General features: G+C 47.6%; 3 protein-coding genes across 5 annotated transcripts in view; 2 read left to right on the forward strand and 1 right to left on the reverse strand.

The window, feature by feature from the left end:
- Window positions 1-4,910, reverse strand: part of TXNL4A (thioredoxin like 4A) — a 12,515-nt gene extending 7,605 nt beyond the window's left edge. For 2 of the 3 annotated variants that reach the window (XM_079717499.1, XM_079717498.1), the window contains exons 1-2: window positions 4,886-4,910; window positions 4,425-4,593 (exon numbers count right to left, since the gene is read on the reverse strand). In XM_079717499.1, coding sequence (XP_079573625.1) covers window positions 4,425-4,577 — 153 coding nt within the window. In that variant the 5' untranslated portion in view covers window positions 4,578-4,593; window positions 4,886-4,910. Of the gene's footprint in view, window positions 1-2,250; window positions 2,323-4,424; window positions 4,594-4,885 lie in introns of those variants that run through there. The other variant, XM_079717500.1, reaches the window with a different exon arrangement.
- Window positions 4,911-14,734: 9,824 nt separating this feature from the next.
- LOC307062495 (glyoxylate/hydroxypyruvate reductase B-like) lies at window positions 14,735-27,122 on the forward strand (the record flags this gene model as incomplete). Its single annotated transcript, XM_079718198.1, is given in 10 exon segments — window positions 14,735-14,743; window positions 17,064-17,130; window positions 17,316-17,428; window positions 17,637-18,052; window positions 19,323-19,330; window positions 19,399-19,570; window positions 21,033-21,193; window positions 21,196-21,210; window positions 22,675-22,771; window positions 26,966-27,122. Coding segments are annotated over 10 exon segments (1,215 nt in total).
- A 1,483-nt stretch (window positions 27,123-28,605) lies between these two features.
- RBFA (ribosome binding factor A) lies at window positions 28,606-42,511 on the forward strand. Its single transcript, XM_079717646.1, has 7 exons — window positions 28,606-28,738; window positions 31,374-31,416; window positions 32,450-32,626; window positions 33,189-33,301; window positions 35,907-35,991; window positions 40,447-40,517; window positions 41,608-42,511. The coding sequence occupies exons 1-7, from the start codon at window positions 28,611-28,613 to the stop codon at window positions 41,984-41,986; spliced, it is 996 nt and encodes a 331-aa protein (XP_079573772.1). The 5' UTR covers window positions 28,606-28,610; the 3' UTR covers window positions 41,987-42,511.
- The last annotated feature ends 18,437 nt before the right edge of the window (window positions 42,512-60,948 follow it).

Below are 60,948 nucleotides of genomic sequence, written 5' to 3' on the forward strand. Positions count from 1 at the left end.
CACAGCACCAGCTGGCCTTTCTCTAATTCTGTGACCCTCCCAGCTTCTCTCCTCTGGAAGAGCTTCTCCTAAAGGGGGTTGCACGGATTCTATCATGATGCTTTCTACATGGGCTGAACTATTTCTCCTGAATGTTTCACATCCACTAATGAATCTGCAATTAACACTTGTGTATTTTTTATATAAAACTGAAATAAGCAACGTGTCTATGATCTTTTCTCCATTTAAAAAATGTCCATTTTGAAAACATAGAAATGGAATGGAAACATCACTGCTTTGTTTCCAGCCCAGTATTTTTAAAACAAGTTATATAATTTAAAAGTACATGACAATCAGGAAATTCCCTGGCGGTCCAGTGGTTAGGACTTGGCGCTTTCACTGCCAGGGCCCGAGTTCAATCCCTGGTTGGGGAACTAACATCACACAGCCACGCAGCCCGGCCAAAAAAAAAAGTATATGACAGTCAAATAAAATCAATAGTATATAAGTGCTTTAAAATGAAAAGTAAATGTTTCCCTTTCCCCAGACCCACATGTTCTCTTGTGAGAAAACTGCATACATTCTGCTTTTCTCCAGCTAATGTCATTAACCAATGTTTCCCCACGGTACTAAATAAAGCTCTTAGGAAATCATTTTTAATGGTCAAATAATATCCCATCCAGGGGAGAAGATGCTCCACTTTAAATCCTAACGCCCCATTTCTGAGCCCGGACAAACTACTTCGTGGCACCTGCCTCGGGGACCTGCCGTGAGGACCACGCCGGGAGTCCATTTCCCACCTATCACCATGACTGGCCTACGTGCCACACACTGGAGATTACGGTCATAAGCATGCTCCCCCTTCACTGGGCATCACGGTTCTTTCCAGTTTTGCTATCAATCACAGCACCAGTCTCAGGGAGCCTAAGGCATGGCTGTCCTTAGGGCTCTTCACCCAATGCCGAGCTGCTTCCCAGGGGCTGTACCAGCTCCACTTCTGCCTGAGCGTTAGATTGGCTTTCAACATACGCCCTAAGAGTTAGACCTTTGATACACCTGAAAAATGACAGTACACTATTTTAACGTGTGCTTCTTTGAAGTTTATTTAACTATTGGAATTTCCTCTTTTTTTCCAGTTCTGTGCCCATATATCCACAGGTCTTACCTTTTTAAATGGTACTTTAAACTGACCTGCAGGAGTCTACGGTATCTACAATAATATTTTGCCCACTATATTTGCAGTAATGTTAAGCAGCTGTTGAATAGTATTTTTTTTTAAATCAAGAACCAGATGTACAAACTTCCCTTCTATTATCAGGTTGTTTTCTAGTGTATGTTCTTTTGATTGTCTAAACTAGTAACTGTCCTTTCCAACCCTGCTGCCACACACTTTACACGCAGGCTGCTTCTTCAGCAAGTCAGTGATTATGCAGTTCGTGGTCCTGCATGCTGCCAGGTGCCTCCAGGTTAATGTAACTCGTGCAAATCACCAAGGCTGAAGGCCGTCGGTGCTGCCAGCCACCCCTCCACCCTCCTCCACTAGCTAAGAACCCACCTAAAATTCTGGAAAAAATGTTCTTGACTGTCAATTGGCACTATGTATTTCTGAAGTGTCAATTTTTACATTTTTAGATAGTTCACTTCAAAGCCGTCAAAAAACTTCATGATAACTTTATTTTCTCAAATTACTGTTTGCCCTGATTGGCTGTTGGTTCCTATGAGATTCCTCATTTGAGCATAAATTTCTGCTGATTCAGCCTACTTTATCTCATGCTTAAGAATGACCCCCTGAAGTCATTCCTAAGAAGTTCCATGAATACATTTACGTTATGTACAATCTAATTAGCACGTATGGCTATGAGATAGTATCACTGAGGTTTTGCATATTTTAAACTCTATCTGTATGAGCTTTTTAAACAGACCAAAATTAAACAGCCCGCTTATTCTTACATATAATGGGATTTAGAAACAGTGAGCTGTGGCAAAGTGCGTTCCTACAAAACGGCAAGACAGCTCAGAAGTACACAAAATAGTCTCACTTCGAAGCTGTGCGTAAAATCACCCACTAAACAGGAACCTTTATTTTGGTTATCACTCTACCAAACTCCAGGCAACTGTCAAATTTTTAAACATATCTCTGTGTTTTCCGTACGGCTCAAAACGAGCGCAGCATGCGGCGGGGCTGGAGCTACCAAGCAGCGAGTCGGTGAGTCCCGTTCCAGGAGGGACACAGCAGTCAAGTCCAGCCTCAGCACTGGGACTCTTACTCACTTTAACACAGCTGGGGTATCCAAACAGGGCTCGCAACAAGACGAGGAAGATCCCCCATTATCTGCCGTTTCTGCAGAGGGAGATAGACAGTTAAATTGTTCTTTATACTAAAACCTTAAATTTCAAAAATTCCTATCGTGCTTCCCCAAAAAAGGGCTTCCAGAATTATAAACTCATATTCTGCCCTTATACTAAGTAGAAAATAAAACATTAATAGTCTTGTAATGCATTTCAAGCTTGCATTCTGAATAACTATACTATAATATAGTATTGAAAGTTTATTAAAATAGAAATCCAAGTTTTGGACAAAAGACATGGAGGAACTTAAAAGACCAAAGAAAAGCACTCAAAGTGAGCCCAGTTAAACTGTACCAAGAGAGCACGTCTGCTAGTACTACAGCGATTTGGTCTCTGACTGATATATAGGAATTGGAAAAGAACAATTCCGGTAAAAGTCCCTAAAAACTACACTGACACAAAATCTGCCTCCTAGCTAAGAGTATCTTGCTGAGTTTTGCTCAGATACGAAGAGCAAACAACCCTCACGCCTCTGCCATCCTGGCCTCGTGCTGGGGGCAACCGGGTCTGGACATCCCCTGGTGCTTATGCGCCACCTGCAAGGCAGCATCCAGAACACACACCTAAGTGACTTCAGAGTCAACACAGCAGTGATTCGCTTATTGAAGTGTCTCTGTCCATCTTCACTGAAGTCTGCAGTCTCTGCCCTTGACTACTGTAGCTTAAGCCATGTAGACACGACTCCCTGACACCACCTCACTCTTGACCTCTGACGGGACTGGGAGGACCCCTGGGGGAGAATCCCGCTCTCCTGAGTTCCCCAGGCACCTCCTCAAGTTCCTTCAATGTCTTGGCGCCCAAGAGAAAGAAGAGGGGAATGGTTATAATCACAGCACTCCTACTCTGACCCTGACCTCGTGGAGGGGATTCTGAAAGTCATGTCAGAATTCCCTGGGGGAGCTCCTTTAAAAAGCCGTTTCCGGATCTCGCCCCAGACCTGGAGAATCAGGATCTCTGAGATGCACTTTGGTATTCCAAGCGATACTTACGCTGACAGACACAGAAGGACGGTTCCTGATGTTCACAAGGCCACCTCCCCCAACTCTGCCTGTCTCACCAAATAGGAGATAGTGAAAATTACCGATGGCAGGTCAGATAATTTTTCCTTTCCTAAATACAAAATATATCCTTACACCTGTTACTCTTTACTCAAAGGCATTATTTTAACCCAGCCCATATTAGCATATCCTACTCCTGTGAAAGAAAAGATGGCTTCAATGTTTCTTACTTTTACTCTTCATTAAAATGAATAACCTCTCAAATTATTATGCAATATTAATAAGTTAAATATTTTATTAGCATCCTTTTGCCTTTTGCCCTATTGCTACACCTGCAAAAATCTAAATCAAAGTTATCTTAGAATCCCTATGAGACAATTATAGAAAAAGAATTAAGCCCTGGTTATTCAACAGTGCCCTACAATTGCACTTTATTGTCAGCAAACAAAGGCCACAGACAATCCAGTGTACTAAATTTAAGAATTAAGAAAATTAGCTCTAACAAGTATAGTTCTACTTTCTCCCAATGTTTCCTGCATTTGAGTCACTCTAAGCTATAAATCGAGTCACTTAAAAAAGCACCGGTGGGGTAAAGAACCGACCCAAAGCAAAAGAACGGGATTTACTATGCTATCAGCATAAATGTTCTGCTTTATAAACGCAACAAATAAACATGATACAAAAAAAGGACAATTCTTTTAAACTAAGCTATTCAAAGTAAGCTCCTACGCTCCTGCCAAAGGCTGCAAATGTGTTTTGCTCTGGGCACTACAGATGTAAATTTTTGAAAACACCCTCTCAGTTAAAACCCCTGTACGTTAATAGGAATTATGAACTTCTTTAGGGGGGAGAGATCATGAACTTCTTAAAAATTTGAAAATCTATGGAAAATTCTCCCAGAAAAGAACATAAGCTATTCTGACCAATTTCAGGGAGGCCATCCTCACATCCCAAGGGAAGACTGTCCGTTTGTGAATCTTACTGTTTCTCTTTCACCGGTGAACGTGCCGCACTTTTAAATCTTACCGGCAAAGCAATCCAACACGATGAAATGACCAAACGGAAGGCGGGGCGCGTTGTGAGGCGGGGCTGCGTTACCTTTTCAGCTATGCTGTACAGAACCTCGTCCATCTTCATACAAGTAGGGTCCCAGTCGTGTCCAAACCGAATGACGACCACGCGGTCTTCTTCCGAGAGGATGGCCTGATCCACTTGCCAGCCATTGTGTAGGTGCGGGAGCATGTACGACATCTTGGGGCCGACGGGTCTGCGGGAGGGAACCACCGGCCAGCTCCTCCCAGCTCCAGCGCGGCGCACCCACGGGGCCCCCACCCCACGGAGCCTCATCCCGCGGGGACCCCACCCCACGTGGCCTCACCCCGCGGGGCAGTCGGTGCGCTGCCGGGAAGGCCAGGCCCGCGTCCACCTCGTCCCCAGACCCCGACCCCACCAACGGATCGCCGCCGCCCCGCGGCCCAGAACCCAGGGCGAAGGGAACCTTGGGGTCGTACACCCACGCCTCCCTCCCCACCCACTCCGGCCCCCGGCCCGGCACGCACACTGGGCCCTGCGGCTCAGCGTTCCTTCCGGGCGTGAACGCGCGCCCGCAGTGCGTGCGCGCCGGCGAGTGCGTGCGCGCGCCCCCGGGCCGGGGCCTGGGGGCCGACTGGGCGCCGCAGTGATGGGCGTGGCTGGGAGGTCCTTATAGTGAGCGGCTCGGAGGCGGTTCGGCTGGGTAGGGCTGGTCCAGACCTGCTGTCTCTCCGGTCAGTCCATCGGAGTCTGAGCTCCTACGGTGCCACCGGGGCCCGGGGTGGACGGACCGGCCCGCCGGGACCCCGGGCTGGACGGAGAGGATGGCATCGCTGAGGAAGGGTTCGTCCCCGTTTACTCCCAGACGAAGTCCCCCAAATTAATCATTTTGGCGGTCACGCTTTCCAGACGTAAACACAGTTGCTTTACTTGTCAAAGCACGTAATTAACAGAAGAGTCCTGGTAAGACTCACACGCGCCCAAATAATTTATTTAAATTAGTATTTCTAAACATTTTTATTGTGGTAAAATATATATAATATAAAATTTACCATTTTAGCCATATAGTTCAGTGGCATCGTTGACATCCTTGTACAGCCATCACCACTCCATATACTTCTTTTGTTAAAAAGCTTTGTTGAGGTATTATTCACATACCATAAAGTGATTCCCCCATTTCAAATAAGATGGTTTTTCCCAGAGTTGTGGAACACTACAGTCTGATTATGGAAAATTTTCATCACCCCAAATCCTGTACTCATTAGCAGTCAGTACCATACTCCTCCCATCCCTTTGGCTTTTGTCAACTACTAATCTATCCTAGACATTTCACGTAAATGGAAGCATAAGTGTGTAGTCTTTTGTGACTGACTTCGTTCACTTAGCCTAATACTCTCAAGGTTCACCCACACTGTAGCAGGCATCAGCACACTTGACGCTTGAGCAACAGGGGTTTGAACTTACACATGTACTATGTGTACTACATGATCTGCAATTGGTTAAATCTGCAGATGGGGAACCGCGGATATGAAGGGCCAACTGGAAAATTAGGCGTGGATTTCTGACTTCACAGAGGGTCATGGTTGAAGGGTCAACTGTACTTGGTTCCTTTTTGTTGCTGATTAATCTATTGTTTGGATATATTGCATTTTATCTCTCCATCAGTTAATTGACATCAGGGTTGTTTCCACTCTTTGGCCGTTATGAAAAATGATGCTATGAACATTTGTGTACAAGTTTTTGTATGGATTTTAAGTCTTCATTTCTCTTGGGTATGCAGGTGGCGTGGTTGAATCATGTGATAATTATGTTTACTGTTTTGAGAAATTGCCAAACTGTATTTAAAAGCGGCTATACCATTTTACATTTCCAACAGCAATGTGGTGGGGTTGGATTTCTCCACATCTGTGTCTACTCTTATTTGTGTGTTTTTGTTTTTGTTTTTTTTACAATGATATCCTGGTAGTTGTGAAGTGATGTCTTATTATGGTTTTGACTTGCATTTCCCTAATGGCTAGAGATATAGAGCATCTTTTAATGTACTTATTGGCAATTTGGAGAAATGTCTATTCATCTCCTTTGGCCACTTAAAAATGGATTAGTTGTCTTTTTATTATTGAGTTGGAAGAGTTCTTTATATATTCTGGATAGAAATTCCTCATCAAATATATGATAAGAAAGCATTTCCTCCCTTTTTATGAATTGACTTTTCACTTTTTATTGGTATCATTTGCAGCATAAAACTTTTAAATTTTGATCAAGTCCAAGGTACCTGTTTTTCCCTTTGTTGCTTGTGCTTTTAGTATCGTGTCTGAGAAACCATTGCCTAACTCAAGATCATGAATATTTATTCCTCTTTTCTTCTTAGACTTTTAAAGTTTTAACTCTTACTTTTAGGTCTATGACCATTGTGAATAAATTTTTATGTATGGTGTTAGGTAGGTGTCCAACTCTATTCTTTTGGTTTTTTGTTTTGTTTTGTTTTGGTGGTGCCACGCGGCTTGTGGGATCTTAGTTCCCCCACCAGGGATTGACAGCTCTATTCTTTTGTATGTGGATATCCAAGTGTCCCAGCACCATTTATTGGAAAGAGTTTTCTTTCCCCATCAAATTGCCTTGGCTCCCTTGTTGAAAATCAATTGACTTTAAATATAAGGATTTATTTCTGTAGTCTCAATTCAATTCCATTGATCTGTATGTCTAGCCTTATGTCAGTACCACACTGGCTTGATTAGTGTATCTTCGTGATAAGTTTTGAAATCAGGAAGTGTAAGTCCTCCGACTTTGTTCCTTGTCAAGATTGATTTGGCCATTCTGGGTCCCTTGCATTTCCATATGATCTTTAGGATTTGTTTGTCAATTTCTGCCCCCCAAAAAAAGCATCTGGGATTTTGATAGGAATTGTGTTGAATCTGTACACCAGTTTAGGGAGTATTGCCATCTTAACACTATTAAGTCATCCAATCCATGGATATGGGATGTCTTTCCATTTATTTAGGACTTCTTTAATTTTTATGACTTTTATAGTTTCCAGTATTCATGTCTTGCCCTTTTTATTAATTTTATTCCTAAATATTTTATTCCATTTGATGCTATTTAAATGGAATTGTTATTTTAAATATTTTCAGATTATTCATAATCAGTGTATAGAAATAGAATAGATTTTTTTTGGGGGGAGGGAAGAATCATTTTTTTATTTTTATTTTATTTTTTGAATCTTTTACAGTTGTATCAACCACACATAATTCAATGGAAATCTTTAGTGACACATCTTTATTGCCTTTCTAAAGCAAATAACTTAGTCGTCATAGATATAAGCATTCTATGCCTTTTGCACTCATACTTCATAGTTTTATGGGACATTTAAATTATGTAACTTCAATAATCCACAAAATTTGCATAAACCGGTTTGGGATTAAATTCGATCACATATAATTCAACTGGTGACAGCAAAAATGCACAGATGTATAGGGAGCCGCTTGAGCATTCAGCTTGGTTTGTGAAGAGAATGAAGAAATGCAGTTACTCCTAAGAATCTATTAGGTAGAGGTCAATTTGAAGATCTTTGAATGTATATGGAAAGTGATGTTTGCATGCTTGTAGATTTTACAAATCTATGTTATCAAACTGAATAAACATAGTAATACGGAGACTGCAAAATAGAATCGATTTTTTTCATTTGTTTTTATTTATTTTGTTTTTTCTCCCAGTTTTATTGAGATGTAATTGACACATAGCACTGTATAAGTTTAAGGTGTACAGCATAATGCTTTGACTTATGTACATCATGAAATGATTATCACAAGAAGTTTAGTGAGCATCCAGTATCTCATATAGCTGCAAAAGAAAAGAAGAAGAAGAAATACTTTTTCCTTGTGATGAGAACTCAGGATTTATACTCTTAACAACTTTCATACATAATATACAGCAGTATTAATTATATGAATCATGTTGTACATTACATCTCCAGTACTTATAACTGGAAGTTTGTACCTTCCGACCACCTTCTTACAATTCCCCCTCCCCCAGCCCCCCACCACTGGTAACCACAAATCTTATCTGTTTTTCCATGCATTTTTTGTTTGTTTTTTGAAGTATAATTGACCTACAACACTATGTTAATTCCTGGTGCACAACATAGTGATTTGATATTTCTGTATATCACAAAATACAATTGAGTTTTGTATAGTGATCTTGTAGTCTGCAACCTTGCTGAATCATTTATTATTTTGAATAGTTTTTAGTGGATTCCTTGGGATTTTCTATATATAAGATCATATCATCTGCAAATAGGGACAGTTTACTTCTTCCCTTCCAATCTGGATGCTTTTTATTTTTTCCTTGTCTAACTGCCCTAAAACATCCAGTACAATGTTGAATAGAAGTGGCAAGAGTAGACATTTTGTCTTGTTCCTGATCCTAGGGGGGAAGCATTCAGACTTTCACTATTAAGTATGATATTTACTGTGGGCTTTTCACAAATGCCCTTTATGAGGTTAAGGAAATTCTCTTCTATTCCTACTTTGTTGAGTGTTTTTGTTTGTTTTTTTTTAAATCATGAAAGGTTGTTAGGTTTTGTCAGATGCTTTTTCTAATGCATCTATTGAGATGATCATGTGAGTTTTGTCCTTTATTCTCTTAATATGGTGTACCTCATTGATTTTTGTATGTTAAACCAATCTTGCATTCCTAGGATAAATCCTATTTGGTCACAGTAACTTTTCAAAATATGTCGCTGGATTTGGTTTGCTAGTATTTTATTGAAGATTTTGTGTCTGTATCTCACAAGGGATATTGGTCTGTGGTTTTCTTGTGGTATCTTTGTCTGATTTTGATAATAGTGGCCTCAAAGAATGAGCTGAAAAGTCACCAGCCCAGACAAGAAAAATCGATTATTTGACCAAGACTCCGCATTTCTACTTCCATTTCCTCCAAAAGTATCTGATCATTTAGAAAATGGGAATAAATAGGCTAAATCATCTGAGTTAATCAAACTTCTTGAATTACATTTTTTAAAAAGATTATTTATTTATTTATTTATTTATTTATTTTTGGCTGCGTCGGGTCTTCGTCGCGGCACTCAGGATCTTCCTTGCGGCATGCGGAATCTTTCACTGAGGTGTGCGGGCTCTTGGTTGTGGTGCACGGGTTTTCTCTTCTCTACTTGTGGCACGCAGGCTCCAGGGTGCATGAGCTCTGTAGTTGTGGCGCGCGGGTTCCAGAGTGTGGGCTCTGTAGTTTGCGGTAGGCGGGCTCTAGTTGAGGCATGCGCGAGCTCAGTAGTTGTGGGACACGGGCTTAGTTGCCCCTGGGCATGTGGGATCTTAGTTCCCTGACAAGGGATTGAACCCATGTTCCCTGCATTGTAAGGCGGATTCTTTACCGCTGGACCACCAGGGAAGTTCCTTGAATTACATTTTGTCTTTAGAAATTGAATTCTTCATTTAAAAAAATGACTAAACATAAGCATTAAATAATGCAGTCTCATATTCTCAAGTAAGAGCAAGACAGATGTTTGGTGGAAGATGTCCCTGTGTCTCCTAACTGGGAAAGGATACACATGTCCAAACAGAGTGCCCATTCCTGCAGAGCAACTGGCTTGAGTTAAGTTGAGAAGGAGGCAATTTGACTGAACTAATTGTTACTAATAAAAAAAATCACTGGAGAGGCTTATAACTTTTCTAGAGGGATTTGCATTTTTAAAAGAAGAAATGTTTTAAGTCATATGTAAGACAATGTTACAGTGAGACTTTCCTCTCAAATTTCAGCAGAGGCCCCAAATTGAAGATTAAATGATTTAAAATGCCATATTCCAAATAAAGAAGGCAGACCAGCTTTTTCCAGATTTTGCAGAGGAGAGAATAGTTTACACACTCTTTGTCCATCACTCTTGAGGATATGGAAGAGGAGGTAAGAAAATGTGTTAGGGAAAAATTGTGACATCGTTTCTTTGGAGGAAGTTGTGGAGTGATGTACAGTCCCATTCTTGTTCTCTTCTCTTTGGGAAAGAGAGGGATGCTTCCATCCTGCCTCAAGCCAAGCAAAGGAGTTCTAAAAGATCCCCTCACTTTGGGTGGGAAATGGTCAGGAGGCAAAAGACCCTGTCACCCAGGACTGTATGCTTAGCTGAAGAAATTTCTACATCCAGGCCTGCTAAAGGGACCAGAGTTGAACTCTTGGGAGAAACCCTCAAATTTATGCAGTGTGCTCTCTTTGAAAGTGGCCAGTGCTCAACCTTACTTACCCTAAGAGCAATGCAAATATCCGACTGCAGAAAAATAGATAAACTGAGGTGTACTTATTGATATTATATAGCTGTAAAGATGAATGACTACACCTCCATGTATAAACGGGGATGAATCTCACATACTGACAAACTTAGAAAAAAAGGTTACCAAAGACTACATAAGGTATAATTCCATTAACATAAAATGCAAAAATATGCCAAACCAGACAATATATTATTTAGGCAAATTTTCTATCTATCTATCTATCTATCTATATCATAAAATTCAAGATAGGAGTTATATCTGGAGCAGCAGGGAGTGGCACAGGGAAATTCAAAAGTAGCGGTAATGGTATATTTCTTAAGTTTGGTGGTATATAACCAGGGGCTCATTTTATTGCTGTTTTCATAACATGCATATTTTATAACATTGTGTATTTATAACGTGTATTTACTTTAAAAGTTAAGGCCAGTTTTATCAAATTCTAATTTTTTTCATTATATTTACTTCCAACTGAACACAGCAGGGGTTCTGGCAATTTGTGAATTCTTCTTGCTGGACCAAATTCAATAGAGGCCCTCAGTCTAGGTAGCTGGTTGGTAATAAAACTCCAAATAATCTTTTGTGACAGGTGGTATTCACTTTTGCAAGGCGATGCATTCTCAAGAGATTTTTAAGATCTTGAGATAGAATAGTACAACTCTATGTCCTCCTTCAGTCTAGATTTTCCAAACAGTTCTAAGACGCTTTCCTCCCTTATTTGTATTTTATTGATTCTTTAGTTTTTGAACAAATATTTATTGAGCATGTACATGTGCCAGACAGGATATCAGGTGCTGTTATCAAGAAATAGAACAATAACAAGACTGAGTCCCTGCCCTCATGGAGTGTAGTCTAGCAGAAGGCCTGACATTACACAGAAGATCGTACACTGAATTTGGATTCACAACAAAGTCCTACAGGTAAAGAGTTTAGGGTATTAAGAGAACATTTAGCAGGAACACACTTAGTTTAAGGAGTTCAGCAAAGGCTCCCTTAAGGATATTACGCTTAAATGGGGACCTGCAAGATGAGTGAGAACTAGGGGAAGAGCTGGGGTCCAGTCCAGGCAGCCAGGGAACAAGTCCAGTGCCAGGAGCATGGCAGTTTGGGTAAATGTGCAGCTGAAATGACCAGCGCACACTAGTGGTTTGCTGGGTGGACAGGCCAGATAATGGGACCTCTGTGCTTAGGATTTTGTACTTTACCATATGAACAAGGCGACCTGTCAAGGGGCTTTAAGCTGGGGATTAACATGTCAGATTTATATGTCCTTCAGGCATCTAGGTTGCCATGTACAGGAGAAAGGATTGCAAAGGGAGTACTTGAAGAGAGGGAAGTAGGGAGACTAGCTTCAGGGTAATGAAAGCTGCCAGAGAGGAGTTCTGGGCTGGAGATAAAAATTTGAGAGCCATCAGAGTAGAAGGCAGCAAGTGAAGCCAGGACACTGGATGAAACACTCATCAGTGTTTCCTAAAGAGGACTGACTGTAAGTGTTCCATTACCTGTTCTCAGTAGTCCCATCTAGTCTAATTTTAAAAATACCAGAGATATCCCCAGTTAGTATTATTTTTGACTAGTTAAGTAAACACTTGAGTTGATTTTTAATTTACTTAGGGGGGAAAACGAGTAAATAGCAACACAGATGGTGTGTGACTATGAAAAATGACTGAATTTGTGACACACTGACCCAGAACCGTGGAGACACAGGAGTAAACCCTCGCGGGTGACTTAGAGCAGGGCCTAGGCAGTGCCAAAAAGGGGAAGGTCTCCTGCCGCAGGGAGGGCCTGCGTCATCCACTGCCCACTTTCCCGGGAAGAAGGCAGTCCTGATCTCAGGGTGAGATTGCTCTTCACAGAAGCCAGCCAGGCGCCAGCGTGCAGACCCTGCCCAACAATGCGCCCCCGCAAGGTCCCCCCACCCGACCACCTAAAACAATAAATAGCTGATTACTTTACTAGCAGAATGGGTTTATTCAGGAACAGCAAAAAACTGCAATTTAAAACACTCAATCTTTGGCAAACCACAGGCAAGTCCAGAGAACAAAGCAGGGGGAACTTTTATAGAGGAGAGGGGAAGTTGGGCGTGGCTGCTTGTTAAAAACAAAGAGGCCATTGGAGGGAACCCCGAGTTGGAAGTGTAGTAGCTTCCCATTGGCTGGGCTGTTTCCAGACTCGGAGAAAGGCTTCCTTCCCCGCCTGTAGCGAGGTTGTGCCCTTTTTCCTGCTGTATCTCCAATCGAGGGGGAGTGGTGCCAGAGCTATCCGTTCTGGACTCCCGGCTCCATCTTAAATGAGGTTCCTGTGTATTAATTTTCACACTCCCCACGCTGAAGCAGGCCAGCAACCTTCCTCGCCACACAGGCCCCACACTCGACCACCCAGACTCCGCTCCTGAAGGAGGCCCATCCCAAGCCCGCCCGCCGGGCACGGGGCCTCGTCAACCTGCCCTCCAGGTGGCTTCTCGCATGCGCACTCCTGACGCCCAGAGTTCTCGGCCGCGAACCGAACGCCGGAGATGTGGGCGCGGCCTACTTGATTGGGCGGGGCTAGCAGAGGAGGACCAAGCTGTGGGGCTTGGGGCGTGGCCTTGGGCACGGCAGGCGGGCTTAGGGCGTGGCTGGAAGGTGTGGTCGGCGGTTTGGGGGCGTGGCTGGGAGGTGCGGTGACGGGCTTTGGGGCCTGGCTCCCGCGTGGCTGGCCGTAGGGCTGGGGCGGGGGCAGTACGCTCTTTGACCTCGCGCCTTCGCTGTCCGGGTCTTGCCTGGGAGACTGGGCCTGCTGGAGCGTCCCTTAAATCTGGGGTCTTTTTAAAAGACCCGGATGTCGCGGTGTGGGCGGGAGACTGGACTGAGCTCTGCTGCGTGGTGTGACTGACCTCGAACTTTACTTGGGGCAGCATTAGAATCCTAAGACCCTTCTGGGCTCGCAGGGCACGATCCTGAAGAATTTAATAAGGCAAATACATTGTTGTTATTTATACCTGCCTTGTTCGAGAGAAGACTTAAGGCGGCTTCAGACATAGCCAGAATCTAAAGGTCATTTTGGACAGGTACTTACTTTTTTCTAAGCTCCAGGTAGTGTCAGATTAAGCTTTAAATCTATAGATTCAGGTATCCCCATCAGATTTTATAGTTTATTCCCCTGCATGAATCCAGGTTTGTTTGTTTTTTTTAATATATTTATTTTTGGCTGTTTTGGATCTTCATTGCTGCCTGGGCTTTCTCTAGTTGTGGCGAGCGGGGGCCACTCTTCACTGCGGTGCGCGGGCTTCTCACTGCGGTGGTTTCTCTTGTGGAGCACGGGCTCTAGGCGCGCGGGCTTCAGTTGTGGCTCACAGGCTCTAGAGCGCAGGCTCAGTAGTTGTGGTACATGGGCTTAGTTGCTCCGTGGCACGTGGGATCTTCCCGGACCTGGGCTTGAACCCCTGTCCCCTGCATTGGCAGGCGGATTCTTAACCACTGCACCACCAGGCAAGTCCCTAAGTTTTTTTATTTTGTCTTTCTTTTCCTTAATGTTTAGCAGGCCGTGACAAACCATTTCTTAGGAGGGAAGCAACTCTTTTTGCTGAGACACATTGTGACAGTATTGGTTTTAAATTACATTGGATTTGTTGATACCTGGTGACTGGAGAAACCTCACATAAAGGGTGTAAAACAGTGCAGTTCTCATTAAGCTAGAACTAGCAAACACACCCTCAAGGATATGCCCTTTGGTATATCTTAAATTTTTAGGTACTCTTATCTAGTCATGAGTGACCAGATTTTTCTCCAGCAAATCCAGAATATCAAGCTAAGGATGATTATAAAAGCAGAGGGGCTAACCATGGCGTCACCTACCCCTCATTACGGAGAATTCTTTTTTTTTTTCCAGGCTGTTTTCTGAGCCTCTTTGGAGCAGAATCTGGGCCGGGGATCTGTAGAGGACAAAAACCAAACAACTTTAATTTTATCCCATAGGCAGGGCTGGGAACTGCCTGGTGGGTGAGATCACGATAGACTTTGAAAGGGATTGGAGGGAGGGTAAGAGGACGGAGTGGCAGGGAGAGAAGATGAAAGTCAGTTGGCGCCAGTTTGAAGCAAGTCTTGGCACGTTGGGTATGTGAGGATGATGGCCGTGGTATTGGACTCACCTCTCAAATATTAAGAGAGGAAGCTTCATGAGGAAATAGGATTTTTTTTTTTTTTTTTTTTTTTTTTTGCGGTACGCGGGCCTCTCACTGTTGTGGCCTCTCCTGTTGCGGAGCACAGGCTCCGGACGCGCAGGCTCAGCGGCCATGGCTCACGGGCCTAGCCGCTCCGCGGCATGTGGGATCCTCCCGGACCGGGGCACGAACCCGTGTCCCCTGCATCGGCAGGCGGACTCTCAACCACTGCGCCACCAGGGAAGCCCGAGGAAATAGGATTTTAAGAAATGTTACTGTGTTGTACGAATTCAGTCTCCCTCTTTGGTGTAAGTTTGTTTCTAGACACTTGGGTAAATATCTAACTTCTTGTTCAGATTTAAACATTAGTAACTCCCATTCATTGAAGGCTTGCAGTAGGTTCTCCAGGCTCTGAATGTTCTCTTTCACTGTCAGGGCCACCATGCCAGGCTGTCTGTTCCCCTCACTTTACGTTGGAGGATAGCGAGTTTCAGAGGGAAGCACAGCCAGGCAGAGCAGCCTGAACCCAACGCCCAGCTCCTCCTTTGCACTTGGTCCTGCTTTGTCCTCTTTCTGCCCTCACCCCATCTTTGTTTCTTTCTCTCTGCAGTTGGTTTTTATGTTCATTTTTGCTTTTTAAGTTAAAAATACCTTCCTTACTCCCCTGCCCCTTGCCTGCCCCCGTCCTTGCCCCTTCTGTGATTTGAATTTGTTCTCTCTGTACTTGTGTTACCCCAGAGCTCCTCCTGCCCTGTCCTCCTCTGGGCCCAGAGTCCAGCTGGGCAGTCACAGTCACTGGTCACGGGTCTGCATGCCTCCCTCCACACTTCCCTCTCGTGAGTGCTATACAAACGTCGGTCTTACTTTCCTTTGAAAGAAGAGGTTGGAAGTTCATTCTACTTTATTTTTCTTTCTGGGTCTCAATTTTACAGGGACTTTAAAAGAAGAAAATGCTGAATTTAGAGCCTTGGGTCTGTTGAAGGCAATTTCAACAAAGTTAATACATATTCTTTTATTTTTTAATTAAGCAATCATTTCGCAAGGAGAAAACTAATTTTTAATCTGTGCTAGCAGTTCAAATTAAACAGTGTAAGGAGAATACACATAGCAGTTAGAAAACGGAGTCTAACTACATTTTCATGTCTGAACTATCACTCAGTTAACCAGAAACAAAGCTGTAAAATTTTTGACTTTTCCAAATGTCACACATGGGTTTATCTTTTGACTTAGACAAAATGCAGTTGTGTAAAAATACACCTACTTTGTGGTGAGTTCCTCTGTTGTCAGTATGCTCCCAACCTAACCATCATGTCAGTACTGTGCATCCAAGGACACCTGCCAGAGGCGTGTCCACTTAGCTCTCTTTATGCAGAAATTAGGAGAGGAGAATGAAATGTGATCTTACGGTGCAACTAGAAAACACTACCTGTTGATATCACTCCGGTTTCACCAAGAACGCAGGAAGCCTGGGAGACATTTGATCAGCCGCAGAGCTGTGCCAGAGCCAAAGTTCTCGTCTTTCGGCCCTGCCCGCTCCTCTGAGCACAGGTCCCTTCTCAGGAGGTTGTGGATGGCAGGTCCCACTTCCTATCTCATGCTCCTTCGCTGGACTCCTGGCTGTGAGTGGAGATGGTCAGAGGCTGGTGCTTGTGAAAGGAACTATAGAGCAAGAGACAGACCCCAAGGATGGAGCGAGCCCTTGAATCTGCCCGGTGCTCCCATCCCTGCTGCGTCTATCTGTCCCAACTGGGACTCTCTCCCTCTTCACATTTGGAGCAGCCACGAGTCATCTGGAGGATCTTGGATCTTTTCCATGTACGACCACTGACAATAATGGTGTGATGGATGTGTATCATTGCTCCACAACTAACGTTAAGGCAGTCAGGAATTGAGACTCCTTTCTATAAAAATAACTAAAATCTTATCTTGAATGAAACTCTTTTAATCTTTTACTGAAAGTCCAAAAAGTAAACACAAGTTTTTTAGCCCATTATGCTCTGAGCTTTGAACACATCGTAAACATTTTTAGCTAAGTTTGTGACCCAAAGATAAAATGCATTCACTAGCCTCAACTCTTGAAAGCAACTGCTTTTCTTTCTGGAAGAAAGCTATAAAATGTTAAAAAAAAATCTTCTGTTTAATTAGGAACAAAGAACTTAAACATTATTTAATTTAATTTAATTTACTTTCACAGTGAAAGATGGTCAGTTTTATTTGTTAGTTATTGTTGCATAAAATTACCCTAAATTTTAGTGGCTGAAGACCACAAACCTCTGTTACCCCCTGTGTCTCCAGGTCAGAGTCCAGGAGTGGCTTACCTGGGCGGTTCTGGCCCAGGGTCCCTCGGGAAACTTTAGTCAAGGTGCTGGCCGGGGCTGCGGTCCTCCCCAGGCTCCCAGGCCGTTGGCCAGCCTCTTGAGTCCTGCCTCTCGCTCACTTGGGCCTTGGCACAGGGCTGCCTCCCAGCATGGCCCTGGCCCCCAGGAAGAGGGGGGAGCATGGGAGAGCAGGACCCCCCCTTCGCTTCTGCTGCGTTCTCTTCCTGAGGAGTGCACTCCAGGCTGGGGCTCTCACGAAGGCGCGATCACCAGGAGTGGCCGTCCGAGGGGGCGCGGAGGCTGCCACCACAGCCGAAGGGCAGAAATAAAGACCCCCGTCGGGTGGGGAGGAAAGTGGCGGTGATGGGAGCATTGGCACCTTCAGAGTCCAGCTCTGCTGCGTTACAGGTTTTACAGGAATTTATCCAGGAAATAAAATGAATTCCAGTCCTGTTGTAATTTAGAAAATCTGAAGAGCAGTAGAAGAGCATATGGGCTGTCCTCTTGAAAACTCTCTTTGACAGCAGAAATTGCACCTATCTTTCTGCAGGCCACGGGCGATCAGGACCCACCTGGAGTTTTGGTGTCTGGACTTGAAGGACAACATGGTGTATGTGAAGATCATGCTGGAGATCTGCAGAAACACTTTAATCTCATTACCATGCAAGAATTTTTAGAAAATAAAACACAGCTGGGTCCAAAGACCCAAGCCGTGTACGTCTGGGGCGGAAGGCCGGCCGTTAGCCAGGGGCTGCTGTGCAGCCTGCCCTCCTTGAAGATCGTTGCCGGCGTAGGGGCGGGGCTGGACCACCTGCACCCGGGACTCGTTGCCAGCTTTGGTGTGAAGGCGGCCAACACGCCACACGCCGTTTCCAACCCCACAGCAGACCTGGGGATGGCCTTGCTGCTGGCCGCAGCTCAGAGAGTCGTGGAAGTAAACAGCCAGGAGACGCTTGTTTTCCAGAGGTCAGATGACAGATACTTAATATCACACCTGATAAGGCCCTGATCTCTTCACACCATGTCCAGGACTTTGTTGCCCTGGACTTGGAGCCACTTTTGGTTGTTTCAGCCTAGTCAGGGCCAAGCTCGGCACCCAGGCACATGCAGTCCATGTGATCTGTCTGATACACTGTTTTCTCCTCCACCAAATTCCACTCACTACGCAACATGTGAAGTACTTTCAGCACCACTGTGGAAATGCCCTTGGGGTAGTTCACTGGCCGGTCAGCATGCTACCCTGGGGTGAAGGCCCACAAGTGAGCAGGCAGAACCCTAGCTCCCCACACACTGGACATTAATTTTTAATTTCTGGCTGCGTTGGGTCTTTGTTGCTGCGCGCGGGCTTTCTCTAGCTGCGGCGAGCGGAGTCTCCTCCTTGCTGCGGTGCACGGGCTTCTCACTGCGGTGGCTTCTCTTGTTGCGGAGCACGGGCTCTAGGTGCATGGGCTTCAGTAGTTGTGGCTCGTGGGCTCAGTAGTTGTGGCTCGCGGGCTCTAGAGCGCAGGCTCAGTAGTCATGGCGCATGGGCTTAGTTGCTCCGCAGCATGTGGGATCTTCCTGGACCAGGGATTGAACCCCTGTCCCCTGCATTGGCAGGAGGATTCTTAACCACTGCGCCACCAGGGAAGTCCGAGCCGGTTCTCTTTCTGACTGCTGGTTCACATGTGCACACTCACAGACACATGCACACACACATGCACACACAAACATATGCACAGTCACACACACATACACATACATGTAGTCACAAACGTACAGACACTTGCACACACCAAAACCAACAAATTTTAACCAGAAATCCTCCCTTAATGTGAAAGAAGTTGCTGTTTCTTTTTAAAATATTTATTTATGTATTTATTTGGTTGCACTAGGTCTTAGTTACGGCCGGCGGGCTCCTTAGTTGCGGCTCGCCTGCTCCTTAGTTGCAGCACATGGGCTCCTTAGTTGTGGCATATGAACTCTTAGTTGCGGCATGCATGTGGGATCTAGTTCCCTGACAAGGGTTCGAACCCGGGCCCCCTGCATTGGGAGCCTGGAGTCTTAACCACTGCACCACCAGGGAAGTTCCAGAAGTTGCTCTTTTAAAGCATTCTGCCAGGAGGCTGGGGTTTGTTAGGAGGAGACTGCCCTGTTCCTGTCATTCTTCCCTTGCAGAAACATTTTGCTGTCGGATAGGAATGAGTGAGCGCCCAGGGTCCGCCCTGGACTTCCTGTAACCTCGTCTCCCCTTCAGGCGGCCCAGTGAGGGTTGTGGGGGTTTTGTGTGTGGTGCTGTCCCCACTGCCCACTCCGCATCGTGTTTATTTCAGGTCATCAGTTGGCTATTTCGCCACATACGGAGAACTTTTCTACAAACTGGATGGGTGAAGAAGTGACAGGGACCATTCTGGGAATTATGGGCATGGGGAGCATTGGCTATAAGGTCGCTCAGAGGGCCAGAGCATGTGAAATGGAGATTCTCTACCACAACAGGAAACACAGGTAAAATTCAGAAAATGGACTTGAAATTAACTGAGCAGAACTTGCACCATCACTGCCTTAAATATAGTTTAGATATATTATTCCTCCACTTTTCATACAATTCCCCTATTCTATTTCTCCAAAAAGTAGGATTGATGATCAAGGAGGGGACTGTTTTTTTATGATCACCCAGACATGCAGCAGATCATCTTCTCTTCATTGAAAAAATTTCACCAGAGAGAAAAGAGATTTTAGCTCACCTACAGCTGTGCTCTCTTTCCGTTCGTACAGTGATTCTTTCTGACCATGGGAGATGCTGTCCACGCTTAAACACACATAACACACAGGTGTATGCTTCCCCCCCACAGTATTCAGCCTGAAACCCTCTTCCTCATACTCCACCGGCAGCATTCAGCCCAACACCCAGTCCTGTTAATTTTGTCTCAAAACAACCCTCAGACCTGCCTGTTCACTCTCACTTCATCGCTGCCACCTGCCAACGGCCTAGGCCCCCGCTTTCTCACCTGCCGTACCTGCCCTCTAAGGGGCTGCTCTCGGCTCTCGAACTTCAGCCCCGTCTGCAGACCGGCCAGATGATGGCGCTGTTCACAGCCTTTCAGTGGCTTCTGTTGCCACGGAATAGATTTCCACTCCCAGAGGCAGGGTGAGCTGGGAGACTTCACATCAGGACTGCCCCCTTTTCAGTCACCCTGTTTGCGCAGTGGATAGTGGCGAGGCTTCGGTAGCTGTCACAGCTCCCAGTGCGGTGATGGCCGCCGCAGAGGCCGGCACAAGGCGTGTGAGGTGGGCGGGGCGTGCACGGTGGCAGCGTGTGCTGGCCATTCCTCTTTCCTTCAGGCGGTCCGCTGGCCAAGATGTGTAGAAAGAATTCATGTATTTTTGTATTCCATATTTGTAGGGCAGTAGCGCCTACCTGGGATGCTGTGACCTCCTGGAGCTTGGAATTTCTGTTGAATAATCAGCTGTCTGGGGTGCCCACAACAGGAGTTAGGATTGGACCCAAAACAGAGCGTTCAGTCCTGCCTGCACCAGACCCTTGGATCCTTGCTCTCTGTTGAACAGATGGCACTCCCAGGCTCTCTCCCGTTGTGTTGTTTTTCTCTGGAAATTCTGATGTTTGCCCATATGCAGCAATGCTGGACGTCACTGAAAGCATGTCTGACACCATCGGCCTTGTACCAGACTCTGGGGGCTCCAAGTTGAGTGAGAGGAAGCTCCTGACCTCAAGGGGCTCGCAGTCTGGTGTGACACCCCACAGACACGGGGCTCAGAGCACCCAGAGACGCCCACGGCGTTTCCATGGGTGAGCCCTGGCCTCGGGGTCCAGCCGCCTCTGGGCCCAGGCGGGGGTCTGGCCCACGGGAGGACAGACCGAGTCCATGGCTCCTCCCAGAAACTCCTTCCCGGAGTTGATGAATTTCTAACTAGAGAACGTGGTTTTTCTCCCTTGTTCCCTTCATAGAAAATCGGAGGAGGAGGAAGACATTGGGGCCACTTACTGTGAGAGGCTGGATGACCTGCTTCAGCGATCGGACTTTGTGATGTTGGCTGTGGGCCTGACGCCCCAGGCCCGGGGCCTGATCGGGAGGCGCGAGCTGAGTGGCATGGAGCCCACCGCCATTCTCTCAACATCGGCAGAGGTGCCTGCTCCACCGCTGTGTGTAGGCTGGGGGGCTGTGCAGGAGGGCCGCGCCCCCAGCCCTGGCCATCCTCTCAGCATTCCCAGCCAACCTTTTCCCTGAATGGTCTGAAAAAGCCACTTAGGCTGCTGGGTGGTGAGTTAAAGGGGTTTTACTTTATATTTAGAAATACGTCTGATTTTTGTCTTCACATCATTTTGAACCTCAGATTAGTAACAAAAAGAATGAGAATCGTACACTGTGGGGTATTCAGAGAATCGTACACTGTGGGGTTTTCAGATCCAAGTATGGGCATCTCCTTGGGTAGCGGAATCACAGTTTGACCTTCCACGTATAATCAAGCAAAATTTATGGGGATGAATTTTCTGAGCCTCAGTTTAAAAAAATAACTTTGGGTTGGTTTGTTTGGTTGGTTCTCTGACATTTACGTAGAGCTTTGTGTGTCTGCATACAGGAGGCTTTAGGCCCCGTGCGATAACCAGATTTTCTGGTGGGTTGGTGTGGCATTTGTGAAGAAGAAAGTGTCGGAGTGCGTGACGCTGGGGGTGCCAGCACACGTGAGGATCGGTGCTGGCCTCAAACGTGCAGGCGGCTTGCCTTTGGGATCGGGGGCCAGAAGACATGTGAGAGCTGGCATCACCAGCAACCACCTGTGTCTCTCATCCATAAAACAAGGAAAACAGGGCTTGCCATGAAACCCCACAGGGCCAAGCTAGTATGCTTGAAGGTTTTCTGAAAATTCAGACCCTGTAGATGAGCAGGAAGGACCAGTGCATTATATGGTTTTGGTAATGTCAGAGGTCGGTGACAAAGATTCTGGAAAAACAAACACCCCAGCAAAGAGCTTGGGACTAGGTTTCTCCACCAGCAGCACAGGCAGGCTGGGTGCTGTGTCTTGACCTGTAGGGCGGCTCAGCCCGCCAGCGGGAAGGAGGTTCCTTGAAGGTCTCTGCTGGGAAGAGGGGGTTTCCTTCTCAGCTGCTGCTGCTATCTTGTATTTGAAATGCAGCTATGGGTGATGTTTGTGGCTGTTTGGTTTAATGTGTGCCTAAAACTACTACCTGGGGGCTGTTTCCTGGAATCCTGCAGTGGCTTTGGGAGGCGGTGTGGTGAAGTGGCAGGGCCGAGGCTCAGGGTCAGACAGACGTGGCCTCAGATCTGGGTAGACGCTTTAGAAGCATGTGACTTTGGCTGAGCATGTCACCTACCAGCCTCACCTGTAAAAAGAGTATTGACTTTCGCTGGGTAGGTGGAGGAGGTGACGAGACAGCATCTGTGAAGGGTTTAGTGCACTGCCTGGCACGTAGCAGGCCCTCAGTGTCTGAGAACGAAGTGGCAGAATGAAGTTCACATGCTCCCTGTCAAACCTGTGACAAGATCAAGACGTGTTTGAACAGTAGGGAATGTGACCAGAGTGCACTGTCTAACTGTGGGACCTACCGAGGAGGGGTCTCGTCCACCCAGGTCTGTTAGTTGATCAAGACGCCCCGGTGGAAGCCCTTCAGACTGGGGTCATTAAAGCAGCAGCGCTGGATGTGACGTACCCAGAACCCCTGCCCAGGTAAGGAAGCCACACAGGATCTACGGTTTTCTCGATCCAGGTGGGGCCGTCCTCAGACAACTGTTGCTTTTGGCTTTTGAGACCATGTTGAGCCACGTGTTGTAATCGTGTAGGGTCTTGGCCTTGGAGGGGCCTCAGCAGGCCCCTGGTGACCTGTCTAGTTCCGCAGTGGGTCAGGCCTCGGCTTCAACACCTCCGCGGACACGGTGCTCAGGGCCCTCAGGCCCCAGACCCCGCGGATGGAGACTGCACAGAACAGTCTTTCTCAAATCAAGCCAAGTAGTCCTCCCTTTACCCACCGACCCTGGTTTGCCTTCTGGAGCATCAAAGGCGAACTCTGATTATTCTCCTCTTTACAAACCTTCATGTATTTTAAGACAACCACTACATTTCATCTTAGTCCTTTTTTTTTTTTGAGGCTAAGTATCTTCATATCCTTCAGTTGCAGCCTAAATGATGTCATTTCCAGACACCTTGCCTTCCAGCACTTTAGATTTTACAGTCCTTTGAAAATGCGCTCCTGAGAATGGCACGCGGTATTCATGTTGTGGCCTGACCACTGTAGAGAAATTACACAAAGGTTGTGTTGGCAGCACCTTCCTCGAAGCCTCACTGCACCTTAACTCGTTGTTTTTAGTCAGCTAGAATTGAAATTGTTATGCTCTCAATTGCTTTTTTAAGTTTATGTGTGGAATTTTACATTTATTTGTATTTAATTTCATTTGCTTGTGTGTTTTGACCCAGTGATCCAGCCTGTTGGGACTGGAGTCTTGGTTCTGTCATTTATTTTGAATCTTGATGCTGTCATTCATTAAACCAGCTACTCCTAACTCTGATTCCTCCAGCTTTGATTTCTATCCAGTAAGCAAATTACTGTCAGATGAATGTTTGACATTATGACCAAATTTAATACCTAAGTTTATCAAGATTGGTCATAGTACTTACAGACATTTCTGAGAAAAACAATAATTTATTCAGAACAGAGTTTCTCAAAATGTGGTCTGGAGACCCTTTCAGGGGGGTCTGTGAAGTCAAAACTAATTTTCTTTTTCTTTTTAAAGGTGTAACTGGATTTATTTAATAATTCATGAATCAGGCAGCATCCTATCTAGTAAGTAGAGAGGAACTTCCAAGTCAAAACTATTTTCATGATACTGTAAGATGTTCTTTATTTCCACTCATGTTTTCTCACACAAGTGTACATTGGAGTCTTCCAGAGACTTAAGGACATGTGATGACATCATCACTCTGACAGCTAATGAAATGTGTGCTTCTGTATGACTGTATTAAATTTTTTTCAGTTTTAATTTCTAATACAATAAATGTTGACAGGCATCACCCTCATAAACACATGTTCTTCGGGGTTCTCAAGTTTTAAGAGTGTAAAGACCAAATACGAGAGCCACTCATCTAGAACGAAAAACAATTTCAATATAAATAAAGAAGCATGACCATTGTAGACAGTTGTCAACTTACTCAAAAATGGAGAAGTCATGTTATCACCCCTGTTGCCTGCTAAAATGAACTTTTACTCACAAGTCACAAGGCAAATACCAGGGTTATATCCCAAAGCTTAGTTTATTCTAATAGGTGATGCACTCCCAGTGTCCCACGTGAAATCATTTTTGTGGCCAAGAGGTTTAACAACTATTTTATGAATAACTTATATTCAGATACCCATGTTAATTTCTAATCTGGATATTTATCAGATAGGTCTGAGTTTTCATCTTGGTTTTTCAGGGAGACATTTTGATGCCACTTACCGTGAAAAAAGTAATTTAAAAAGTAGGAAACCTGTGGTTATTTAGTCATACTACATAAGTATTCTTTGCTTGACAAAAGGATATACTGTGTATTATTTTTTTTATTTTTTATTTTGTTGCGCTACACGGGCCTCTCACTGTTGTGGCCTCTCCCGTTGCGGAGCACAGGCTCCGGACGTACAGGCTCAGCGGCCATGGCTCACGGGCCCAGCCGCTCCGCGGCATGTGGGATCCTCCCGGACCGGGGCACGAACCCGTGTCCTCTGCATTGGCAGGCGGACTCTCAACCACTGCGCCACCAGGAAAGCCCCCTGTGTATTATTTTAAAAAGAAAAAATTCATTTGCCAAGAGCGCCAGGAGCCCCCAAGATCACCTTGGGCCTTAATGATTTGCTAGCAAGACTCGCAGAACTCAGAAAAGCTTTTCTACTCACAGTTACAGTTTATTACAGTGAAATGATATAGTTTAAGATCAGCAAAGGGAGAAAACTTATAGGGGAGTCGAGGAGAACCAGGCCTGCACTCCAGTTGTCCTCCCGATGGAGTGGTGTGGACAGTGCGCACCACCTACAGCAATGGTGGGTGACAACACACGTTAAGTATTTCCAACCGGGGAAGCTCATCCCAGCGTTGGTATCAGGGGGTCAGTCATGTAGGTGTGGAGTGCCCACATGTCTGACACTGGCTTCTTAGTCTCCAGACCCTGCAGAGGTCAAACTGATACAGATTGGCCTACAGCCCTAGGCGAACAAAAACAGGCATTCACCACAAATTAAATCACTAGCATAAACTATCTGGCTTTGCTCAAGGCCCCAAGTATAAGACACTCTTACCAGGCAGTATATCTCAAGGGCTCACAGATTATCCTCCAGAGGCCAGTCAAAGGCCAGTCCTGTCTTTGGAATGTGCAGGGTTCAAGAACTCCAAGCCCGCCTGCTGAGGTAATTCTTTACTACACAGGCCAGCCACTGGCCCTTGGCCTTAGCTGTCTCAGAGCAAAATGATATTTATTGGATTATCTACATTTATTACAGTATTTATATGACAGATACAGCAATAGTATCAGTATGACTTCGCCTAACATTTGGAGGAGCCAGTGTGGGGCAGGGATAGATTTAAAGAAACTAACCCATTGTATTTTTGTACTAATTTGATTACTTGTTACCCCCAACCCCTTGATCTACCACTACTTGTACATTATGATGAACTTGTGTAGCACTATTTAGTATATAAATTAGCTGATATTTACCTAAATCTAGTATTTCCTCAGGCCAGTCATTTCCCATTGATCGTCAATGTCAGTATTATCATCTGACTTATTTACATGAGGTACTTAAATCTTACCAACAATGCCAGTGTTATACCATGTTGCAATATTGTCATGGTACAATGCAGTTTCATTACATAACAAATCGATAACAATTGCAGAGGTATTTGCTATGCCTTCTCAACAAAGTTGTCTCTTGCCTATACAACAGATATTATTATGGGCAGGTGTTGGTACAGTTGGCCGTGATTCAGTTCTTTCTGGGCTCCAAGTCAGTTGGGACAAAGCCAGTCACCCTGTCTCAGTTCGCACTCTTGTACTGTTTTTCAGCGTGTGCTGTTATATAGTAGGGCCCACCTCCTTCGTAAGGGGAGGATGAGTGTTTTTCAGGATAGTTTCTACCACTGCTAACTGTACCACAGGATATGTCTTACTTCAGTCATTCCTGGAGGTGAGGGCAGTCAAACTGCATTGATATAAATTACAGGTGCCCCCAGAGAACTTCCATAGGTTTGGGGGTCCATAAGATTCTCAAGGGTGTGCCCCTTGAGCCTCAGTACCTATGATGGGGACCACTGCCACATGCCTACTTTGGCCTCTGTATTAAAAGAGTCAGGATGCCCGTGGGGCCAGGTCATAGCACTTTCCCAACCCTGGGTGCTAATATTATCCATCATTATGCTTGAGTCTGCCTGACCCACTTCACTAAAACCTCATTATCTTTCCAGGCTAACTCCCATCCTTTGCCTTCTTCCTGGAAGAGAGCTCCCTCTAATCTGCTAATTCTAGTTAATAAATCTTTCCCCTCTGAATGCTATTCCCATTAAAGGCACATTCAGCTTGTCCCATGATGCCTAGATCAACACCTAATTCCCCAAGGCCCTTTCTTGTCTTGTGGGTCAGTGTCATTTAATCCATCATGCATGTTGTGCAATTGTGAACTAATGGCCTGGGTGCAGTTAGGGTACGTATTTTACACCCAGAAATGTTGGGTCACCAAAACCAGGGTTAGATGAGCAGTGGTCATACCTAGGTGTCATTAAGAGTATGCCATAAGGCTCCCACAGCCTTCCCCATCTCAGGGTAGGGGATATGAAACCATAACATGACATTAAAGAAATGAAACGACTCTGAATAGTTTTCCTCAATTAATCTGTATTTCAGAGATCATCCTTTGTTGGAGTTGAAGAACATCACTCTGACACCTCACGTTGGAAGTGCAACTCATCAAGCAAGACGACAGACAATGGAAAATTTGGTTGAAAGCATCCTGGCTTCTCTCAATGGCCTTCCTATTCATAATGAAGTGCTATTTAAATGATTGATGTGGGCTGAGAATTCAATGGGATGAAAACATGGCAGATTAAATGGGCAAAAAAACACTTATTTTGTATGCTAAGAGTCCATTATATAGATTGAATTAATACTACTTAGATGAAAAACTTAAGGAATAGTAATAATAGTTACCACCCGTTGAGAGTTTGTTAAATGCTTTCCTTACACTCTCACTTCATCCTCAAGGCAGCTGTATGAGGGAAGTTATGTTGTTATGATTCGTAATGAAACTGAGCACAGAGAATTACTTGTCCGAAGTCCAAAAGCCTGCACTAGGTCTACGGATTTCCCAGTGAGCTATGTTGCTTTCGATCCTGATAAATTCTGATACTTTATTGGATTACATAGTCACCCTGATACTCTAATCACTATCCATTTGTTTCAATCATTCAAAAAAAAAAAAAAAAGGATTACTGAGCACCTTCTATGTGCCAAGTCCTGTTCTAAGTGCTGGGGCTGCTATAGGAAAAAAAGTCCCCACTGTCAAGCGGTTTACTTACTAGTGGGGGAGAAGACCAAGCAGTGCCGGTAGGGCTGGGAGCCAATGATGACCGCGGGGGAGACAAGGAGGGAAAGAGTGCCCAGTAAGGAATTATCAGGGATGACCATGAAGAGGGGTCTGAGGTGACTATGCCTCCTTTCTGGAGTCGTTTGGAAGCTGTGTCTTTCTCCACGTAGACTGGTGAGGAGGTACTACAGGAAGTGAGCAAACGAACTGGCAGCGTAAAGAGGAAGAAACTCGAGTCCTTCCTAGGGGTGCAGGCAGAAGGGGCTCTGCTCCGGGACGCCCACCCAGTTAAGACCTCTTACCTCCCTGCTCTTCATTTGATATTCTGTGGCAAGGGAGTTGAAATGCACCCTTCTCTGTTAGCTTCGGGCGTTTCCGTAAAGTGTACTCCTCGCTACGCAATCTCCGCATCGGGGTGGTTTGTGCGCTTCCCCACCATCGAGTCCCAACCTCCCCTGCACTCGGCGGCCTCTGGCTGAACCCAGCTCGCCGTGGGAGAACGGCGGGGGCGTAGCCCAGTCGCCCCGCCCACGCGCCAGCTGGCCCTGCCCCCGCGCAAACGTCATCACGTCCCGTCCCCGCTCCTCAGTTACGTCATCAGGCTCCGCTCCCCACCACGTGTCTCTGGCCCCGCCCACAGGCGTCCCGTCCTTCACGTCACCCGGCCCCGCCTACTACCCCATCCACGCCGTGTCTAGCCACCCCTCCCTCACGCGTCGTCACGCCTGTCCCCGGCCCTAGCCGCACGTCGCTCCGCCCCGCCGCTTCACGTCCCGCCTACCTGTCCTCCAGCTGCCGCTCGTCCTCTCGTCCCGCCCACAGTCTCCCGGCGACTTCGCACGTCGCCTCGCCCCACGTCGCCCCGAGCCGCCTCACGTCGTTCCGTTTGTACGTCTTCCCGGCCCGCGTTTCCCCGCCCCACGTCTCACCGCCTCGCGTCACCCGGTCGGCCGTCGCTCGGCGGACATGTGGGCGGCTCTCGGCGGGGCCGGGGGTCTCCATGTGGGGCTCCTTCTGGGCGGCGCTCGAGGCCTGCACAGCTCGCCGGTCTCCTGCGGCAAGAACCTACTCAAGAAATTTGCTTCGAAAACCAAGTACTGTTACCCGCGTGGGGGCGGGGGCGCCGGGGACTGTGGCCCAGAGTGGTGGCTCCAAGGGCGGGGGGCTTGGCGGGGCAGGGGGTTCGCGGGCGGGAGGCTCGGCGGGGTGGGGGACTCGGCGGGCGGGGGGCTCCGTGGGACGGGGCGTCCGCGGGCGGGGGGCTCCCTGGAGCGGGAGGTTCGGCGGGCGGGGGGCTCGGCGGGCGGGGGGGTCCGCGGGCGGGGGGCTCGGTGGGCGGGGCGCTCGGCGGGGCGGGGGGTCCGCAGGGGGGTCCACCGCCGGCGCACTGGCCGGCGCCCGAGCTCCCAGCCGCGTCAGTAAGCGCAGCTTCTGCCTGTTAGGTTAATGGCTGTTGAAAGCTCACCAGGGAGCCCACCTCTGACAGTTAACGTTTTTCCCACCCAGCCTTTTTTTTGTTCTTTTACACAGCTGTGACGGTAAAGTTCTCAGTCTCCTAAAAGCTAAGAGTGCCTCATGAATTTATGAAGCAAAGTGATGTATACATTTACAGTCCACTCTGGGGCTGAGGTTCCCAATCCTCGGATTCAACCAACCTTGAATTGAAAATGTTCCGAAAAAACTCCAGAAAGTTCTAAAACACAAAACCTGAACTTGCCTTGCTGGCAACTATTTACGTAGCATTAAGTAACCTAGAGATGATTTAATGTATCCGGGAGGATGTGCGGAGGTTATATGCAAATACAGCGCGTTGAGCATCCTCCAATTTTGGTATCTTTGGGGTCTTGGAACCAATTCCCCACAGATACTGAAGGATGAAGATTCTTGTTACTAGAAGCGTTTTTCGGGAGAGTAGTTGCATCACATAAAAGAGAGAAGGAAGAATTTCCTTTCCATATTAGTGCGTTCTCTGTGGGGTTAATTTGAGGAATAAAGAAAGCTTGTCGGGATAGTTTTTTTATGACAAGAGGTAAGTATAATAAAATATGTTGATTTCATATCATTTTTAATTCAGTTGTAGATATGGGTATATGTATGTTTTTGTTTTAATACACTTTTTTAAAACTTTAAGGTTTACAGAAAAATTGGGGAAGATGAGTAGAGTTCCCATGTAAGCACACTCAGGTTCCCTTCTATTAACCTCTTATGTTGGTGCAGCACATTTGTTACAATTGATGAACCGGCATCGATACATTATTATTAACTAAAGGCCGTGCCTTATTCACGTTTCCTTAGTTTTTCCCTAACGTCTTTTTTCCGTTCCAGTATCCCATCCAGGGACCGCATTACATTTAGTCGTCATCTTTTTAGGCTCCTCTTGACTGGCAGTTTCTCAAACTGTCCCTGTTTTGATGACCTCGACAGCTTGAAGAGTACTGGTTAGATATTTTGTAGGATGCCCTTTTGTTGGGATTGGCGTGATGTTCTTCTCTTGTGTATACTGGGGTTTGGTTTTGGGGAGGAAGACCACAGATGTAAAGTGCCATTTTCATCACATCCTGTGAACACATACATGCTCTCAACATGGTGTATCACTGTTGTTGTTGGTCTTGATGACTGACTGAGGTCATCTGTGTCTGTCAGGTTTATCCACTGTAAAGTTACCGCCCAGCCCCCCAATTCCATACTGTCTTCTTTGGGGGGAAAGTCACCGTATGCAGCTCACACCTAAGGAGTGGAGAATTATTCGAAATTCATTAATTATTCAAAATTTTTCAGGGGAGATGTGTCTCTTCATTTATTAACTCATCAGGATGGTCTCACGGGTTATAATCCAGTACTACTTAATTTTGCTCAAGTTGTTTCAGCTTTGACACTGGGAGCTCTTCCAGGTGGTTCCTATATCCCTTTGACACATCCCGTTGTTACGGGGTTTTGAAGTAGTTTTTAAATTAGAAAACTTTTTTTTTTTTTTTTTTAGCACCTCCTTACTTTCTGGCACCACAGGATGCCTCAGCCCTAGAATCAGCCACTTCTCCAAGGAGCTCTGGTTCCTTTATTGGAAACAGGCGTCAGAAACCATGATCTGAGAGCTTAGTATGTTTATTGCTACTGGGGTGTCTGTCTTTTAGACCCTTTCAGGTGGCAAAGCAAAAAAAAAAAAATAGTGTTTATGTTAATCCCTGTGTCTGTGCTTATCTAGGAACGTTTCTGCGTGTCACCACCTATAGCTGTAACAAGTGAAACTTGAGTTCATACTGATCTCCAGCCCTAATCCACTAGCACACGAATCATTCTCACTTCCTTCGCTTGCTTGTCTGCAACAGCGAGGGGCCTGGATCCCCCATCTGCCTTCTGTTTACTTAGCTGTTCAGTCCCAGTTGTTGTGTGGCGGTATCAGTCGTTAACCCTCCCCTGGGAAACAGCTTTATTCAGTAGAGGACAGTGCTCATGTGCAGTTTGGTAGGTGTGTTTTTAAGGTCCTCGTTCTCTACCTTTCGGACTAGAGGTGGACTTCAGGTAAAAGTTACGAGCTTGAACTGAAACTGTTGTCTGTCCCCACAACCCATGCTACTGTTCATTGGGTATCTAAATCTTTTAGGCCCCTAGTAACCTAATTTCTGTGTCCAGGGCTAGCCCCTTAGAAACAGTTATGACATTAGCTTTTGTAACTGTTTCTTATTTGATTTGCTATCAGTATCCAGCATAGTTCTTATTTTCTCCCCATAGGAAGAAGTTTTGGTATGAAGGTCCTTCCTTGGGCTCTCACTTGGTAAGTATAGAGTAGTAGCGATGAGCCACTTGAGAATCTCGGTGGGTGTGAGGCTCCAGAAGTCGGCACCTCTCCGGCCCTTCTATTTCAATATTGGAGGGGACAAGGTCTGTAGAGGTGGGACTAGGTACACTGGAACCACAGAATTTTTACCTTTAAAACAAAATTACACTAGGGGACTTCCTGGCAGTCCAGTGGTTAAGACTCTGCACTTCGGCTGCAGGGGGCGTGGGTTTGATCACTGGTTGGGGAACTAAGATCCCACATGCCGCACAGTGCGGCTGGAGAAAAAAGAAAACAAAATTTACGGGATGTCGTATCTGTTATCAAATTCTAATATGGTAATGTCTATTCAGTTTGTGTGTGTGTGTGTGTGTGTGTATGTATGTGTAACACAGATAATGTGTAGATACACAGGCATACCTTGTTTTATTGCATTTCCCAGATACCGTGTTTTTTACAAATAGGTTTATGGCAACCCTGCATTAGCAGGTGATGTTAGCATTTTTTAGCAATATTTTTAATTAAGGTATGTATATTATTTTTAGACATATTGCTGTTGCACACTTTAATAGACTACAGTATAGTGTAAACATAACTTTTATATGCACTGAGAAACCAAAAGCGTGTGACTCACTTTATTGTGATATTTGCTTTATTGCGACGGTCTGGAATGAACCTGCAGTATCTCTGAAATATACCTGTACTGTGAGAGTTTATGTAATGAATGATTCTTGATAGAAAAAAATACACTGTATATACTAGAAACCACTGAATTGTACTTTTTAAGAGGAAGAATTTTATGCTATGTGGATTATATTTCAATAAAATTTTTTGGGGGAAAATAATATATGCTTGGCAGTACTCTTGATCTTTAAAGGATGGTAGGTAAAATCTAGAAGGGTCCTGGTCTGTAAAATAAACTGTATCTTCATGAAAACTAAGATGGCTGAGAATGACCTTTATCGTCAGTTATACAAGTTTACGTACAGTTGTAATGTTGCCTGTGTGTCTGCTTTTCTTCTTAACGGAGACTCACAAGCCGTCTCAGTTGGCATCCCTGACAAAGAGCACCTCCAAGAGAGCCAGGAGGGAAGACCACGTGCGCCTGAGGGCCCTGAACGGCCTCCTCTACAAAGCGCTGACTGAGTTGCTGTGCACCCCGGAAGTGAGCCAGGAGCTCTGCGACTTGAATGTGGAGCTCTCCAAGGTACGCCTCGGGGCCAGGGAGGGACTGCGGGCCTTGCCCCTCTGTCGCCGCCTGACAGTTAGAAAAGGCAGGAGGGATGCTCAGTGTGGCCATCTGGGTATTAAGGAGAGGAAGGTGCTTGTGGGGTGCAAAAGCAGGTGTCTCGCTGTGCACGGTGCGGGGGGTGGCCAGACAGCACCGAGGGTGCTTAGAGCCCAGTAAGTGATGAAGTGGGGCGTCTGAAGGTCTGGGGTTCAGGTGAGTGGTGGACGATCTGCCTTTATCTTGGTGTAAAGACACGGGAGGCGGCTTCTGCCGTCTGTGCCCCCAGGGCGGAGCGCGTGCAGCCAGAGGGAAAGGAGGAGGAGCAGTAGCAGCAGCTGAGGCGTTTCTGTGCGTGGGGCCGAGGCTGGGCTCCGCTCAGGGAAGGGGACGTTTCCCCCTTCCCCAGCGCTGTGCTTGGGGCACTGGCCCTGGCAGCGGGAGCCTGCAGCCAGGACTGCCTGTGAGTTAGTGCTCCTGTCCTGACGCACTCTGTCTCCAGGAGCCCAGGTGAGCTGAGGGTAATTGGGGCTGGGCTCAGGTCTCTCTGACTTCAGACTTCTCCACCTGCCGCGTGTTCTGGAGGACGACTGTCTCTGAGGCTCAGAATGCAAACATGGAGGCCGTCCTGCAGAGGAGCGCTGCGCACATGAGGTGAGGCCTCTCCTTGACCCTGCCTTCCAGCTGGTTTGGTTCACTATTTTTGCTTTAAGGAAAATTTGGGAAGCATTTTCTTGAATTTCAGAGCAGAACTTACGCCTTCATATAAGCCATAATCTAGGTCAGCAGTTCTTGAAGTGTGATCCCGGGTCCCCAGGGACCCCTGAGCTCCTTTGTAGGGGGAGGTTGATGAAGTGAGAGCTTTCTCACAATGAGGTGTGGTTTTCCGTTCTCACCGTGTTGACATTTTGTACTGAAGCCATGGGGCTAAAACTGCTGGCCCAGATGTCCTGGTGGGCATTGTAGCTTCAGCACATGCTCATGGTAGTGCACTGCCAGCTTTATTTAAGAATATCCGTGACGCGTATCTCGACCCTTTGGCACATCTTTTTAGTATCTGTGGTGGGAAGTGTGCAAGAAGCTCTGATGGTTGTCTCGGAACACTGCAGTTGCTGATTGTGACCCAAAATAGACACTTCACTTGAAAGAACAAGTGAACCACCTGTGGTTATTCAGATGTGGGTATAGGACAGACATTTTCTCCAAAGTGAGCAAAGTGAACCTGTCACTTCAGGGGCACAACTGACCATATTTGTTGCCAGAGGTAAAATTTAAGCCTTCAGTGAAAATCAGAATTTTAGAAAACTTGTATCCACCACTTTGAGTTTTACAGCCTCATGGTACGTAAGACCCTTTTGATGAGATTGGAGGTGATGTATTGTAAAATACATCATCACTCTGAAAATCTGTGTGACTTGGTGAACCAGTATTTTCTAAAAGACCAAGGCATGAGGTTACAAAATCACACACGGGGAGAGATCAATTCAAAGGGTAAGAGGGCCAGTGGATTTTAATGTACAGAGAATGCTGTTCATTGATCTGGTTTCAGATTCCACACTGCAATCTTTAATAAACTACTGTTTGTTGAGTTTTTGTGTAGCATCAAAGAAAATCTACGCTTTTCTGAAAGGCTGTTCATATACTCTTTCCTTTTCAGTTACAGATCTGTGTGAGGCCAGATTTTCTTCTATTTTAAACAAAATAACAGAACAGATTGAATACAGATACAGAGATGAGAATCCAGCTGTTCCATTATGCTAGGTATTAAAGGAATTTGCAACTACATAAGCAATGCCACTCTTCTCATTAATTTCTTTTAAAATATAGTAGTGGGCTTCCCTGGTGGCGCAGTGGTTGAGAGTCCGCCTGCCGATGCAGGGGACACGGGTTCGTGCCCCTGTCCGGGAAGATCCCATGTGCCGCGGAGCGGCTGGTCCCGTGAGTCATGGCCGTTGGGCCTGCGCGTCCGGAGCCTGTGCTCCGCAACGGGAGAGGCCACAGCAGTGAGAGGCCCGCGCACCACAGAAAAAAAAAAAAAGTTACTTTAAATGAATTAATAAATACACATTTTTCAGCTTTAATTTCTAGTCTGGTATATATTGGTAGATGTAACCCACATAAACAAAAGGTCTTTGGCGTCCTCAATAATTTTTAAGAGTATAAAGGGGGTCCCGAGACGAAGGATTTTGAGAACCGCTGAGCTGGGTGAGAGTAAAGAAGCTACTCGGTTTTCTCCTCAGTCTTAAAGATGCAGAGACCTGGCAGAGCAGCCCTCGGGACTGGAGTTCCTGCTGTTTTCTGGTTAGTTTTTAGGTAACAGAAAATTCAGTTGAACAGAATGTCCCTTTTCCCAACTCTTTTGATCACCAAGGTTTAGTGTAAAGGTTTTCCCATAACTGCGTCACTGAGCACATGTTCTGTGTGTCACAGCAGTGTTTTCACTGGATACTTGTCGCCCCTGGATCCACGTGTATTGCATGACTGGGTAACGTGAAGATTGTTTCTGTGTCTGACGGCCGGCAGCCACGCTTCTGTGGTGCTGTTGCCGATGAGTGTCGGTCGGATGGAGGGACGAAGCACTGGCAGGTTGCTGGTGCCCAAACCACAGAGCCCAAGGCCACAGTGATGCCCAGGAATGTCCCAAGTTCACGTCAGACTATTTATAAGGCTCTCAAAAGTTGCATTTAGAGAATTAAAAACAATTGTGATCGTGCGTTTTGTATCCCTGTTGAAATGTGGCAGTTAGTTGGCTAAGGAAGACTTCATCTTTGAAGAACGTGATAAGCAAAACTCATGCCTCGGGGCTTCCCTGGTGGCCCACTGGTTGAGAATCCGCCTGCCAATGCATGGGACATGGGTTCGAGCCCTGGTCCAAAGATCCCACATGCCGCGGAGCAATTAAGCCCGTGCGCCCCAACTACTGAGCCTGCCCTCTAGAGCCCACGAGCCACAACTGTTGAGTCTGTGTGCCACACTACTGAAGCCCGCGTGCCTAGAGCCCGTGCTCCGCAACAAGAGAAGCCACCACAGTGAGAAGCCTGTGCACCGCAACGAAGAGTAGCCCCAGCTCGCTGCAACTAGAGAAAGCCCACGCACAGCAATGAAGACCCAATGCAGCCAAATAAATAAAATAAATGAATTAATTAATTTTTAAAAAATCATGCCTCACCTCTTTGTGAGATGACATTTTCTGTTTCTGGCACTGTCAACCCTCCACCAAGTGTCACCTGTGACTGCACAAATCTCTTTCTCTCTCCAGGCACCTTTTGATGTCCCAGCAGACCCTGAGGAACGTGCCGCCAATAGTGTTTGTTCAGGACAAAAGAAATGCAGCTTTAGTGGAGGTAAGCCTTTTACATAATTACCTTTTTAGGATGTAAACTTTTATATGGGTAAGATTTTAAATTTAATTTTTAAATATTCAAAAGATAACATATACAGTTTTTAAAAGGTAATAGAAGGGTACAGATGAAAAGTAAGGCACCTGTGCCCTTGTCCTCAGCCCTGTTCCCCAGAGGTGACCACTTCGTATGGCTTTAATGTTCTAATGCTTGTCAGTACAGCCCCAACTAGGAAAGCAGACCCCTCTCTCTCTCAGTTCACAAACTTGAAGCAGTCAGAGCTGCCCTCCTGTGCTTACCTCCTTCTCTCACTTCCCTAGATTTCAGTCTGTCTATGGTTACTTTACACTGTTAAGGCTGACACACTTACATCCTGTCCTGTAACTGTAATTGTTTCATAATTATTTTCCTTGTTTTAGGTATAGATTAATTATAAAGGTTAAAAACCTGTTAAAACATACGTATGTCTTAATCTGGGTGGTGGTTACTTCGTGGTTATTAAGGTATGTTATACCTTTAAAAAGTTTACTGAAAAAAAGAGTAGCATTTACGGGGTTATTACTAGGTGGCTGTTACTCACTGTAGGACTAGGTAGTAGTTAGATTCACAGAGGGGAAAAGATCTGATTGTACATTGTTGTCTTTGTTATTCATGATACTAGCGATACTGGGAACATTATGTGGATAATAACTTTGATAGATGTGTGAGTTCCTAGCTAGAAAGGGGAACAGGAGTGAAGTTGCTGTGCCGCTTACAGCTCAAGTGGAGTTTAGGTCATGGGTGTGCTGTGCAGATACTCAGCAGGAATCCCCGGGCACGTCAGGTGGGGCTGGTGGGAGGACCCACCAGTCTCAGAGGATGAGCCCTCAGCTGGCTTGTCCCTCTCTCTGTGGAGGAAGAATTCAGAGCTGCAAGGTCCTACCTGGCTGTGTGGGTTCCTTTCCAGAAAAAGTCACTGGAGGGAGGGAGGTCCATGCACGCTTAAGCGTTTCTGAGAGGGCCTTATTCTGGAGGCTGTGCTGATGGGTATTTGCATTGGAGACCTCTAGCGTCTGTCCTGCCCCGTGTGCTCTGGGGAAGTGGCCAAGGGTCAGACACGTGCCACGCGGTGATGATGGGTCCTGCATGTGCCCAGAGCTCAGCTGTTGACCTGGGGGCCAAGGGTCGGTCAGGCCTCGGCTGGCACCTCACTGTAGTTAGAAGTGAAGGCTGGACCAGAGGGGTTTCTGATTTGGGTAGGTGATCATTTGAGGGCATGGTCATTGCTTCCCCTGGAGTGAGTCAGGGCAGTGTTTTTCAAACACTGTGTACATTTTTAATAGATTTAAAGTCAGCCGTTGATAAAGCACTTGGCTAGAGACAGAAATTTGAAATTGGGAGTCCTGGACAAAACTTTGAGTCTTCTATCAGTCCGTTTATTTCTGTCTTATATTTTTTTTTTTTTTTTTTTTTTTTTTTGTGGTACGCGGGCCTCTCACTGTTGTGGCCTCTCCCGTTGCGGAGCACAGGCTCCGGATGCGCAGGCTCAGCAGCCATGGCTCACGGGCCCAGCCGCTCCGCGGCATATGGGATCCTCCCAGACCGGGGCACGAACCCGTATCCCCTGCATCGGCAGGCGGACTCTCAACCACTGCGCCACCAGGGAGGCCCTCTGTCTTATATTGGTTGCACCAAAAATCACAGGTAGTTGCAACTGCTAACATTTACCAGTTTCGGCAGCTTACTTTGCATCCTCAGGATAATCTTCAGGTCACTGGTCTGGACATTTGAAAGAGGACTAGTAATAAGCTCTGTCCAAACTGAACCCTGAGTAATTCAGCAATCTTGATGGTACTGCCAGTAAACACACGCAGAGTTGCTCATCAGGAGAGCAAGAACAAAAACCGGGTTCCAGCGCACACCCCTCCGTGAGGGCTTTCCTTACAGGAGTGAGGGTGCGAGCGCCGAGGGGGTGGGGCCTGGCGGGAGGGCGGCTCACAGCGCCCCGTTGGAGACTGGCCGTCCCCAGGGAAGCTGAGTCTGTGACTCTCGAGGCCTCCCCCGCAGTACCCACGGGCACGGCCGGGAATGTTGGCACAGGGTCTCTCACGAGTGCAGTTAGCAGAATGGACGGACGTGCTCTGGAGCAGTCACCTGACCCACCTCCCACCGGACGTGGAGCCAAGGAAAGGCCACGCTCTGAGAGCTTCTGTTCATAAAACGTTCAGGAAAAGCCTGGCTAATCTTTGGTGTTGGAAGTAAAAGTAATGGCTGTCATGGGGAGGGGAGTGAGCAGGAGGGGCCTGAAGGAAGCTTCTGGGCTTCATCTTCTAAGTGTCGCGGGGATGTCCACAGGTGTGTTCAATTTGTGGAATGTCACTGAGCTACACTTAATGATTTGTGTACCTTTCCCATAGATGTTGCACTTCAGTCAAGAGGTTTTTAAAATGTTGATTTTTATTGTAACTATAGAGGAAAAAACTTTTCTTATCTGAATTTTTAAGGGAAACACATAAACTCTGACACCAGTATTCTGGTACATGCACACTCGTCTCCCCACTGACGGTCAGGCTTCCGAGAGCAGGTGTCGGGCAGCCGGTGCCCACCGCGCAAGGGCACCCACTGCCCCACTGCGCATGGTCTGGCCCCACCAGCTGAGCTCAGAGCTCCTCTTCCACACAAGAAGTTAGCCCGGTGTTAGAATTCGAGGTTGTGTTTGGATTTGGTTCTTTGTTAATAAAACAAGCTTTACCGAGGCTTAATTTATGTTGAGATGTGCCTCCTTTGACAAACGCATACCTTTGTGTCATCGCCACCCCTGCTCACCCCGGTCAGCTCTCCCCTACCACCCGTCTGATTTCAGTCACTGTAGGTTAGTTTTGCCTGGTGAGATTTCTGCAATTTCACATGAATAGAATCGGGATGTTGTCTTTTGCATCTGGCTTTGCTCAGCACAGTGTTTTTGAGATTCATCCATGTTGTTTCATGTGTAAGTAGTTCCTTTTTTATTGGTAAGCAGCATCCATTGTACAGCTGTACTGCAGTTTACTTACCCATTCACTTTTTGATAGACATTTGTCTTTTTTCCCAGTCCTTGGCTATAAAGAGTGAAGCACTGTGAATATTTGTGTACAGAATTTTGTGGATGTATGTTTTGTTTCATTTAGGTCAGTTCCTAGGAGCAGCAGGCGTATGTTTAACTGTCAGAAAGCTGCCAGGCTGCTTTAACCACGGCCGGGCTGTCGGCACCCCCACCATAGCGTCGGGGTCCCTGATCCTCCACGTTCTCGCCAGCCCCTGGCGTTGCCATCCTGATGGCTTAAGCTTGCATTTTCTTTTTTTTTTTTTTTTAAATTTCGGCTGCTGCTGGTTCTCTGTTGCAGCATGCCGGCTCTTCGTTGCGGGCTTCTCTCTAGTTGCAGCGTGCGGGTTTAGTTGCCCCGTGGCATGTGGGATCTTAGTTCCCCGACCAGGGATGGAACCCGTGTCCCCTGCATTGGAATGCGGATTCTTAACCACTGTGCCACCAGGGAAGCCCCCTAAACTTATATTTTCTTGATGACTAATTATATTGAGCATCTTTTCATGTGCCTACTGGTCATTCCTCCTTTTGTGGATCAGTTAAAGTCTCTTGCCCATTTTTAATAAGGTTTGCTTATTATTGAGTTGTGTAGGTTCATTGTATATCTGGTACAAGTCAGTTGGCAGAAATCTTCATTGTGAATGTTTTCTCCCACTTTTAACTTTGGAGGAGGCCACTTTGTCCTTGTTTTGTAGCATCGTCAGTCCTGTTCCTGGTATTTTCTGTGGACTGATTTGTCTCCAGTTCTGCTTCTTTTCACCTTTGTGGTTTGATTGGTGTGTCACCAGTTGCTGATGATGCTTTAGTTCTTGCGTATGACAGGGCCTGGTTGTGGACCAGGCTCGCCTGGGCTTGCACTGAAGCAGGAGGTCGGGTCTCAGTGTGCGGCCCCAGTAGGACGACCTGGCGGCCGTCAGAACAGACGTGTGAAGGTGGAGGGGCCCTCGACGGGCCCTGCTGAGGGGCAGGGTCTGTCCCCAGCGTCGGCCCCTCAGCCCCTGCAGGACCGGAGCCACACGCTAGACTTTGGACGCTCACGTTACCTCATGGGGGGGTTTCCCCACAAATTCTGTGGCAAAATTGAAGCATTTTATGAAACTTCGTTAGAAACCAGTAAGCATTAGTAATTCAGCTAATATTTAACTGGTTTCTTTGTAAATTTGACTAACATTTACAAGTTTTAAGTGTAGTTTTTAAAAAGCTTCAATTCATTATCAGAGGAAGTGTGATTAAGGTAGCGGGTGTGGGCAGTGTCACCGGAAGGAAGGATGTCAGGCAGGCTTGAGGTCTGTGGTTGAGCTGGCACCGGGCAGCGGATGCTCGCACTCAGCTGGCTCCCGGCTCCGACACAGGCAGTGGTGTGGCTCGAGAATCACCCTCTGTCTGTTCCTTTTCAGGTTGATCGGTTACTGGCAATTGCCGATTTTGGACCCCCGGATGAAAAAGACTTTGTGCAAAATAATTTCAGGTGATACGTGTGGGCATATGTTTTTGATTCGGGCAGACACCCAGGTGTGGACTTGCTGGTTTCCACAGCAGCTGCACAGTCCTGCCTGTCCCCAGCCAGGTGTCGAGGGGCAGCGGGCCCTGCTTTGTGCCCTTGGGTCTTGCCCTGGAGCCCAGCGTGGTGTCGGCGTGCAACTGGTGAACTACCCAGCACCTGGGCGAGGCTGTCAGGAGGGCCTTGGGGGTCCACACAGAAGTGCTGGGGCCTGGACTTTGAGTGCTGGCAGTAGCGGTTCATTCTCTCCACTCCCTTGTCACACTGCTGCCTGGCAGGCCCTGTTCTCGCACTTAGGGAACATCTGTGAACAGTAAACGTCAGGATAGGCCTCTGAGAAGGTGACGTGAGGATTCGGGGGTGGGGGGAGCCCCATTCCAGGTGAGGGAGCAGCTGCACCACGTGTCTGGCCTGTGTTCCATAGATCAACTGTGTCAGCATCATATGGGTACCGTCAGGGCCTTGGGGTGGGGACCCCCAGCCACCCTGCCAGGGGATGGGCTGCAGCACTCAGAGCCCTGAGCTAGAGCAGAGGCCCCAGGCGGCAGTGAGTCCCCGGCTTCCGGATCAGCAGTGAGTGGATGTGGGGAGAGGCAGGTGGGGAGACCTTCCAGATTAGAGTTAGGGTTAGAGGCATGATGTGGCCAGATTTGGGTTTTGAAAAGATTGCTCTGGTTTTGCTCTCAGAATAGACTCTTCTCTTTTGGTTCATCAAGTAACCTGAGTGACAGATCTAAAGAACCCTCCCCCGTTCCCCCGTCCCCCCGTCCCCCCAGTAATTCTGTTTAACTAGCTTAGTGTACTAGCCATGTTTAAGTGGGGAAAAAATGAAAACGCATTTAATGTCAGTACACAATGGCTGCACCAGTAGTATGCTGGCCTGAACCACACACGGGCTCCAAGAGTGCTGGCCGAGAGGTTGTGGACTGGAGAACGCCAGACCAAGCCCCACTTCTGTCCAGTTTCCACAGTTTCCCTTAGAGAGGTGTTAGGACAGTGCATAAGCAAATGGCTGTAGGAAGTATCGTGCATGGTGTAAATTTCTTCTCCCCTGCAGCGCCCCCGAGGCCCTGGACACTGCATCGCTGTGTGATACCCTGGGCCCTGCCGCACCCTCGAGTTTGTATGGGATTGACCACGAGGCTCTCAACAAGCAGATCCTGGAGTACAAGAGGAGGAGAGAGAAAGGGCTTGGGAGCGTGGGCCCAGCGTGGCTGGAGCACACGGCTGAGCTGATGAGGAAGAGGAAGGCCAAGCCCCGCATGGACGATGACCTCTCTCCCAAGGACTGCCTGTGGGAGACGGGGAGTGACGAGCCCCTGGACGACGGGGCCCTTCCCGAGGAGCACACCCCGGGGTATGCATGGGGGCTCCAGGGGCAGAGCAGGGACCAGAGGCAGAGAGAAAGGATCGCGGATCCTGACCCGCTCCCGTGAGCACACGGAGACCCGCGCTGCTGGTGTCCCACCGGGATTCCCTTGTGCAGGTGCAGGCTGAGCTGTGTGGGTGTCATCTCTGAGCCCTTCAGACCTATTGCTGTGCTGCAGTGAGAGATGGGGCGAGGCTGTGGAGAGAGTGTGAAATCTCTTAGGTCGATGGCATACGGTCTGCCCTCCATATTTGGGGTTCCAGGCTTGCATGTTTGCTTGCTCACTAGAGTTTGTCCACGGCCCCCAGATCCATACTTGTGGCACTTTCATGGTCGTTCTCGGACACGCACAGACCAGTGGAATGCACATGTGACCTTGTGGTCACACAAGGCACTGCTCTGTCTGCTTTGTTCATCTCGGGCTGTGAGCAGCCATCCTCTCTGATCGGGTTAGCACCACGTTAGTGCCTTCTGACAGAGATTTCACTCACGGTGCCTAAGTGCAAGAGGCTGTGATGTGTCTTCTAGAGAAAGCACGTGTTAGGTGAGCCTCGTTAGGAAATAAATAAATCATTTAATTCTGACACAGAAACGTTGTCCTGGGCTTGGGGCATCTCCATTTCCCAACTATCATCAACCTTGAAACACTGAAAATGATGAAAGTTCAGATGATTGGAGAAAGGTACACTATTAAGGTAAAGCAAGGAAACCTGTAACGTGGCTTTTCAGGGAGAGTAATTTCCCTTCTTGTAAACTGTTTCAGGAAGGAAAGCATCGCCTTGCCTCTGCAACAGTGGCAAGCCCCAAATGCCACTTTCCCTTTCGGCATCTGGGACCAGGTGCGGTGCCCCAGCAGGGATATGGCACCAAGAAGCTCCGTCTTTGCCGCGACAGTGGCCCCCACTGACGGGACAGCATCCCGGGACGCCCCTGTGGATGCTCCAGGCGTGTTGCTGTTTGGTGGGGCCTGTGGGATCCTGCCCCGGAAGGGTGCACATAGCCTGTGTGGGGGCTGTGTCCATTAGGAGTGTGGGTTGCTTACACAGCCTCTTATGACCAGAGAAGAAATGTCCAAAGGGAGGATGGACCTGTGTTAGAATGTGCACGGGATGTGTCCTGATCAGGTGTGATAAGATGACAGACTTGGAAACCGCTGCCTTGAAAGAAGAGTTCTTGACTCACAGCTCCCGAGAGGAGGGGTGCACCACGCTGCATGGGGCCCACGAGAAGCACCAGGGTCTGTGAGCAGGCTGAGGGCGAGGAGGAGGCGTGGCCGAACCCGTCTGGTGGCTCCTGGAAGACGGAGTGGGCGAGGTAGGGTGAGCAGGTCTGGGCAGGCCTGGGGTTGGGCAGCTGGAGTCATTCCAGCAGGCTCGGCTCTAGGGGTGGCTTCCACTTGTCCACTCCGTGGCCCTGGGGTGACTTGGGGCAGAGGAGACACTGGCCTGGGAGGGTAAGAGCTGGGGAGGGCTCTGGCTTGGCTGGTTTGCGTGTGAGTGGCGTGCTTACAGGTGTCCCCTGTCATCCCAGGGAGCTAGCCAGCTTGCGGAGGGGTCTCTCCCCAGCCTACAGGCCCCCAAGATGTCAGAACATTACAGGAAACAAACAGCGTGGTTAATACCCGACAGCCCTGAGCAGTCTTCTCCACTGACTGCGTCTGGGTCTACACTGCAGAAAGTGCCCAGATCCCAAATTGCGAGGGGCAAGCATGGCGGCAGGCGCCAGTCGGCAAAAGGCGATGAGTGCAGCGGCCCTGTGAGTGCACGAAGCCGGGGCCGTGGGAGAGGCTGAAGTTAAATGGCAGGAACAAGAGTCTTGCTCAGACCAGGATTTTTGGATTTGCTGCATACTCTTACAGGAAGGGGTTACAGTGGTTTGTAAGGTGCAAGAGGGGCCAGGAGTCGGACGGTGTAAAAGGAAGGGGCCTGGAGCGTGGCCCTGCATGTCCTCCCCAGGCCCTGGAGCGCCGGTGCTGGGACAGCTGATCCCTGACAGCCCTGCACCTGCCCAGGCACCTCTCCACAAGTGCAGATGCCGTCTGAGAGCTGCAGGCACGCTGCACACTTGATGTGAAGAGACAAAACTGAATACAGCACGCACCCAGCTCACCTTTCGTTTCATTCAGAGGGCAGAGCACTTTGCTTCCTCAGAGCACGTGGAAGGAGCTCCCAGGCAGCTGGACACGTGGAGCCGGGGAGTGGCCGCTCAGACATGGGAAGCTCCGTGCCCTCCCCGGTCCCTCGCCCTGTGCACCTCTTCCATCTGGCTGTTCCCGGGTTACATCCTTTCACAGTAAACCAGTGACCTGCAGGTGGAGCTCATTAGCAACCAGATGTCCTACAACTTAAACTTACTGAAGACAGAACAAAGGGACTGACTATGGATATCTTAGAAAGGGCCGTCTGAGCAGCCAAAGAACAAAGCTGAAAATGACCGAATATTAAACATGTAAAAACACCCAATAGGAAAGAAAAATTGACAGTCTTCCGGGGGAGCACTGCCCACGAAAGACAGTTAACTTTTTGTCTTGAAAAACTTCATGTTCTTGAAAAGGGTTTTTCTACCTTGAGTTTTCCTCTGATGTCTTGGCCTTCCAAGTCCTATCAGTAAAGTTCAGAATACCTAAAATTTTCTTACAGCATCTTCTGCTCAAGAGTTTGTGATGCGTATAGCTTTCTGTTTTTTGTTCTTTTTTAATAAAAAGAGTAAGTAGTTTTCATCATATGTTTTAAAAAGCATAGTCAAGTCATCACCATCAAAACTGTGATGTATCTCAGCTCTAGAGTAAAAGATGGGGAAGGCCTAAGCAAGTGAACTGCCCCATCGTTTACTTGCCTGTGGGTTCAACACCAGCCTGTTGAGAGGTGTGGACACCCGTGTCCGAAGGTTGCATTCCAGAATTTGCTCAACACTTAATTGAAGGTTATCAAAGCGATGTAAAATGGAACACTGGGAAGAATAATGCATCATGTGACAAAATAGAGCTCAGATTTGCCTTTTAGAAACAGTTCGAGATGAAGAACCAAAATCTACCAGATGAAATTTGACAGGAATACACATAAACTCCTATGTTTGAGATTTAAAATGTACTTATTAAACTACAGGATTGTGGGTTAGGTGAAAAGGGTCCGGTGGTCTCACTGTGAGTTCTGGCTGAGCTGAGGCGGGCACGCTGCTGAGGGTGTGGATGGAAGCTGCAGCTTGGCCGGAGGTGGCCGTCACTCTGGCATCTGACACTGGAGCCGAATTTAAACAGGACTTCGATGGTAGGGGACGATGCCCTGGGAAGGGTTGGCTAAGCCTGTTGTGAGACACGCAGGGGAAGCTGCAGGGTTATTCCGTGCTAGAGGGGAGCTGAGGCCAAGACCGGCAGGAGCTGCCGAGGAGGAGGCCTGAGCTCCCCGCCTGGGGTGCCTGCAGGTCAGCTTTGAATCTGCATTTTTACCTTGAGATGTTACCTCTGTTAGAGGCAAAGGCTCCTTGCTAAGTGTTTGACTTACATTCATCCCTCTTTTCCCCAGCCCCCGACTTGTCACCCGCCTGCAGGCTTGCTTCTCTGCAGGACCCCTCAGCACAAGAGGCCACTCAGGCCACAGCCCCGTGGGCAGGGTCCACACCTGCGCACAGCCTCCCCTGCCGGTGCCTCACTGCGCTTGCTCCTGTGGCTGCAGCAGGGCTCACGCTCATCCCGCTACTCCCACCTCTCCTGGTGAAGAGCCCACATGCCCATAACCCAGTCCCCGAGGCCCTGAAATGTGAGCGTCAGCCTCTCGGGGAGAGCCACGGTCCTCGAGACCTGCTAGGCAAGACTGAAGCACGTGTCGATCTGCCAGCAGCGGACTGCTGTTCAGGTTTGCCCCAAGCTTGAAGGCAGACGTTCTTGCTGCTCAGAGGAAGGAGAAGACAAAGAGCAAACGCAGGAGTGGCTTTGAGGCTCTTTCTCACCCTGTGCCTGAGAAAAGCAGAGAAGAAACAGATGCGGAGCCAAAACACCAGACAGACGTTGGTCATTTGGATCACTGGAAACAATCAGGGTTTGAGGGTGAGTGGGAGAGGCAGAAAGAAGACAAGACACAGATTCTCTGCATACAAGGAGGACGGAGCCCCGGGTCATCCAGGTCCGACTGAGGCGGAAGTGGCAATGTGCTGCGGAGAAGGGCTTTTCCGCCATTTGGCTCTTAGACCTGTCACCCTGGGTTCAGTACTTGGATCTGACACTTGGTGGCTGAGTGACCTCTGCTCCGTTTTCTCCGTGGTCAGGGTACTGGTGGCATCTACCTCAGAGGTCACTGGGAGGACTGTCTGGGTGGCACGTGTGGCAGCACTTAGCAGAGCCTGGCACATGGTATGTGCTCCACGAGTCCCAGTTCTTGATGCTGCCTTCCTAGGGCTTTGGTTTCAGTGACAAAGGGACTGAGGGGGGCAGTTGGTTCTGTCATGTCCTTTGGTGGAGATGCACACAATCTACCTTGTGAGGACGTGCAGAGCAGGACCGTAGGTGCCCCTGGCTGGAGCTGGCTGGGCCTCTGCAGGGTGGGCCCACAGACGTGACTGAATTGTACACGTGGCCAGGTTTTCATGTCCTTGGGACACAAAGATGAAAGGAGGAGATCAAAGTCTGCCTGTTAGAAGTGAAATTTGTTGATCAGAACCCTGATACACCTGAAGAGCCTTATTTATGCAAACATCTCTGCAACCCCAAAATAAATCCTGTTGGGAAAGCAGAAGCACAAACAGCCTTCTCTCTCAGGTTTTGTCTTTGGAACATGAGTACCCGTGTGGCTCTTCTGCATTAGTTTGAATACCGTCCAGCACTAGACTTGAATAAAACCCAAACAGGAAGCTGAATGTTGACAAGTTGTTTTCATTCTGGAAAGTGAAGCTTGGTGTGATTCTTAGGTGTGGACTCCTTATAATCTCCTATGTTGAGATTCCCAAGCTGCGGGCACAAGTCCACCTGGTTAAGCCCTCAGCTGGTCATGGGGTCTCAGGAGCCCCCTCGGAGGAGATGGGACTCAGACATCCAGGATAGACAGTATGGAGGAGATGAAAAGATGCAACAAAGCATCACACAGTCCAAGGCCAGTGGTCAACAAAGACCCATCAGGTCCCGTTAAGGACTTCTCTGTTTCGTTTCCAAGCCTCTCTCCCCAGCTTGGCTCGTTTGCAGGCCTCAAGCCCCACGTGCTTGGATACATTGCCTTGTCTTTCTGGATGCCTCCTGAGCGTTTCTGATGCTCCTGTCTTGCCAGGCCGAGGCCAGAACTCACACTTATGCCCTCAGAGGCTGAAGAGATGATGTCTCAGTTCTGCATGAAAATTCATGGCGCTGCAGTAGCATTCTCGTTGAAGAAACGACACGTCTTCTACTGCTTGCGTTGGGAGGAACTCCTGCTTTGCAGCGGTAACAGCACCAAACTGGCCAAGTCTAGCAGGATGACAGCAGAACTCCAGCTTTCCTAGATCTCGGGGCACCTTCCTAATCCTCCCCCCCTCCAACACACACACTCTCAGTGCAGTGTCTTAGTGCAAGAGTCTTGGTAGCCTTCCCTGCCACCGGGCCTTGGTTTCTGAAACTCTGAATCTTGGTGTGACGAGGGTTGGAGGCAGGGTGGAGGGACTCATGCTTCTTTCCCTTCTAGAACAGGGACTATGCAGATTGGCCCATCTTCCAGGTTTCGGCCATGCAAGGTGTCAGGAGCGATTCTCTGTCCCCAGGTGCAGAGGGCAGGTGGGAGGTACTGTCACATTCCCCTGGGGATGGGTGCTCCGGGTGCCCAAGGACTCACCTCTAGAAACATCCAAGCAGCAGCTTCTCTCCCTGAGAAAACTTAAGCTCTGTCTAACCAGGCACTTGGCTGGACATGCTGTGTGGGAAGCAGTTCTGACTTAGCCTTTCACCGTCTCCGTTTACCCTCCGTGACGTGCACACAGATAGTCAGACCAGCGTTAAGAGAACTCCCTTCCCTTCACAGCTCTGAGGGATCTTTGCTGGAAGACGGATGTGGGACGTCTTATTGCACCACGTAATCCAAGATGGCGTGCAGTCACTGTACAGCTACTGCTGACGTCAGAATCCAAGTGCTCCTGGTAAATGTGGAAGCAATTTAATGTACATCTATTTTTTAAAAATAGGTTTTCAGTATCTGAAGGAAAAAAATGTGGCCTACAATATATTTTGTTTAGCTCTGGATAACGGTTCCCAGTTTTATAGAATGCAGGTCCCTGCAACAGTTTTCTGTACGTATTTTCAGATTCACTTATGCATAGCACCTCTCAACATGGAGCATGACATTACTAGGTACAGCTTTTTAAAGTAAGCTGTTCTGGGAAGAATGTGTATAGAAGGAACTCTCAAATGTCCAATAAAGCCTCTTTACTCAGCCCCAAACATAAAATTCCCCTCTGTGCCTCCACTGCATGCAGATGGCTCATGCACTGGCTTTGGAGAAGTGCTTGACGCAGGTTCTGCAAAAATTAGTGAAATGCAATGGGGGGAGATGCCCCTGCAGCTGGCAAACATTCGTGGGGGCTGGTGGGCAGGTGCTGAGCTGTGTCAGAAGAGCAGCCAGCTGTGTTCATACCGTGACCAGCGTGATGGTGGCATCTTGTGTTGCGTAGGCTGGTCCTTCCATCTGGATAAGTGGAATTCCTGATGTCAGTCCCTGCTCAGGCCCACGACTTGCAACTTGGCTTCTGGGCTGGATGGCTGCATCACACATTATTGGGATCAAGAAGCCCCACCTGGCTCCCATGCTCAACTACTGGATCTTCAAAGCAGGTTTCATCAGAGATATATTAATTTTGGTCACAAAGCCAAGACTGATCGTGTGTGAGTGTATTTTAGTGATCAGAAGAGGAAAAGCGGAGAAAGAGCCATTGAGAAATGACAAAAGATTCATTGCAAAATCTTACCTGAATTATATCTGTGTAACTCTTAGAGGCTTGCAGTGTAGTACATATAACAGAGCACTGTACCCTAACTTTTCCCCCCAAAAAAGAAGAGGCAGGAACGCTTTCCACCTTATTCTAGAAGGCCAGTATAACCCCAATACCAAAGCCACACAAAGACACTACGAAGTAAGAAAAGTAAAGACCAATATCCTTTATGAACATTGATGTAAAAATCCTCAACAAAATACCAGCAAACAGGTTTCAGCAGCATGTTGAAAGGATTAGGGCTTCCCTGGTGCCGCAGTGGTTAAGAATCCGCCTGCCAATGCCGGGGACACGGGTTCAAGCCGTGCTCCGGGAAGATACCACATGCCACGGAGCAACTAAGCCTGTGTGCCACAACTACTGAGCCTGCATTCTAGAGCCCACTGTCCACAACTACTGAGCCCGTGTGCCTAGAGCCCATGCTCCACAACAAGAGAAGACACTTTAATGAGAAGCCTGTGCACTGCAACCAAGAGTAGCCCCTGCTCGCCTCAACTAGAGAGAGCCCACATGCAGCAATGAAGACCCAATGCAGCCAAAAGTAAATAAAAAAAATTTTTTTTAAAGCTAGCCTTTAAAAAAAAAAGATTATACACCATGACCAAGTGGGATATATTCCTGGAATGCAAAGTTCAACACAGGAAAGTCAGTGTTACATGCCACATCAACAAAATGATAGGAAAAACCACATGATCATCTCAAATCATGCAGAAAAAAATGAGACGAAATTCAACACCCTTTCATGAAAAAACACTCAACAAAATAGGAATAGGAGGAGACCTTAATATTTATAATAAAATCTGTATATGAGAAACCCACAGCAAACATAATAATGGTGAAAGACTGAAAGCTTTTCCTCTAAGGTCAGGAACAAGACAAAGATACGTGCCTGCTTTCACCATTTCTATTCAACATAGTACTGAAAGTTCCAGCCAGAGCAATTAGGTAAGAAAAAGAAAAGGCCTCAAATTAGAAAGGAAAAAGTAAACTGATCTGTTTGCAGATGAATGGTCTTATGTGTAGAATATCGTAAAGATACCACATACACACAAAAAGCTGTTAGATCTAATAAATGAAACCTACAAAGTAGCAGGATTAGAAGTCAACACACAAAAAGCAGTTGCATTTCTATACATGAGGAATGAATGATCTGAAAACAGAATTCAGAGAATTCCCTGGTAGTCTAGTGGTTAGGACTCAGCATTTTCACTGCCAGGGCTTGGGTTCAGTCCCTGGTTGGGGAATGAAGATCCCACAAGCTGTGTGGTGCAGCCAAGAAAAAACAAAAAAAACCCCACCATATTACAATAATAATTACATTTACAATAACACCAAAAAGAATAAAATACTTAGGAAATAACCAAGAAGGAGAAAGACTTGTACAATGAAAACTACAAGACATTCTGAAAGAGATTAAAGAAGAGAAATAAGTGGAAACCCCCTGTGTTCACTAATTGGAAGACTTACTATTAAAACACCAATATTACTCAAAAGTGTTCTGCAGGTTCAGTGCAATCCCTATCAAAATCCTGATGATTTTTTCTCAGAAATTGTAAAACATACTAGATTTCATAAGGAATCTCAAGGGATCCTGAATAGTCAACACAATCCTGAAAAAGAACAAAACTGGATGACTTTCAGTTCCCAGTTTCAAAACTTACTGCAAACTAGTGAAACAGGGTGCTACTGGCTTAAAGACAGACATATAGACCAATGGAATAGAACAGAGAGCCCAGAGTGAACCCTCAGGTATATGGCCAGATGATTTTTGTTTTTGTTTTTTAATATTTTATTTATTTATTTATGGCTGCGTTGAGTCTTAGTTACAGCACACAGGATGTTCGTTGCGGCACACAGGCTTCTCTCTAGTTGTGGTGCGTGGGCTCAGTAGTTGTGGTGCACAGGATTAGTTGCCCTGTGGCATGTGGGATCTTAGTTGGATTAGTTGCCCTGTGGCATGTGGGATCTTAGTTCCCTGACCAGGGATTGAAACCATGTCCCATGAATTGGAAGGCAGATTCTTAACCACTGGACCACCAGGGAAGTCCCTGGCCAGATGATTTTTGACAAAGGTGCCAAGATCATTCAATGGGGAAAGGAGAATCTTCTCAGTAAATGATGCTGGGAAAACTAGATATCCACATGCAAAAGTATGAAGTTGGGCCTTTACCTAACACCAAATACAAAAATTGACTTAAAATGTATCAAAGACCTAAATGTAAGACAACAGTATAGGGAGTAACCAGGCGGTCCAGTGGTTAGGACTTCATGCTTTCACTGCCGAGGGCATAGGTTCGACCCCTGGTTGGGGAACTAAGATCCCAGAAGCCATGCAATGCAGCAAAACAAACAAAACCCACTATAAAACACTTAAAAGAAAACATAGGACTAAAGCTTCAGAACATTGAATTTGGCAATGATTTCTTGGACATGTCACAAAATGCACAGGCAAAAAAAGAAAAAATAGGAATTTCCCTGGTGGTCCAGTGGCAGGGGTTAAGACTCCATGCTTCCAGGCTTCCCTGGTGGCGCAGTGGTTAAGAATCTGCCTGCCAATGCAGGGAACACGGGTTTGAGCTCTGGTCCAGGAAGATCCCACATGCCACGGAGCAACCAAGCCTGTGCGCCACAACTACTGAGCCCACGAGCCACAACTACTGAGCTCACATGCCTAGAGCCCATGCTTTGCAACAAGAGAAGCCCATGCACCACAATGAAGAGTAGCCCCCGCTTGCCACAACTAGAGAAAACCCGTGCATAGCAACGAAGACCCAATGCAGCCAAGAAATAATAAGAAGAAATTCATGAATCCTGATTGGTTCATAGATTAAAAAAAAAAAAAAGACTCAGTGCTTCCACTGCAGGGGGTGCGGGTTCAATCCCCGGTCGGGGAACTAGGATCCTGCATGCTGCATGGTGCGGCCAAAATGTAAAAGAAAAAATAGACAAATTGGACTTCATGAAAATCTTAAAATTTTGTGCAGAGACAGTATCAGTAAAATAAAAAGGCAGTCCACAGAATGGGAGATAATATTTGCAAATCATATATCTGATAAGGAATTAATATCTAGAATATATTAAAAATGACTACAACTCAATGACAAGGACAACAAAACAATTCAGAACAGACAAAGGACTTGAATAGAAATCTCTCCAGAGAAGATGTACAAGTGACCAAAAACCATATGAAAAGATGCTCAATATCACTAATCATTAGGGAAATGCAAATCAAAACTACAAGATACCAACTCACAACCATTAGGATGGCTACTATTTTAAAAACTAACAGAAAATTACAAGTGTTCTCAAGAATGTGGAGAAATTTGAACCCTTGTGCCCTGTTGGTGGGAATGTAAAATGGTATAGCCATTGTAGAAAACAGTATGGCTATTCCTCAAAAAATTAAAAATGGAACTGCCAAATGATACAGCAATTCCACTCTTGGGTATACACACAAAAGAATTGAAAGTAAGGTCTCAAAATCATAGTAGCGTTATTCACAATAGCTAAAATATGGAAGCAACCCAAGTGTCTTATCAGTGAATGAATGGATAAACAAATGTGATATGTCCATACAGTGGAATATCATTCAGCCTTAAAAAGGAAGGAAACTTTGCAATATGCTACAACATTGATGAACCTTGAGGACATTATGCTAAGTGAAATAAGCCAGTGACAAAAACACAAATTACTGTATGATTCCACTTATATGTAGTACTTAGTGTCCTCAAAAATCATAGAGACAGTCAGTAGAGTAGTGGTTGCCAGGAGCTGAGGGAAGAGGGCAGTTATTTTTTAATTCTTACAGAATTTCAGTTTTACAAGATGAAAAGAGTTACGGAGATGGATGACGGTGATGGTTGCACAACAATATGAATGTATTTAATACCACTGAACTGTACACTTAAAAATAGTTAGGATGGTATATTTTGTTTCACATATTTTACCACAATAGAAAGTTGGAAAAATGTGTGCAAATAGCTGAGATACAAAGATTCAAGAAAGACAAAATTTTATCTTATTTATACTAGTAACACCTCTGAAAAATATCCATAGGCCTGTGATCCCGTATCTGAAATCCTTAAGGTTTGAGGCAGCACACTGTATCAAAAACATTAATATTTATGCAGTTAAGCATTTAAATATCCACACTAAGTAGTTTAAGTAGAGGAAGGCCCTTGGGAGAAAGGAGGTAATGATAGTTGTAGCAGCTAACATTCACCACACTCTGACCGAGCGCAGTCTCGGGTGTTCCTTAACAACAACCCGAGGATGCAGGCGCTGGCAACCCCACATGACAGAGGAAGCTCTTTAGCTCTGGGCGCTTCAGTAACTCGTAGCAGCAACTCTGCTAGTAACTGGCAGGTCTGGACTGTCCACCAGTTTGACTGAAGTCCCACTGTTCCTGGTGGGCTTCTTGGGGTCGAAGCATCACAGCATGTGGGGGTAATGGGGTCCCCCCTCTTCCTTGCTAACCAAACTCCTCCTGGGGCAGCATGTGTTCCCTGCTCTTCGTGCCAGCACTGGGTTTAGAAATGGGCACTCGGCTGATGAGAAGTGGGGGCCAGAGGAGACCGCCCCTTTTTCTGCCTCTGGACGCCGTGGCTGAGGTGTGCTGGGCAGATGTGACGCAGCACAGAGAACCGTGGCCTGGGCATCTCTGCTCTTTTCTCTTGTTAGTGAGATGAGGAGTATCTGTACTGTTAAAGCACATTCACTTTGTCCTGTCAGTTGCGTCCAGACGTACCCTGACAGATGTAATCCCTGAGAATCCCCCAACTGAAATCCAGATGCTGCACGGAGGGGGACAGGCTAACTCACTACTGGCCATTAACACCTCAGTAGTAATGAGTTCATCAGACAAAACCTATCACGTTTGCGAGCAGGAGCATATGGTGCCGAGGAGAGTAATAGAGCGCTTTCGGCATCCTTGGAGGCAGACTCCATTACCGCCTTTACTTTATAGATGAGGACACTGAGGCAGAGGCTATGTAACCAGCCCAAGGTCACAGAGCCAGAGGCAGCCTGCCTCCGGACCTCCGCTGCGCCCCATCATCTGTGGGCGAGGAGAGGGCGCTCTGATGCCACCTTTAGTAGGGGAAACGTGCATCCTTGGACACATCTAAGATGGGCAGGCTATTTTCTTGCTACCAAAGATATTGTTGCCTTCGTTTTGTCTCTGGGGTCCTTTCCAGCGTGTGACAGGACTGTTGTGTCCCGGGGCAGTGAGGCCGGCACACTGGAGAAATCCAGGGATGGGAAAAGGCAAAGGGGGGTCGGTGTGGAGAGCGGGGCAGAAAGGCGCGGGCTTGCAAGCGCAGTCCTCATCTTACGAACAGGGAAACAGGTCCAGGCAGAGGTGAAATGCTGCGCTGGAGGAGCTGACCAGTGTCTGGGTCAGAGCCGGGCTCCTACCAGCGCGTGCTTCGTGTCTCCAAAAGGGCAGCAGTGGGCACGTCTCCGAGATCCTGTCCTAGATCTTGCTGTTCGCAGAGTGAACTCAGAGATGCAGAACCTCGCTCCCTGTCCTGCGGGACAGTCCACCCTGGGGTTTTCCCAAGACCCCCGGATACCTCAGTCCACAGTAAACACGAGAGGCTGGGAAGTGCTGATCTAGTGAAGTCCTCAAACCAGCCTTGTGAGCACATCCATGAACCCATTCTCTGCAAACACCTCTTGCTGCGAAATGGCTGCTGAAACGCGAAACGAGTCTACGCGTTTCAGTCTAAGAAACTACTGTATCAGCGCCTGTTGTTTTGTTAGATAGGTCAGCGGTTCTTAAGCTTCAGTGTACACCCCCGGGGCGCTGGTAAGATCAGATGCAGGCCAACCTTAGCCCTCCGGATTCGCAGCCCTGAGGCCCGAGCACCTGCACTTCTGTCGAGCTCCCTGGAGATACGCATGCTGCCCAGGAAGTACACTCTGCAAACCACTGAGGCATTTCCAGGAGAACTTCTCCCAGGAGGCAGCACCACTCGGCCGTTCCCCGCTGCACCACGGGGGCTGCGCGCGGACCGGCTGCACGCGTGGACCGAAGCTCTCATGGGCAACACTGGCCGTCTCGGGGCCGCCCGGTTAGCGCGGGCCGCCGCGCAGTGACCGAGACACACCTGCGTCCGGACCCAGGCTCAGGTCTTGGAGACCTGGGCGAGCCTCTTCCCCTTGCGAACCTCCGTCTCTCGTCTGGGTCGGGGGACAAGGCCCCCAGCCTCCGGCCAGCGCTACCGGCCCGGCAGAGGTAGCGGGTAGTTGGCGCCGCGTCCCCGCCGCCCTGAACCGCAGCCCCGGCCCAGGACGGGCCCCTGAGCGCGCACAGGTGTGTTATCTTTGGGCCCGCCGCCCCGCCCCTCTGGCCCCTCCCTACCGCCCAGCCCCTGCCTATAGTCCGAGGCCCCCCCGGCCGCCTCCCGCACCTTTCCCTCCTTGGCTCCTGCGCCGGGAGCAGGCCCCGCGCCCCGCCCGCCCAGGCTCCGCCCATGCACGTGCGTGGGTCTTGCGCACCGAGGCTGCCCGCCAGGCTGCCCCGGCCCCGCGGCTCCGGCTCCACCCGGCTCTCAGGATGGTGGTCTTCCATCGGCCTGGCAGCCGTCCACCTCTCCCGCGCCCCGGGCCGGGGTCGCCTGCAGCGGTGGAAGGAAGGGCGGGAGGAACCCTGAAGCCTCGCCTGCTCCGAGGTCTGAGGAGGAAACGTCTCGAGCCGCCGAGCCAAGTGGACGACCTTCGCTCCGGCCCCCTCGTCCCGGCCCTTTTCACCTGCAGGCGGACCTGGGAGCTCGCGCAGGTGCGGCACAGGGTGGGTCCGGGACACGGCGCGTGCGGGGCTCAGTGGCAGTGGCAGGGCGCTGCGGGCCGGCGCAGCCTTCCCCCCGGCCGAGCGGGAGCAGCTGCCGGTCCCGCCCGATGCCCTGGACACGTGGCGCCGGCGACCCCATGCTGTCCCCTCCCCTGACCGCGGGCGGGCAACTCCGGGGGCGACGTGCTCTGGCCGCGCGGGTGCCGGCGGAGACCCGGGTCTCCAGCTGTTGCAAGTACCGCCCACCTCCTCAAGTGTGAAGCCCGGTCTCTGGTGCTCTCGCCAGATTCCTGAGCGACTTTGAAGGGACTGGATCATTCGTCCTGGGAAGCAATGAGCCAAAGGACGGGGTAGTGTGGTCCTTTCTGAACTGACGATTATAAGCAAAACATCCATTTGCGTTTTCTTGGTCTGAGAGCCAAAACCCAGGAGCCCTCTGCTCAGCTGTCCTTGTGAATCCCATGAAATGGATTGCTGGATCTTACGGTAGTTCTATTTTTAATTTTTAAAAGAACTTCCATAGAGGCTGCACCAATTTACATTCCCACCAACAGTGCATGGGGGTTCCCCTTTCTCCACACCCTCACCAACATTTGTTATTTGTTGTCTTTTTGATAATAGCCATTCTTCTAACAGGTGTGAGGTGACCTCTCGTAGTTTTAGGTTGCATTCCCCTGATGATTAGATGTTGAGCATCTATTCATGTGCCTGTTGGCCATCTGTATGTCTTCTTTGGAAAAATGTCTATTCATGTCCTCTGCCCATTTTTTAATTGGGTGGCTTGTTGTTTTGATGGGGGGAGACCAGGGAGGGGCCCTGGTGAGCATCTGTCTTGGACTAGAAAGGGGCGCGGGAGGCCCAGGGACTCCTGTTGGCAGCGGCTGTGCCTCCCTGTTCTGAGTCTGAGGGGCTTTGGGAGGCTGGGGCCCTGGAGGCCCCTCTAAAGGCTGGAAGCAGGCACTATCGTAGGACATCAAAACAGGACCCCACTGCCCGCTGGTCCTCACCCTCACCCTCACAGCAGCTGCTGTTGGGGGCGCAGCTGTTCCCCAGGACGGCCAAGAGCTAGTGCAAACCCAAACTGTCTACAGGGCAGACGATGTAGGTTCCTGTTTATGATTTTTGAGCATTAGCAGTGTAGCAGGGCAAGGCCAGACGCAAATTTTACTTCTAATTTTATAATTTGGAGTTAGATAAAGGACAGTAAGACCCAAAAGAGAAGGGTAGGAGAAGATCTCTAAGGAAGAAACAAGAAGTGAATAGACGGCAGAGAAATCACACTACGTTGTGCAGACAGGCTTCTGTGTGACACGTAATGCTGGAGACAGGGGACATTGCTTTTATCTTAAAGCCTAAGTTTCAAGCTTTGTGCCTTTTTGAAGAATGGTGAGCATCCTGCTTTTGTAGGAAAAGGAGTAAAATTTATTAAAACATGACAATTATGATAAAGGAGAAATTCTGAATTAGGTATTGTACTGTTTTGTTTTCTATATAAAATATATAGTTTGAATTTTGGTAAATGTCTACTTTTAAAGCTTCCTTCACTGCATTCCATTTCATCTGCACCTGCCAGGGTGCTCGGCAGAGTAGGTGTGACTGTATGTATGTTACCTGGAGAGCCATCCTCTTAGCTGAGGTTCAGAGTGAGTTCGAGTGAGTTCTCAAAGTGAGCCTCACTGACATTTTATTTTTAAATGCAGTCATAAACTTTTCCTCTAAACAATTCAGAAATCACTTTTCCCATGGCTTTTTGAAAGAAAGTGTGTCCTGGTATGTAAATGAACAAGAATCATCTCCATTTCCAGCTGGTTGGGACCAACACTTTATGAAAGAAAAGAAAGGCAGTGACAAAGGCGGGAGTGGAGAGGTGTGTCCGGCAGTAAAAGCTGTTTCAATCACAGTGGGGAGAATGCGGAGGAATGACTTGGCAGACGAAGTCCCAGTGTCATTAAGTGGTGGCTCTGAACTTGAACAAGACCCAGAAAGTGAACCTAAATTAGATATGAAGGGAGAAGATGACCAAAAATGAGGTTTAGAAGACCTCCGTGTTCGGGTAGTTCTCCGCTTGACTCCCTCGCCTCGTTGGGGGTTTGCACTCCGCCTGCCGTGCGGGCTCTGTTCCGGTGTCGGAAGGTGATTATGATCCCTGTGGCAGTCGTGCAGAAAAATGGAAAGGACCATGAGCGTGCAGCTGGGTGGCCTGTCTCTGCACACAGTTGGGGTGTGCATTCAGTCACCTCCTTCGTCTCTCTGTAAAATGAGACAATAACATCTCTGTGATTTTTGAGAATTAAGCATTAATTCTCCTTCCCCTTTGCTACCTTTTATGATAACTGTGTGTTTGTTTTTTACTTTGGGAATAAGTGTGTGTAAACCAATTTTTAAATGATGACTTTTTTCCCCTAAAAATACTTGCATTTCTTTTTTTGTTTGTTTGTTTGCGGTACGCGGGCCTCTCACTGTTGTGGCCTCTCCCGTTGTGGAGCACAGGCTCCGGATGCACAAGCTCAGCGGCCATGGCTCACGGGCCCAGCCGCTCCGCGGCATGTGGGATCTTCCCGGACCGGGGCACGAACCAGCATCCCCTGCATCAGCAGACGGACTCTCAACCACTGCACCACCAGGGAAGCCCTGGAAGGCGGATTCTTAACCACTGGACCACCAGGGAAGTCCCACTTGTATCCCTCTTCTAATAAAAACTTTAAAATGCCACTGGGAGGCCAGAAGTTCCCAATGTTTTGCTATTTCTCCATTATGGTGGGATGAATCTGATTAAAACAGCTTGTGAGACTTAATTCTGGGGAACCTGAGAAGCAGAAGGAAATGATTGGAGGAAAGACTGGAAACACGAAAGGGAATGGTGAAGCAAGGAGGGGCTCGGGATGCAGCCACTCTGTGCTCTGTTAACAGTCTGCTCTGTGCTGGGACATTGTTGGCTGTGTTCTCTTCCGTCAAAGCGGCAGAGGGTCGTGCTCTGCAGGGCACCACAGGGGCACATACAGTTGATTCTTATGATCTGAGGTCCTTACGCACAAAAAGCCACTGTGAACCCCGAACCCTGGCTCCTCGGGAATTACCCGGACAGCTTCCCCCAGGCCTCTGGTCACAGCATTCTCCTCACCCGACCAAGAGAACCTTGCTTTATGTGTGCTTTTGTTTAAAGATGCCACATATTGTTGAGGCATTAACATTGACCTCGTGGCCAGCAGCGCCTGATTCAGCCTGAATGCAGCTCATCTAACACTGCGTTTTCTCCTCCTGGGCTCAGGAACCCTGAAAACACAAAGAAAAGGCACCAAAATGCAAAAAAATAAGTGTCACTAAATGGACCACAAAAGAATACGTGTACCTGTGAGCTGAAACAGGAAGGCAGAGTGTGGCCTGTGCCGTGTCAGCTAAGTCAGGGTGTCCAGAGCATGCGGCGGATACTCAGAAGCCAGCCTTGTAGTCAAAGGCTGCAAGGCTCCCAGGAGGAACCAGAGAGGGTGCCGCTCTCGAGATGCTGGCTGGGTGGCCCAGGAAGGATGCGCACTTAATACCTCACTGGTAAAAAGCCTCCTTAGTAACAGCAAGTTTTTCTTTTTCTTTTTTGGCCATGTCACGTGGCTTGTGGGATCTTAGTTCCCCAACCAGGGATTGACCCTGGGCCCTGGCAGTGAAAGCGCCGAGCCCTAACCACTGGTCCGCCAGGGAATTCCCCTTTACTTTCTATTTGTAAGCAGAATAAACCGAACAAAGTAAGCCTTCAAGGAGCAAGAGTGACTGCGTTCTTCTCTGAATTTGCTCCTTCCCTTGACCTTGCGCCTGCCCGAGGCTTCCTAGGGTCTCTGCTCCACACCCTCCAGCGTATTTCAGCTCTGGGCTGTGATGCACGTGTGAGCTGCGGCCTCCACACCTCTGTGCTCTGAAGGTCCCCACTTAGCTTCTCCCATCTAAGCCGTCACTGCTGTTTTCCGAAACACCAGAAAGTTTTGGAAACTTTCTCCTCCGCTTCTCTGAATGACGCTGTATTTCCTCATTTTTTTAAAAATTGGAATATAGTTGATTTACAATGTTGTGTTAGTTTCAGGTGTACAGCAAAGTGAATCAGTTATACATACATCCACTTTTTGGTTTTTTAGAATCTTTTCCCACATAGGCCATTACAGAGCATTGAGTAGATTTCACTGTGCTCTACAGTAGGTCCTTATTATCTATTTTTCAAAAACATTTATTTATTTATTTATTTATTTATTTTATTTTTGGCTGTGTTGCGTTTTCGTTGCTGTGTACGCGCTTCCTCTAGTTGCAGCGAGCAGGGGCAACTCCTCGCCGCAGTGTGCGGGCTTCTCACCGTGGTGGCCCCCCCACCGTTGCGGAGCACGGGCTCCAGGCTCGTGGGCTTCAGTAGTTGTGGCATGTGGGCGCAGCAGCTGTGGCTCACGGGCTCTAGAGCGCAGGCTCAGTAGTTGTGGCGCATGGGCCCAGTTGCTCCACAGCATGTGGGATCGTCCCGGACCAGGGCTTGAACCCATGTCCCTGCATTGGCAGGTGGATTCCCAGCCACTGCACCACCAGAGAAGTCCTAGCTATATATTTTATACATAGTAGTGTATATATGTCAATCCCAATTTCCCAATTTATCCTCCCTACCTTATCCCCTGGTAACCATAAGTTTGTTTTCTACCTTTGTGACTCTATTTATGTTTTGTAAATAAGTTCATTGATACAGTTTTTTTAGATTCCACATAGAAGCAATATCATAATGATATTTGTCTTTCTCTGACTTACTTCACTCAGTATGACAATCTCTAGGTCCATCCATGTTGCTGGAAATGGCATTATTTCCTTCTTTTTTATGGCTGAATAATACTCCATTGTATATGTGTACCAAATCTTCTTTATCCACTCCTCTGCTGATGAACTCTGAAGTTGCTTCCATGTCTTGGCTATTGTAAATAATGCTGCAGTGTAAATTGGGGTGCATGTATCTTTTCAAATTATGGTTTTCTCAAGATATATGCCCAGGACTGGGATTGCTGTGTCATATGGTAGTTATATATTTAGTTTTTTTAAGGAACCTCCATACTGTTCTCCATAATGGTTTACATTCCCACAAACATTGTGGGAGGGTTCCCTTTTCTCCACACCCTCACCAGCATTTATTGTTCGTAGATTTTTTTGATGATGGCCATTCTGACTGGTGTGAGGTGATACCTCATTGTAGTTTTGATTTGCATTTCTCTAATAATTCGTGATGTTGAGCACCTTTTCATGTGCTTTTTGGCCACCTGTATGTCTTTTTTGTCTATTTAGAT

The sequence above is a fragment of the Hyperoodon ampullatus genome (assembly GCF_949752795.1).
Source record: "Hyperoodon ampullatus genome assembly, chromosome: 13".
Lineage (NCBI taxonomy): Eukaryota > Metazoa > Chordata > Mammalia > Artiodactyla > Ziphiidae > Hyperoodon > Hyperoodon ampullatus.

Excerpts from the sequence above, each read along its gene's own strand:
- RBFA (XM_079717646.1), top strand. The coding sequence starts at position 28,611 with ATGTGGGCGGCTCTCGGCGGGGCCGGGGGTCTCCATGTGGGGCTCCTT. Across the intron at positions 32,627-33,188 it reads TGAATGTGGAGCTCTCCAAG|GTCTCTCTGACTTCAGACTT; the intron begins GTACGCCTCGGG and ends GGCTGGGCTCAG. Across the intron at positions 33,302-35,906 it reads AGGAGCGCTGCGCACATGAG|GCACCTTTTGATGTCCCAGC; the intron begins GTGAGGCCTCTC and ends TTCTCTCTCCAG.